This window comes from Nycticebus coucang, chromosome 7 (genome assembly GCF_027406575.1).
Source record: "Nycticebus coucang isolate mNycCou1 chromosome 7, mNycCou1.pri, whole genome shotgun sequence".
NCBI lineage: Eukaryota > Metazoa > Chordata > Mammalia > Primates > Lorisidae > Nycticebus > Nycticebus coucang.
The window spans coordinates 4,586,853-4,658,941 of NC_069786.1; positions in this window are offsets into that span (position 1 = coordinate 4,586,853).

Genomic DNA, 72,089 nt, shown 5'->3' on the forward strand with positions numbered 1-72,089 from the left:
CTTCCTGGAACCTCATTAAGAATTTATTGAGTAAACAGCTAAATTTGCTATGGGACTAAATGTCTAAATGAAGACTTATAGGTTGGATTAATAGTTCAAGGCTTTGGGTAATATATAAGAACTCTCTGAACCTATCTATTTGGGTTAGATTCCTTTCCTGGGGAGCTTATCTGATCAGATCCCTCGGGACCTGGCCTGGTAGGGAGCTGCACCTTCCCCTGGCATCCCAGACAGCCTCAGCTCACCACAGGCAACCTCAGCATAGACCACAGAGACTGGGGCACTTTTCTCTCTTTTATTTCTCTTTCCATTTGTTCTCAGAAAAAATTACAGTGAGGAGGCTGGCTGGAGAGAGAGAATGACTTCATTCCTGGTGCCAAATAGACTCAGGGCAAAAATAATTGCTACAGAAGCCATAGGTATATGGCTGTTTTGAGAAGTTTTCTATATTTACATAATAAATCTTTGGGTAAGATTCTTAGAGAGTCCATGGGTTGTGAGTCATCTTGGTGTGTTCATGTTATTTATACCTCTTAGTTGTTAACATTATTACATATATCATCATTTGTAAAACCGTTTAAATGCCTAGCTCGCACACTTCCTATACACGAAAATAAGTGTTAAAGGAGTAGTGATTTTATATATGTGCCCTGCTAGAAACGGATATGAATAATGGTAGTGATTACATCTTATATAACTTCAAGTTTTTAGAAGTTAGAACATAATGATGTTCAGTAACTTTCAAAAGTTCAGCAATACAAAATGTGCATTTGTAAATTCAATAGTCACATACTTCATTCCACATGATAAGCAAAAAATGAATAAATATTCTGAAGAGCTGCAAAGAAAAGGGCAAAACAAGCAACATCCTTGGCAGTAAAAAAGAAAGGTAAACAAAACCACTGTCAAAATACGCCACTGTTTACGATCGCTAATTCCAAATGTTAATGGCTCCATTTCAATTTCCAATTCCATTGAATGTTCACAGGATTAAGCATGTCCCATTCTGATGCACATATTTTATATTTTATCATAATGGCTGAATACTCTATATACTAAATGTTTTGCTTACTTTGCAAAAATTATCACACATTTGAAGGAATACTTTTAAAGGTAAATACCACCCAGGATTATTATTTGCACCCTAAGAATGTCTACATAAGAATCTCACCAAAAACAGTTATTTGCTTTGCATTTGTTGGCATTTTTTCTGAAAGCAACTGCAGATGGTGCTACCCTGTGATGGTAGGAGAGGATCGTGAGGGTTGGAAAATGAAGTCAACGTTTTTCAGTAAGGGACCCTTTGGGAGCCAGTTATATAATTAGGCAGGTACCGCACCCTCCCCCTGCCTTCCACCACATGACATCTTCAAATTCTGAATATCTGGAGAGAGAATTTCTGTGAAGCTCATTGATCTTCAAGTAAATAGTTTAAAAAGATTCAAAATTAGAAATGCTTAAACTCTTTTCCTGATCCCTCTCTTATTTCTTAGTTTTGCAAGGTATTTAAAAGTTATAAACATTGAAAAGGAACTTGGTGTTTGGGACAAATTATTGATATGAAAATATTTTTCATGCCTTGGAGGAGATTTAGAGCATTGGATAGTAACCGATTTAATTATTTTAATTTCAAAAATCGTTCTAACACATGAGCACTTCCTCCCCAACCTGAAGTAATACTGGGCTCGGGTGATGATTCGCAGCACTGCTGGTCTTAGCGCCCAGGGAGGCTCAGAAGTCCTTCATCCTGTTTCTTCCTGCCTTGCAGCGGTTGATACTCAGCAAGGTTAAATCACAATACTGTATAGTGACTTCTCATCATCTAGCAGTTCTTTGAAGTCACCAAATACAATTTTGAGTAACCTGAAGCTGCATATAACAATAAAAGGCTAAATGGAAACATGTTTTCCCCATTCGGGAATTTGAATATATAGTTCAGGGGACTATTCTATGGCAACTCTAAGTCAATAGGGGAATTCTGAGAGGAGTAAGCAATACCTACATGTGCTAAAATAAACTTCAATAGCATGTTTGTTGTGCGTGACTTTGATCGAATGCATTTTAATGCATTTTAATTCATAGAGAACAGGAACAAACAGGAACCACGAAATGCAGAAGTGTGTACCCAGAAAGAAGAGGCTCTTCAAGAGTTTTAAACATAGCCATCGACATGAAAAATCCTCACACGGGAATAGTAATAGTGAAGAACAATATTCAGAATTCCGGATAATGAGAAATTAGTGTTTTTCTTCTCAAAAATATGTGGCGACATTTGAGAAGGTAGAAACCTCCTGCTGTCCCTCTCTCAGAGAAACGTAAAATGACAGCAAGAACCCTGGCCAGGGCATTCTAAACACCTGCTGCTGCAGGGCCGGAGTCACAGCAGGAGGCGGCTACCTGCCGAAAGCCTCCCCTGGGGCCTAGGCAGGTGTGTCCTCTTGGCTGGGAATGTGCCCCAGCCCATCTCCGGAGGTTTCATAGCAGAAAATAATCCCCAACCACTCTGGTCTCTTGAATAGGGAGATGGACAGTGACAGTTTCCTTGTGAGGAGCTCCAGCCCCCCTGGTGTGCGTGCCCAGGAGGTAGCTGCTCCTTCTTTCCCACCACCAAGCTCCCAGGGACCCGTGTGAGTTTCAACAGCTCAGGGTGGAGACAGAGAGAAACAGGTGCCTGGTCCCCAGAGTTCCTCCAACACCCCCTTCCTCCCTACCGCTCGGTCCAGGCCCCATGGCTGTGATCCTTGGAGTAAGAAATATCTAAGATGCCCTGGCCTCTGTCAGGTTCTCCCGCAGCTTCCCGAGCTGTAATTCTACCCCTGTGAGGCTGTGAAGTGAGGGCACACGTGGGTGGGACTGAAGAACCTGATAGGCATAAAATTACTTTAAGAGCATTTAACTTAATTTTAACAGTTATTTCATTGTAACAAGGCACCTCCCTCCTGGACACAAACCCAGAGGGACATGAGCACGTCACAAGCTCACCACTGCACATGTTAATAAACTCAAAACTGTCAAAAGATGTGCAGTTGTCTTCCCTTCAACAGTAGGTCATGTGGTCAACTTCCACAAAATCAAATATTGTTACTGAAATTTTATGCATCATTAAAGGGATAATGTTAAAAGTAAATAGTGATTCATTCTATCAGAGTAATGATAAGGTGATTTTTTTTTTAGTGTGGAAGAAATTATCATAGTCTTCCAAAAAGAAGCTAATAAAATATTGATAACACACATGTGTATTTTAATATTATATATATAATTCTATAAATATATGTGAGTATTTGTTCATGCACAGCCTAAATTATCCAAGTATAAATAGAAAATATTTAAGAATTGACATTCAGGCGGCACCTGTGGCTCAAGGAGTAGGGTGCCAGTTCCATATGCCAGAGGTGGCGGGTTCAAACCCAGCCCCAGCCAAAAACCACAAAAAAAAAAAAGAATTGACATTCAACCAAAATAATTTTAATGATTAAATTCTATTAGGAAGATTAAACTACGTAAGTTGTATCTGTTAAAGCAAAATGAAAATGGAGACCAGCACTGTAAAATTCCTACAAACAAAATCAGTAAGGCCTTACAAATAGCCTTCACCTTGCTCAAATTTCAAATATAAGAGAAACTTATTTCTGGTAAATGCTTCTGTTAGAAAAAGAACTTGACCTCATCTAATCGTGAACTGTCAACTAAGATACGATTACATGACTAGGGACATTCCAACAAGAAACACCAAAAAAAAGCAATGTTGTCACTGCAAGCAATCAAGCAAGCTCTTTGGTTTGCTTCTGTGTTGACCTTGTAAGCACCACGTGCCCATCCCCACTGCTCAGGGGACCCTGAGCCTTGTTCCTCTTGGACCTCTAGATCATGAATTGTTTCTTATTCTGATGAAGTCTTTATAGTTTGTTGTGACTCAGATTTTTTTTTATAGTTTGTTGTGACTCAGATTTTTCTTTAACAACTCATAGACATAAGGAAAGACAATGGACAATGTCAAATTTAGAAACAAAAACAAAGATTTAATCTTTTTAATTTCCCAAGCAGGATTTCCTGTTGTGATTTCTCACAGTCTTCTCCCAGCTGTCAAATCCTCAGCATCAGTCTTCATCCAGATTAACAGGTCATTTTATTTAAAACCCCACGATAGGCTCAGCACCTGTAGCTCAGTGGGCTAAGGCACCAGCCACATAAACCAGAGCTGGCAGGTTCAAATCCAACCTGGGCCTGCCAAACAACAGTGACAACTACAACCAAAAAATAGCCGGGCGCTGTGGCAGGCGCCTGTAGTCCCAGCTACCTGGGAAGCTAAGGCAAGAGAATTGCTTAAGCCCAAGAGTTGGAGGTTACTGTGAGCTGTGACGTCACAGCACTCTACACAGGGTGACAGCTTGAAGCTCTGTCTCAAAAAAAAAAACCATGGTAGTCCCTTGGGGTGTCAAATACCCTTCTGTGTGCCGTCCAGTAACTGAGAAATGCCCCAGATATACCAGAGGCTAAGGATTTCCTCCAGAGTCAGCAGGAAGAGTTTAAAAATAAGCATGCCTTCACACTCAAATATGGTACACAATGCTGAGACCTGGTTTCCTAATGTTTATAAAATAATATGAAGAGATCTCCAAAGTTGTCAGTGATGTTACAAAATAGCCCCCTGATCTTAATAGAGAAATAAACACTGAGATAATCAAATGGGAATGAAAAGGCTGATCACGGTCCCAGGTGGCCTCTTGCTGCCGCGCTGCAGTGAGCACCAACTCACACATCAGCAGCGTGAGGCTTAGCAGGAAATTGTCAGACTTCTGGGGAAAGGCAAGTCCAGAGAGGAAGGGAGAACAGAAGAGGCTGTCCAGGATGCCCATCAGAAGGATGGGCTCCCTCCTGATAGTAGCGGGGAGGGGAGGACGGTGGACAGAGGCCCAGAGTGACCTTGGGAAGAGCTGTTGCATTAAGGTGGGGAAGGGCCAGAGCTTCCTCCCAGCTCTGCAAGATGATGTCATGATTTTAGTACCTGGCAAAGGACTTGCGAATGACACCTACCCCTGTACATTCTTTGTCACTGTCACACGAACAGGTGTTTGAGAATGACTTCCTGTTTCTCAAATAGTACATGACACGTCTGAAAGAGCTCCACCGTGTGTGGTAACCTTCACCCCCAAACCTACCCCACCTCCAGGAATCTCAGACCCAAATTTTAGAAAAGACTGGTGAACAAAATGAATTCTTTGAAAATCTACATTTTGTGATATTCATGGTCATCATATCGAGCGTCACAATTTGTTCAGGTATTTGTATTTAGTTCGGCAGGGAGAGCGCTGATTTACTGGAGAGCACAGGGTGGGTACCGGGAATACTGGGGGCACTCATGGCTGTCAGGGCAGGTGCTCCATCAAGGCCCTTGATACGGGCTTCTCCTGTTAGAGGGCAACGTGAAAACAGATGATCCCATACACACCAGGCAGCTTAACCTCAGGCAAGAGAAACACTGAGTTTAAGCTGTCCCTACACAGAAAGACTTAACACCAGGGTTACAAAGATCCTGCTTTTATTTTAGTTCATGTGTCTTTACAACATAGTGGTCAAAAACATACAATGATTTTTAATTAGGATTTATCGTCATCATTCTGGGAAGGCCAGAAGGAGACCAATCCTTTTTCTGCACAGGTTTTCTGCCTGGGCTGAAGCTCCTTCTGATGCAAGTGAGTGCACCATAGCAATTCAAAAAAAAAAAAAAAAGAAAAGAAAGAGAAGAGGAAAGGAGGGCAGGAGAGAGGGGAAGACAGAGAGGAGAAAAAGAAAAAGAAAAAAAAGTAGGCGAGTTTTCATGAGCACGTTCTAACCTTGTGAGGTGAGTGCTAGCTCCATTCCTGCGTCAGAAAATTCCTGTTTGGGGGATGAGGCTTAGAACTGTCCTGTTAATTGCCCAAGTCACTCAGCTCAATATATCGAGTCAAGATTTCAGGCAGCAGGACTCGGGGCTTTGAACGCTTCGTCAAAGCCCATCCAGGTGTGCCGGTGGCCCCAGCCTGTGGGTGCTGAGATGGACAGACAGGTGCGCTCACCTGAGCGGCTGCATCTTCACGGTACCTCCTGAGCATGTGAATACCACACAACAGGAGGGGCTGGTGTGTCTCTGGTGTCTGTGCACTTCGCCCAGGTGAGGCAGAAGAGCTGATGTGTTTCTACCACCACCGCCCCCGAGATATTTGGGTTATATTTCCAGGGAGCTCACTAGTCTTCTCAGAAAACATCCCCTTCCACACACACACACACACACACACACACACACACACACACTGTTGTGGAGAAGGTATTGCCTTATCCCAACTAACTCACAGCATCCTCACCTAGGAGGGCGTTGCCAGCCAGGCTGGACAGGAAGGTGCAGGGAGGAGCTTAGTCGCCATCCTCGACCCTCGCCCACCCACCCCCGACCCCCATGCCCTGGTCCCGGGCACCTCTGCCAGGGGGAACGTCACCACCCCTGGTCTTTGGTCAGGGCTGTCCCAGGGCCTCTTACCTGTGCAGCAGCTGTTCCCACGGTCTACTGCATTCCATCAGTCAAACCCAATAAAGGAGATCATAGTACAGAAACGAGGGACAAACGATTATATTTTAGGAAATCACTTGTTAGATTTTTTAGGGTGGCATTTAATTTTGTGTGGTCCTTCTCACTGAGCACACAAAGAAAACACAAATTTCAAATCACATTTCTTTTTCTTTTCTCTAATGTCATTAGACTTAATGTAGAGACTTTGTGACAATCGGTTTGGAGAGATCAAAAGATGAAGCCAGATAAGAACATAAAGACAGATGAGAGTTGGGGTGGGCTGCTGAGCAGAATCACAGTGGGATCACACTCCTTCTCTGTCGGTTCCTGGGATCCATTCGGAGGGGCTGGGTGGGCACGTTCTGCCCCCTCCCCTCCTGACAGCATCTTCCACAGACTCTCACGGGACTGATTTGCTTTCCTTCCTTCCCTATGTCCACCTTACACCAGCAAGGCCCACTTAGGAAAGAGATCGGGTTGTGGCGTGGCAGAAGTGACGGGCGGAAGAACTTCAGCCAGTCCGTGATGGTCTTTATGATGGGATCATCTCAGGGCTAAGACCTAAGTTATGAGAATGATCTAATTTGTAGATAATTGGGGACCAGATTCCATATATTGAGAATAATGTGTGCAAAGACTTTTGGCTAAATATGCTTGATGTCTTTAAGGAACAGAAACAACAGAATGGCGGGGTGATGACCCATGTGGAGGGGGGTTGGAGACGCTCCCTGAGCTCTGGGCTTCCATTCTGGACCCCCACCAATCACAGCCCCTGGGCCATGTTCTCCCAGCTTAATAGATGCTCAGTGCTCTGAGCTGTGCAGAAACGCTCCCTCCTCCAATGGCCCTCCGTGAGAACAAGGAGTTCTCCAACCACCAAGTGTTCCTTGATTCATCGCTACTATTTTCCCTGGGCAGAGCCACCATTACCAGTATTTCTCTGTCATTTTAGGTTTAGAAGTCTTCTACTATACAGTGTAAGCAGATATCATGGAGCCCGCTCACTACTCTGCTCACAGCCCAAGATAATATCAGACCAAGAACACTCAGAACAAACCCATAAATGTGCAGCCGGTTGACCTTATTTATGTAGGCTCAACGGCTCAATTCTCGGTTTTTCTGAGATTTCCATCAGTTACTGGTATTCTTCAGTTTCATCACTCCATCTCACATCTAACCCAATCCATGGGCATGTAAAGTGTAGCTTCATAAAAATGATTATCTCCGGTCCTTTATAGTACATAGCTAACCAGAAATAGGCTGAGGACCTGTACAAGTAGAGTTGACCAAATTTCTCCATCTACCCATCTGTCTATACTTAACCAAATTAGTGTCATTTCTTTGAAACAGAAAAAGAAGTGTCAGTTGGATTACCTTATTTTAATTAAATTTAATAATACGTTTAAAATCTCTTCTAAAGACAAGAAAATGACCATGATCTGAATTTTATTTTTTAATTTTTTTAGATATTTCAGATTCATAGGAAGGTGCAAATGACTGGGTTACATTGTTTGCATTTCTTAGGCAACGTTCAAGTTGCAGTTGAGCTCTCTACCCAGGGGATATGCTGGGCACCCTTACGTTGTGCACAAGAGGTGAGAGCTCGCCAATCACCCTCCCTCCTCTTCCCCCTTCCCCAATTCTCACCTTCCCCCTATTAAGGGGGAAGCATCTATTAAGCTGGGAGAACATGGCCCAGGGGCTGTGATTGGTGGGGGTCCAGAATGGAAGCCCAGAGCTCAGGGGGCGTCTTCAACCCTCCTCCACATAGGTCATCACCCCGCCATTCTGTTGTTTCTGTTCCTTAAAGACATCAAGCATATTTAGCCAAAAGTCTTTGCACACATTATTCTCAATATATGGAATCTGGTCCCCAATTTAATTGCACTTTTCTCTCGTGTGGGCATGTAGTCATTTATCTATTAGTCTCATATTAAATACTGAATACATTGGATACTTGCTTTTTCATTTTTGTGATACTTTACTAAGAAGAATGTGCTTCAACTCCATCCAGGTAAATACAGAAGATGTAAAGTGTCCATCTGTTTATGGCTGAATAGTGCTCCGTAGTGTGCATATACCCCAGGTCATTAATCCATTCACATATGGATGGGTACTTAGGTTGTTTCCACATCTTAGTGATTGTGAGTTTAGCTGTGATGAACATTCTAGTGCAAATGAAAGGTTCTGTTCTTAACAGAACACATGGAAAAAGTGAATAGTCCCTATAGGTGTACTAAGTTCTAACGATTTCTAAGAAAAAATCATTATGACAACTTCCACGGTCCTCATTTTGAAAAATCTTCTGAAAAGCAGTTGTCCACAAACACACTAGGTATACACTGAAAAACCTTTCTCTTCATGCAAAGGGACACCTGTCAGTCCTCAGAATAGTGATTCCAAGATTTACTGAGAAAAGCTCAGCTCGGCTAGAGCTCAGGTAACAGAGTAAGTTTAACTCAAAATGCGTTGGTGACCTGCTGGGGCTGGCCCCTGTCACAGCTTCTCTGCCTACTAGTGTCAAATGGCATCTTTCCCAGGGGCAGAGGAGAGGGCAGGTGGAGGAGCTGCTGAAGCCACAGACTCCACTCAGAAGTCCCGTGAGCAGGATGAAGAGACCTTTATAACAGAGCGAGCAAATCTTTTAACCCCTGTGTAATCTTTGCTGAGCTGGCAAGTTGTAGAGGTCAGGTGCCTGAACAGTAGCAGTCAGTTAAGTCAAATGCTCAGATTCACAATCCCATTGTAAGGAAAAAAAGAGTGTATTAATGATTTATTTTTAAAAGTCACCTGTAGTCACAGGCTGTACTAATGCAGAGCATCAGGGACATTTGAATAAGAAAGTCAGCAGTGCTGTTTCAGAGCTCACAGCTGACTTCATTCCGCACAGAGTGGGGGCCTGGCCACCCACCTCCAGCCCCACTCAAGGACTGAGAACAAAAGTCAAGTACTAACAGATCAATTCCTGAATCTGTAAAAAATTAAAATAAATCAATAGAAGGGGGTTGGAAGACATTTCTTGAAATGCCGGCTCCGTCTTTCTGCCCAGTCACTGAAATCTCACTGTTTCCCATCCATGAAACTGACCCTATAATCTCCAGATAAAGTTCTAGGCCAAAAGGCCGGGATGATGATGCCATTGGACACGCTGTCTTGGAATGTGGCCCTGGGGGACAAGGCTGGTGGGGACCCAGGCGTCCTGTGTGTTCGTGGGCCCAGGCTTCTCCCCTCAGGGGCACAGCACGGGCCATCTCTGTTCTGCTCACCAGTGACAGGAAAGGCAGGCAGGTGTTGAAAACCCATTGAATGAATGTCGGTCAGCCGCCAAGGGAGTGGAGGACACCACTGAGAAGGAAGGGCTGTGCTGGTTGCTGTGACTCCACCACTCAGGCCGGCAGATGCCAGGCAGGTACCCGTCCTTCCTTCCTTCTCCAAGTTTCAGGGGCCGCAGACCAGAGTCTGGCGAGCCAGCCCCCAGGATAGATTCTGAAGAACTGAGCTTTGACCTCAGACCCCTCACCCCAACATAAGCTGAAAAAACAGTAAAAACTTTGTAAATGTTTACTGAACAGAAATAAAACAAACTTTGAAGTCATGGGCTCTAAAAACTGGGGCACAGCATGTATCTTACAAGAAATATTTCCATTATCTAATGCTTTATGAACATTTCACAATGAAAACATTGACTCCATATCTTATTTAAAACTGTTCCCTCAGAAACCAGGCTGTAAAAAAATGGGCTTATCCACACCCCACACCCACACACACTTTTCAAATTTCCTGTGCACGTAATTTAAACAAAATTCCATTGGACAATCTGTTTCTTAATCATAATTATTTAAATATTTACCAATTCTTAACAATTTTAAAGTTATCCTGCTATAATTTACAATTATACTACCATTCTTGAGACAAAAACTGTATTTAAAAACATTCCTGAAAATAATAATTTCTGAACTTACTGCAATCAAGTTCAAATTGTTAGATTCAGTTATTAGAGACAGTTCTTTAATATTTGTGCACATTTTTAATCATAAAACACAGCCACAGATTACAACATTCTCTAAAACGTATCCCCATTCTCTGGTTTCATTAAAATATTAATCTATTTTGCCCACTGTGACTATTTTTAACATTCCGATTATAGGGTCTTTCTTTATTAACAATGACATGGGCCATGAAATTTGCATTTTTATGATACTGCCATTTCCCTGCAGATGCTCATATTAATGTAAATATACTTCGTATCCCATCAGTATGAGACAACAGTTTAAAGAGGAAAATCGTAAAACACAATGCCTCCTTGTGTTTTGGGGAGGAAAGCTTTCCCTAAAAATATGTATGCATCAAGAATAACAGAGCTTGTGCTATTGGTTGTGTCCTGATCTAGTGTCCTGGTGTATAAATCACCTCCTAGGGGCACCAAATATAGTATATAGAAATCACCATGAATATAAATGCATTTCAAAAGTCCTAAAGACAGAATGAAAGAGGACACCCCTGTGTCCATTTCTTGCCAGGACCACTAGGTCTGGCATGAGGCGCCCCTGGTGTTGCAATCTGCCTGCACCACGAGCTCCCTGCGACATCAGGATGGCTCCTGTCCCCTTGGCTGTACATTGCCACAAAAAGCTTTATTTTCAGACGTTCACCAAGTGACATTTTGAAAAGTCACTCCAGATGACACTGTGAAACTCTGTGCTACCTGTGACGTGACAGGCAGTGTCCCTGAGTTTGTTTCTTCATAACACAAAGCCACTTCTGGGGTTGATGAAATTGTCCTGTGGATGTGCAGAAAACAGCACCCCCTGGCTGCTGAGTAGCTGTTCTTTTTTGAAATTAAGTCTGATAGCTTGATCTTGAGTAAGAAAATCAAGACTTCTTTTTAAATAATAAATATACATAAATGATGGCTTAAATAGTTGGTTTTCCTTTGATAAAAATGAATAATGGAAAATCAGCAAGCCTCTGTATTTTATTGTATCACTTTAAATACAGATTTTGCTATGGATTGGTTTCATGGCTACTCAATTAAACAGGATAATAACGGCGAAGCATTTAGACCTGGCTAGGTGGCTCACACCTGTCATCCTAGCCCTCTGGGAGACCAAGGTGGGAGGATCCCTTGAGCACAGGAGTTGGAGAACAGCCTGAGCAAGAGCAAGACCCCATCTCTACTAAAAATTGAAAATTAGCCAGGTGTTGTTGTGGGCCCCAGCTTCTTAGAAGGCTGAGGCAGGAGGATCCCCTGAACCCAGGAGTTTGAGGTTGCTATGAGCTAGGTACTCTAGCTTGGGCAACAGAGAGAGATACTGTCTCAAAAAAAAAAAAAGTAAAAAGAAAAAAAACATTTAGAATAGTTTCTGACACAATGGCAGGAGCTAAAAGAATTGTATATGCTGTACATATATATTTGTCTTTGTAATATTTCGTGAATTTTATACTTACCTACATTTTATGGGAAACATTGGGTAGCACTTTTATGCAGTAAAAATTTACTTCTGAAATATAATAAAATATTATTATTTTAAGTCATTGTTTCCAAATTTAAAGTCTGAAGTATTATGATTTCTGAAATTAAAATGTTTCCTTGATAATTTCATAAAATCCTATAATAAAAGTAGTGAGTAGTTTGATTCCTTTATATTGGATTCGTGAGAACATGTCAATAAAGCCACGTGGTTGAGGCTGGAATTTGCAGATCTCTGTGTTGGGTGGAGGGAGGGAACCCTCACTGGCCCTGATGCGTTACCGTCCCTCCTCCACCTCTGACCTTACCATGTCGGCTCACTTGGATTGGTAGTTTCAAACACCTGTGGGTGTTTATCTACCTAGGAATCCTGAGTTGATAAATGGCTAATTGGTCCCCTAGATGATTAGAAAATATAATTCTGGTGGCAGAGCTGGTCCTCAAACAAAGTGGGTAAAAGGGTTAGTGAGTGATGAACAAGGAAGCTAATGTCGAACGTCCCACCTGAGAGAGATTTGGGAATAGTATATTCAACCCTCTGTTTTTACAAATGAGGATATTGAAGCCATATTTTTAACTAATTTGCCTAAATTACCTAGTGTAGGAATGGCAGTGTGCAAAATCTTGTGGTTTGCAGTTCAAAGTTCTTTTTCATAAACCACAAATCTCTAAACCATTCATCCAAAGTAATTAAATACAAAGGAAATGAATTCAGACTGGGAATACAAACAATGTTCTAGGTAGTCAATTTCTTTTTTGGCATTTTTCAACTACTTTCTTATTTTTAAACCACTTTCCAAAATCCAAAAGCAGTCCAGAGGTATAACTCTTTTTAATTCTTCTTCTTTTCTTTTTTTCTTTCCTTTTTTTTTTTTTTTTTTGACAGGTTTGTGTTCTGTAGACTAGAGGGCAGTGTGCTAATGGTTTAAAAGTAATCTTCAGGTCTGGTTTTAAAATAACATTCGGGGTGTAGCAATCCAACAGAATGGAAAACTCACTTGCATTCAAGGTATTTATATAATTATTTGAGATTGAGTTTGTTAATTATATCTACCACGGAATGACAGGCTTAAGAGGAAGAGATCTCTGTCTGAGCAGTTTTTACCATATCCCCAAGATAGCACATATCATGATTCTGCTGAACGTCAGCTGTAAGATGCAAACATATGTTATATTTTTACTTTTTGAATTCCACTATGGTGTGCCCTTTATGTTACCAAATTCAGCTAATGAGAGTTATTACACAATAGCACAGAAAATGATTTAGGCACAATTTCAATAATCCCTAGGCAGAGTTTCAATAATAATAAAATCTGCCGCCAGGTGAATGATAATGTGGGTAGTATCCATAGACTTACTTGGAAATAAAAAACATAACAGATGAATCTAGAAGGGGAGGCTATAATATATACCACATATAGATCATATTTATTGCAATATATAAAATCAACAGATGATTTTAAATATGGTCTTCACCCCATGGTCTGAATAATTCATGCATTTAAAGTTTTATGTTGGCTTCTTAGAATCTTTGAAGTCATATTTCAGACGCGTTAGCTCTTCCTTAAAGAAAACAACACAGGACCACAGCGAAAACTTTTCCCTATTGTTATACTTTTCCTAACTTAGAAATGTACTTTGTTTTTTTTTCTTCATGTAAGTACAAGAGCTCACGTTTATCCCCAGTAAGATCACTATTTGTTTGTTTTTTTATTAAATCATAGCTGTGTACATTTATGCAATCGAGGGGTACAATGTGCTGGTTTTATATACAATTTGAAATGTTTTCATCAAACAGGTTAACATAGCCTTCACGGCATTTTCTTAGTTATTGTGTTAAGACATTTGTATTCTACATTTAGTAAATTTCACGTGTACCCTTATAATATACATCATAGGTGTGGTCCCACCAATTACCCTCCCTCCGCCCACCCTGCCCCCTTCCTTCCCCTTCCACTTCCCTTTCCCCATATTCTTGGGCTATAATTGGGTTACAGCTGTCATAAGAAAAAGCTATAAATTGGTTTCATAGTAAGACTGAGTACATTGGATACTTTTTCTTCCATTCTTGAGATACTTGACTAAGAAGAATATGTTCCAGCTCCATCCATGTAAACATGAAAGAGGTAAAGTGTACATCTTTCTTTAAGGCTGCGTAATATTCCACAGTGTACACATACCACAATTTATTCATCCATTCATGGATCGATGGGCACTTGGGCTTCTTGTGTAACTTAGCAATTATGAATTGGGCTGCAATAAACATTCTGGTACATATATCTTTGTTATAATGAGACCACTGTTTTCTTAATCATTTCTTTCAGTCAACTGACATTTTGAGCACACTTCGATCCTTAAATGCATTACCTGGTATCATCACTCCATTCATGGTCCTTGAATCATACAAAACTACACAGTTTGAGAAGGTGGCTCACACTTGTGTTACGAGTCCATGCTGCCCACTGGGAAGGGCCTGGAAACCCTCATCGTCACAGAGTTGTGTGTGTGTGCACCTGCTGACCAGCTACAGACCACAGTGCATATTGTCACATAAATCAACCTGACAGGAACATTTTGCCAGTGTTCTGTCAACCTTGTAACAAAAAGGAGAACAAAGGGATTTGGGAAAACAGGAAGAAAAATCGGTGCATATTCTCTAAATGTCCTTTTCATCCAGCTGACAGCCTTTTGAGAAATTCCTCCTGCAGCCTGAGCTTAGGGTCATCTAAGAGCACCTTTCTTTCAGTGGTCAAAGCACACACTCTGTTGCCGGGCCCGTTCCGAGGTCACAGCATGCATCCAGGCCCACAGCGGCAGTGCTGCCCTCTGCTTCTCCAGAGCTGGGGGTCTGCCACAGGTTCCTGTTACTTGTTTGTTCAGGTGCCAAATGAAGCCTGCACCTGTGAGATTCAGCTGTGCACTCTTTGTCAATAACAAATGTTTGATCCACAAATGTTTGATTGATACTTGATGCCAAAGTCACATATATGCTAATACTCACATCTGCAGTTTCCATTTGGCTTTCAGAAACTTTGCTTTCTGTTAAATTGTGCTAGTCAGGTCAGAGTATCTCTCTCCCTCTCCGAGGTTGCTGGCAAACATAACCATGTGGTAATAAATGGAAATTTATTCTTATTTGAATATGGAAAGAGTCCCCAATCCCCAAATATATAGTCAATAGAACCATTAAAAAGCTACTTGAAATGGATCACAAATTATTTTTGGTTCTAGTTTTTTTTTTAATTTCACCATATTAAAATTTTAATTTCTTCTTTATGATTTGACATTAAGCATTTCCTGAAGCCTAATAAATGATTTTATCTTGTTATTGATGTACAGTTCACTAGAGAATATTTTATGAACATTTTTGAAAATCAGTTCTTATCTTTTCTATTTTATCACTATATGAATTTAATGAGAATTAATTTTAAAACCACAAAATGAAACTAAGGAGAAAACTACAACTTATTGATTTACATATTTCTTTTTGATTCTTTTAAACTCTGCAAGATTTTATTTCGTTCAATAAATACATGGCGAATTCCTCTCTGCACAGCTCTGCTCAGTGAGATGGATGCAAGGTGAGTCGGATGGATCCTTGGCTCCAGAGAAGAAGTCTGTAGGACTTGGGATTTCCAACTCTCATGGTTGGAAGCTGGTTGATTTAAATCATACCCCGATGAGGAAAGTTAAATAGCTGAAAAGTTTTTTCTAGAAATCCTAAAGACATCAGAACAACATAGAGAAGAATCACCAGCCCAAGTCCTGGGCTGGATGGAGGCTGAGGTGCAGGAGCCCAGGGCTTATGGTCACGGTCAGCTGGAGCCACTCCCAGCTCCAGAGAGGAAACTCCAGCTCTGAGCTGCATCTCACGTTGTTACAACATGAAAGGATGAGAGCTGTTCCCCCAAGTGCTACATTCCAGAGATGAAAGTAAATTAAAAAAAAAAAAAAAACATGTATTTTCAAGTAGCAAAGTTTGGCATAAAAATACCTCAAATTTTGACATCAGATTGATTAGATCCCAGACAGCCTAACATGTTAGATCCCATGCACCTAACAGCCTGGCAGAAACAAATGTAGAGCCTCTTTAAAGGAAGATAGTACCTTAGAGGTCGATTAATTTACCATGTAATTAAATAATTAGCCACATAAAAATAAATGCAATTAATGAATGCAGAATTGAAATACATGGGTAATAGAACCAGAACTGTGTGAGCTACTGTGACTGGCATAGCCAATAACAAAATATAATGAGGTCATTGTATTTAGTAAGTTTAAGGAGAAAATAGAAATTTGGAAAAGAAGTGAACACTATTTAAAAAATGAACTAGTTTTCCAAATCTTGAGAGTATGATGTTGGTATTTTAATTGGGATTGCATTGAATCTGTAGGTTGTTTTGAGAAATATAGACATTTTAACAATGTTGATTCTTCTCAGCCATGAGCATGATATGTTCTTCCATTTGTTAATATCTTCTGTTATTTCTTTTCTTAGGGTTTCGTAGTTTTCTTTGTATAGTCCTTCACCTCGTTTGTTACGCATATTCCTAGGTATTTCTTTCTTTTTTCCTTTTTCTTTCTTTGAGCTACTGTATAGGGAATTGTGTCCTTGATTAGCTTCTCATCTTGGCTGTTATTGGCATATACAAAGGCTACTTATTTGTGGACATTGATTTTATATCTTGAGACATGAGTGTATTTCTTGATCCCTTTCAGGAGTCCATGGTTGAGTCTTTGGGTCTCTAAGTATAAGATCATATCATTGGCAAAGAGCAAGAGTTTGACGTCCTCGGCCCCCATTTGAATGCACCTTATTTCCTTCTCTTGCCTGATTGTATTGGCTAAAACTACCATGGAATACTATTCATCCATTAAAAAAGATGGAGACTTTACATTTGTTGTATTAACCTGGATTGAAGTGGAACACATTCTTCTTAGTAAAGTATTACAAGAATGGAGAAGCAAGAATCCAATGTTCTCAATTCTAATATGAAGGTAGTAGATGAGCTGATACAAAGTGGGGGATAAGGGAATGAGGGAGCAGGGAGGGAAGGAGAGGGATGGGAGGTCAAGTGTATTGGACACCTCTTGGGGGCAGGACACAATTACAAGAGGGACTTTACCTAACAAATGCAATCAGTGTATCCTAATTCTTTGTACCCTCAATGAATCCCAAACAATACTAAAATAAATAAATAAAAATTAAAAATGAACTAGTGAAGCCATACAGTTAAAAGGCTAATTAAAATCACTAACTTGAGTGCAAATTTAACAGCAGATTAGACAAAGCCAAAGATACTCTTTGTGAACTGGGAAATAGCTCAGAAAAATAATCAGGAATAAGCAAGGAAATATAAAGACAAGCAGTAAGGTCAGTTATTACTTACCATTATATGGTTTCTTAGGAGCAATAAAGAAAAAGAATCAGAGCAGAAGTAATTTTTGAAGAGATACTGCTCGTGAATTTTCAAAAAATATAATCTTCTAGGACAAGCTAATGAAAGGGAAAGTGTGTGTGTGTTTGTGTGTGTGTGTGTGTGTATAAACCTTACATATAGGCCAGGCATAGGGGCTCATGTCTGTAATCCTAGCACTTATGGAGGCTGAGGCAGGAGGATCACCTGAGCTCTGGAGTCCACAGCTACAGGGAGCTGTGGTGATGCCACTGCACTCCAGCCTGGAGGACAGAGCAAGACCCTGTTTCAAAAAAAAGGTACATATACAAATATTTATAGATGAATAAATATTCTCTCACACACACATACACATTCCAAAGTCAAAAAGAAGAGAAGGAAGATTCATAACATACATGAGTGAGCAAGAATCACCTTGTCAGATGACAGTGTTACTGCAAAGCACATCAGTTTCATGCAATTTCCTCCCCACGGACATATAAATATATGAAATTTTACAAGTAAAAAAATTGTACAACTGGATAAAAATATGTCTATGAGCTGGTTTCAAGAGATACACATCAAATATAATACAGAAAGGGTGCCAGTAAAAGAATTTAAGAATATATATTTGCAAACACTAACCATAAGAAACCATGCAGGGAAGTATAAAGTGGACTATAGTGTAGACACAGCTGATGACAAAGGATTCTAGTCACAAGAAAAGTACAACTTTTAAGTTTACATGCACCAAATAACATAGCCATGAAAAATATACAGCAAAATTTACCAAACTTTAAGATTAAATAGTCATATTTCCTATGATAGTGGAAAGGAGATTTAACCCAATTGCTAGGTAACTGATAGAACAAGCATACAAAAAATTAAGAATGATCTAGAAGAGCCAAGCAATTCTAATAGCAAACTAACAAGGATTTGCAGAACATATTGTCTTACAAGTGCTGTTGTATAAAACATGTAACTGAGTGAACACATTCTAGATGATGATTTTTTTTTAATTCAGACTAATATCAACTTTAATGAAGTGAAATCACACACACTAAATTGTCTCTGACTTAGTGTCTGTCTTGTTTCCCTAAAAAGGCAGAGGCAGAGGCAACGATCAGGTGCTGACCCTTCGTAAGGGAGATGCAAATCCAGAAGGCAAGGAGGAATAGAAGGCAGTCAAGGTGTGGTGTTATTACTGCGCTGGATACTATGCCGCAAAGAGACATGCTGTGTCTAAACTAGCACATCTGTTGTACCACAGAACCACTCAGGGAAGGAGGGAGGCTTTTATGTGCCTGCCTCCATGCATTTTGCATTTCCGATCTTGAAGACTTCACTCTCCCACACATGAATTACGATATTCATGCTCTCCTCACCCACACAGGTTGCCAGACCTCACATTTTGTGCTGCAACATTTTACCCAACTGTGAAGATGGTGAGAGCATCCAGAAACTCAGCCCAGCCAGCCCAAAACACAGAGAACTCCACACCCCCTATTACTTGTCAATTCTGACAAAGAGATCACCAGAGTCCAGAGAGAATCAGCTTCAAAGACATATCTGAGGCAGCAGAATGAAAATCTGAAGAGAATCATAAAAGGTGCTTGTTGCAAAGAGAAATAAATGACAAAAAGAAAACTACAAAATGTAGAAAAATTTAGGGAAAAAGAATATACGTCCAAATAACTCATGGGTCAAAGAAGAGATTATAATGAAAATGAGAAAATATTTTCAACTGAATGAAAATAATAGATTTGAAAACATTTAGGATCTATAGAATGCATATGTTAGAAAAATTTTAAAGGCACAAAATTAATGTGCTAAACAACTATGTATTTATTGAAACACTTTTTTTTTTTTTTTTTTTTTTTTTTGAGACAGACTCTCAAGTTGTCACCTGGGGTAGAGTGCCCTGGCATCACAGCTCTCAACAACCTCCAACTCCCGGGCTCAAGTGATTCTCCTGTCTCAGCCTCCCAAGTAGCTGGGACTACAGGCACCCACCACAACGCCCAGCTGTTTTTTCGTTGCAGCCGTCATTGTTGTTTGGTTGGCCCAGGCTGGATTCAAATCCGCCAGCTCAGGTGCATGTGGCTGGCACCTTAGATGCTTGAGCCACAGGCGCCGAGCCTGAAACACTTTTTAAAAATGAGTGCACATTGTTCCTACCAAAACACATGGATTTAAACGTAACCAGGTAAATATACAAGGAGTTACATGTACAAAGGTGTGGATTCCTTGAAAACACTAGCATCTCTATTCTTTGTGCCTTCCAATTCAAGAAGCCATTACAGCAATTCCCTGAGGCCAGCTCCTGCCCTTCTGGATAAAAAAACTCAATCCTGCATTGAGAGTGAGTGAATGCCCCATGTCAAAGGCACTTTTTCCTGCCCAGCTTTATATTCCCAGTCCAACATATTTTCCTGTATCTTCTAAAACAACTTCCATCCAGGGAGGCAATCTGGAGCCACAAATACTTTCCTGATCTCCAATTAGGATGCAAATTTTGTAATCTGTCTTGTCTTTAACTCATATTGAGTGAAAAATATCATGGTTGAGATGAAATACTAATTGGTCATTGTCTAAAATATAGACTATAAGGATAGTGTACAGTGAGTTAATACGTACAAGAAAAAACACAGGGCATTGTGTAGGGTAGACGGTGAGTTATCACTTCAGAATATCAGCTGCATCCAGGATCACCCCAGCTAAGCCAGGAATGATGGTCACCCTACTTACAACAAAGAACACAAACTTCAAAAGTTGCGTCAGGTTGATAAAATCTTTAAGAACCTTTCACATTGTGCAAGCTGACTCGTAAATATAAAACACAGCTGATGAATATTGTCATAGACATCAGACACATACTCGTTAAAAATTTACAAATCAAATACATCGTGCCAATCATTGTGCGCATCTTTAGGAGTACAAAAAGATAAATAATACATAGACTTGTCCTTCCCCATTACATGGTTTGTTGGGAAAGAGAAATGTTTAAACCAGTAATGACAACCCAGTCAGATAAATGCCCTGGTAAAGGCACCAACGCTCAGGCAGCCACGGGAGAGAGTTAATATTTTAGAGTTTACTGTTTTTCAGAACAAAGCCTAAAAACTTAAAAGTAGAAGTGAGGAGAATCTTAAATATTTCTTAAGAACTAGGAAAAATAGTCCAAGCCCGAGGACGAGCCTTCCAGGCAGGGAGAGGGGACTGCTGGTGTGAAAGTCGTGAATATGGTCCCCTGTGCCCGCCCTTGACACTCATCCAAGTGAAGGAGGTATCTCTTATTGTCACAGTTGGCTGATAGTCTTGACTTTCCATGCTAAGTTAATGCAAGGCCCATCAGAAGTTATATAAAAAGGTAGTTTAATTGAACTTCATTATTTTCTTTTTTCAAAACAAATTCTGCCCTGGTGTTCACAATTCTTCTAGGATTTGGAGTGAGGAGGAAGGAGGGACAGCAGGCAGTACCATTGTGGGCGTCCACAGTGCAGTCCCACACAGGTCTCTGGGTCCCTCCAGATGCCATTTCACTATTGCCTTCATCAACAAATGAACTGAACCCACCCTGCGGTGTGTCTTACAAGGGTATACGTGAAACTTAGTAAATGTGGAATGTAAATGTCTTAGCACAATAACTAAGAAAATGCCAGGAAGGCTATGTTAACCAGTGTGATGAAAATATGTCAAACGGTCTATGAAGCTAGTGTATGATGCCCCATGATCATATCTATGTACACAGCTATGATTTAATAAAAAAAAAAAGGTAAAAAAATAATGAACTGAAAGTTTATTTGAGCAATAGCAATTCATGAACAAGGAAGCACCAAGGAGGGCGTGGTTCTGTGCCCCTGGAGGAGCAGAGAGAGGCTTTTGCAGGGGGAACGCAGAAAAGAGACAGTGCTGAGTGGTTACAGTATCAGTGTTGCCTTGCTGGGCTCTGCCTCTGGACAGCCCTGCGTTTTAGAGCATGTTTCTCAGTTTGGTGGCCATTTCTGACTAGTTAAGCTTGTGTTCTGCTTTTCATGGATGCAAGCATCTAGGAGAAATGCCACAAGTTTGGGTGACGTTTGCATCCTTGAGTCCTTCCCAATTAAAGCACAACCTGGCATTGTGCCTGATATACGGCAGGTGATTTACAAATATCTGTGGGTTGAATGGATGATTTAATGAAAGCACTAACGTAAGTTCTCAAAGCATTCTCCTGCAGTGGTATAGCTGAGTCCACAAATCTCCCAATCTCAGCCACTAATAATCATAGGAACACATCCCTTTCTCCAATTATTTCCCAGCTCTGAATCCACTATCAATCCATCACCATCTGTCTCAGTCAAGGCGGCTGCTCTAATGGAACAGCATAGACAGGAGGCTGAGTCCAAGCTCCCGGCCCTGGTAGGTGCAGTGTGTGGTGAGGACCGGCTTCCTGGTGCACAGGGGACACCCTCTCCTGGCATCCTCACATGTGGGAGGGGAAGGCCGCTCTCAGGGTTCCCATATATGGGCACCCTTCTGACCACAGGAAACTCCAGTACCTCCCCAAGTCCTCACCAGCTGCCATCACCTTGAGGGTGAGCATAATCCATCTGTGAATGGGGGAACACAGACATTCAGACCAGAGCACATTCTGCCATAAACCCTTGTCCCATTTTCCAACTGCAGAATATGAGTCTCTCCGTGAAAATGATGTCATCTAGTTGCTATTTTATTTAGAATTAAATTGCCTTGCTGGGTTCATCTTCCTCTTCAGAAAGAGGCAGGGCTTCATACTTAGCAGGGGAGCTCCAGGGATAGGCCGTGGGGAGCCTCAGAGAAGCAGAAATCGCCTCTGAGCCCATGGCTCCCAGGGTACCCAGTCCCCACCCGGAGCAGCAAGTGTTCTCTGCAGTGGTGGCTCCTCTCACATTTGCATATTGGGTTAGTTAGGTTCAAGAATTGCCCTAGTTATTCTTGTTATTAATTATCCCTGCAGGTTTTACAGAGCCCAGACTAAATCTCTTCTTCTACGTAATGACTTATAAACTATCTCAGTTCTAAAATCCTGAGCCTATGTTCTTCTGTTTAAGTTATAAGAGGGTCTTGAGTTGATTTAGGAAAAAAAAAAATCTGATATTGTTGAGTCTCAGAAGCTGGATGTAAATGTTACCATTATTGTTACTAAATAGGTTACCAAGCGCACTAAAATTTCCAAACCTCCCTTTTATAACCTGTAAGACAGGGCTGCCAAGATTTTCTTCCTTGGGCTGTTGAGAGGTTTTTAAAACCTCACATACTTCGTATCTGGCACATCACTAGAAAATAATTTTATCTCACAAAAAATTGGTATCATTTAATACTTATAATTATTCCTATTATATCATATTTCTAGGTTCAATTATTAGCATTTATTACTCAAAGGCTTGGGCTGTTTTCATGAAAAATAATAAGATCCGATGAGCAACTTTACGAGAAGCAGCGATATCAACTCTCCAACAGAAGTATGTATCAAAAAACATCATAAGTATAGGAATAAAAATAAAGAAAAGGAAAATAAAAGTAGATAATTAAGGTTATGGAAATGAATTTTCCCATTGTTCAATGGATGAAAAATGCCAGCTTCTGCTTAGTTTTGTAAATCAATCAGGTTCAAGGCCAACACCCTGGGTCGGCTGTCAGTCAATACCAGTGAAATCTCAGGGCTCTCTCCTTTTCCCACGGATTGCTGTGGGACTCTGCACAGCAGAAGTGAGACAAGGCTCTTGGCCTATAACCCTGATCTTCCTTTGCTGCCCGGAGAGCCCTGGATATGAACGCAAGAAGAGAACTCAGGCACTCCGGGCACTTGAGGGGGCTTTCCCAAGGACTGTCGTGCTGAAAACACCCTCATTTCATCCTCACAAAGATAACCCTGGGGCCAGTGGGTGGAGATCCAGAGAAGCACACCACTCTGCAGGGGGCCAGCTGGGATGTCACACGGTGGGAGTTCCAACCCAGGTCTTGACTCCAGAGCCTTGTGTGTGGAGTGGGGACCCCTCAGACCATACCTGAGTCCCGGAGGACTTTCTCACCACCTCTGGGGTCCAAGGTTGCAGTATCTGGCCCTTGCTCCTCACCCTGTTTGGAAGATCATTGGGAATAGCCAACACCTCCACGAGGACATGTCTGCACTCTCCAAGCAGAGGGCAGAGGAGAATCACACGTAGGTTTGTCTCTACTCAACAAAGAGTGACTAAACACATCTACCGTCCTTCCAAGGAGGGTCTAGGCCTGAAGGTTTGGGGTCTTTCCAGTGACAGGCAGGGGGCAGATCTCCCTCACGTCCTCCGGAAGGACCGGCTCCCGTGGGAGCAGAATGCACCCTGTGGTGGCTTATTTCAGGGCTGAATTATTGCCCACCTGCTTCAGAGCCGTCCCTGGCTCCAATTCCAAAGTCATTCCAGAACTCCCCTGCTGGCAGCTGTGTTAGCCTCTTGGTATCCTTTTTTATTTCTCCATAAAGACTAGAAAAACAACAGCTTGGATTTATTACTTTGAATGCATTAAGTCGTCATAAACCAGGAAGACATTTGGAGTAAAATGTACAATTAAAAAATGAATTCCCCAAGCCCCCCAGAAGTGCGCTTTTTGATCACTCTGTGTGGCCCCAGTCAGAGTCTCCTCCATGAGCATCTGGACTGTGGCTGATTCTGTGATTTTGTCTACAGAGCTGTGTGTGTCTGGGGCAGGCAGGTAGAAAAACACACACCAGCTTCTTGTTAAGATTCACTTTGTGATGTTAAAGAAACACATTCTAGGGCGGTGCCTGTGGTTCAAAGGAGTAGGGCACTGGCCCCACATGCCGGAGGTGGTGGGTTCAAACCCAGCCCTGGCCAAAAACTGCAAAAAAAAAAGAAACACGTTTAAGCTTTCTTGAAATTCTTCAGTGAACATGTATTAAAGGGTTGATTTCTTTTTACTTTTTTTTTTTTTATTAAATCATAGTTGTGTACATTAATGCAATCATGGGGTACAATGTGCTGGTTTTATATACAATTTGAAATGTATTCATCGCACTGGCTAACATAGCCTTCACAGCATTTTCTTAGTTATTGTGTTAAGACATTTATATTCTACATCTAGTAAATGTCACATGTACCCTTGTTGGAGGGGTGATTTTCTTTTAAAAAATCCTTGTCAAGTTATTTGAATTACTCAACAATTTCTTTTTTTTTTTTTTTGAGTCTCACTTTGTCACCCTTGGTATAGTGCTATGGTGTCATAGCTCACAGCAACCTGAAACTCTTGGGCTCAAGCAATTCTCTTGCCTCAGCCTCCCGAGTAGCTGGGACAATAGGCACCTGCCACAATGCCCAGCTATTTTTAGAGTACTCAGGCTAGTCTCAAATTCCCGAGCTTGGGCAATCCACCTGCCTCAGCCTCCCAGAGTGCTAGGATTATAGGCGTGAGCCACCCAGCTGGGCCTTATTCAGTAATATTTTAATACATTTACCATGTCAGGAGAGTAGAGAGAAATGAATGTATTTACAAGTGAATACCTCTTTGAAATATAATTGTGATCTAATAGTGAAAAACCTCAAAAGTTATAACTCCAGAGCCTTGACAATGTCTTATTAATAAAATTCAATATGGGCGGCGCCTGTGGCTCAGTCGGTAAGGCGCCGGCCCCATATACCGAGGGTGCCAGGTTCAAACCCAGCCCCAGCCAAACTGCAACCAAAAAATAGCCGGGCGCTGTGGCGGGTGCCTATAGTCCCAGCTACTCGGGAGACTGAGGCAAGAGAATCGCTTAAGCCCAGGAGTTGGTGGTTGCTGTGAGCTGCGTGAGGCCTCGGCACTCTACCGAGGGCAATAAAGTGAGACTCTGTCTCTACAAAAAATAAAAAAAAATTCAATATTTCCAAACCTGAGTATTTACATCCTTCCTTATCATGAGTATGAGATGAGAGGCAATGTGGTTTGACTGTGTCCTCACAATGTCATGTGCTGCAAATTTTGTCTCCAGTGTAGCAGTGCTGGGCCACTAAGAGGTGCTGGGCTCAGGAGGGCTCTGGCCTTTGGAGTTAACTAATCCACCCATGGGTCACTGGGTTAATGTGGTGCCAGGGGAGTGGATCAGTTGTCCAAAGAGTGGGTCTGGTGTAGAATCCAGTTCATTCCTTGGTGTTCCTCTCTTGCCCTGTGATACTTTCTAGCGCAAGAAGAGGCAGCGCGGGGTCCTCACCAGAAGGGGACCAGATGCAACTCCCCGATCTTAGACCTCCCAGCCTCTAGCACTGTGAGAAATAAACATCTTTTCTTTGTAAATGACCCAGTCTCTGGTATTCTGTTACAACAACAGAAAGAGTCCAAGACAGTGGCTCTCAACCTTCCTAATGCCCCCACACTAATACTGTTCCTCATGTTGGGGTGACCTCTAACCATAAAATAAATAATTTGATTTATTTTAAATAAAATAAATAATAAATAATTTTATAATAATTATTATAAAAAATAAATAATTTTAAAGGGTCACGGCATTGGGAAGGTTGAGAACCACTGGTCTAAGACCAGGGCCAGAATTTGAGTTATATTTGGAAATAATGATTAATAATCACCCTGGCACCTATTTCTGTGATTTTTGAAGAGGTCACAGATAATTAGAGGGGAGGGGAACTAAATGCAGAGCTCACAGCTGTCCTGACGTGGTGCAGGAGGAATGTGACCGCATCCTCAGCCATGTATCCACGACCATTGTCACCAAGAGAGTCCAGTCACTGCCACAGACGCGCTGCAGCTCACACACGGCCCGCGGGCCAGGCCCGCAGCTCACTCTGGCGGAGGCTTCTGCAGGCTCTGCATGTTCAGTGGTGCTCGGCTTGACCCCCGGGACAGCACACGTACAGGCTGCGCCGTGTCTCCCACCTCACAGGAGGGACTCTCTGTGTCTCCTGTTTTCTTTCCCTCATTCTTTTTTTTGCTCAATGTTAGCACCTCTCTCATCCCTTCTTTTGTGATAAAATCCCTTCTTTGTGCCTTTTGTGCTCTGTCTTTCTCATCTTCACTGCCGAGTCTTTGTGTCATTGGTGTTCTTTTCTCTCCATTTTTCCTGGAGTGGCATTTTCTCAAGGTGTCACTGCTCTCCCTTTATCTCTCCACGCTTCCCACTTTCTTGATAACGGCTAAGTCCAATCTTTATGGGAATCAGCAGGAAAGAAGGACTAGCCTGGTGCTCACGGGGGACGCCGGGTGTGGTCACCGCCCAGCCTGGGGAGCCAGCCCGGCACCTACGTCAGCAGGCAGGTGGAGAAGGCCATGTGCCGTCAAATGAAATGACCCACATGAACGGCCACGACAGCATGTTTATTTGACTCACAGGTACAAATTCACAGTTACCAGATACTCTGAGCATGGTACTTGGAATACTTTCTAATTTTTCACAAGCTCACCCATCATTTTAGAATACATTTTTCTCCCACAAGACATACTCAAAACACAACGGGTATCATGTACATCCTTTAGCTGGTGTTCTTTTAATCCTGACATGGATTCAAACACGCTGCTCCCCTTCTGCTTGAAGGAAAATTGACATACTTGCGGCATTGTAAAGATTTAACACAACAGCTCGTTTTGATGTAGGAACCCCTTTTTTGTTTGTGATTCTCAGACTTTACAAAGGAAATGACTTTCCTTGTCTCATTTTCATTATTTTATTATCCCTTGATTTCTTTCTTATTGTTACCATCATTCTGAGACACTTACATAAAACTTTTCCTCAAAGGAACTCAAATAATATCACAAACTTAAATTACCAAATAGACATTAATCTTCACAATGCCCATGTGAGGTAGCTGGAACTGCAGTAATTAAAATATTCAATAGGTTTAGGGCTGTGCCTCACTCGGAAAGCACTGCCTTGGGAAAACAAGAGACAAAAGAAGTCACAAGTTCATTATTCCAATTGCAAAAAAAAAAAAAAAATTATGAGATTACAGCCAATTCTCTGAGATAGTTATCATGTCGCAACAAGCATCAATTAATCCAGTTACTTATATAACCTGTAACTCTGAATGGAAGCTATCTCCAAAGAAAAGAAATATGTTCTCATTTTCAAAGGAATTATGAATGCAGCCTATGGTTTTGAAGGACTTCATACTTTGATCTATGCATTTCCACTCCTATTTGATGTTGAGAGGGCATTATGGGACTGGCAGGCAGGAACTACTGTCTGAATTGGTAGGTGAAACTGCCGAGGCTGGAGGGAGTGTGTACCACCCTGCTGGCCAGCCACGGCTGGAACGAGAGTGTTTTCCGAGTGAAGGCCACGCTCTCCTCACAGCCGCAGAGCAGCATCTCTGCCGGCCAGTGCAGCTCTAGGAAAATGTTGTTACATTACAGCTGCCTCACACCTTTTTTGTGTAATCCGGCATTTTTTTTAATGGTGGCATTTTTTAAATTGCCTTCTAGTCCCATAATCTGTCTCCTTAAATATGAGGAGACTTTTCAATGAGGAAATCATGAGGCCACCATACTTGATGCCTAAAAGGAGGGCTTCAAGGTGTCCAAGTTCTGTAGTCACCCCGTAAACCTGGAGCAGACACCAGACGAGCAGGTCCTGGGTCCTGCTTTGGACACATTGAAAAGTAAAAGTCCCTGGAATTGCACACTTTGAACAATTTGCAAAGACAATTTTTATAACAAGGTAAATATATAATTAGAAAGACAGATTTTTTCTAATTTTTTTCTAATTTCTTTCTAATATTTCTTTAATATAGTTGAAAAATAGAGTTCAAGACAATTCATGTAAAAGCAAATGTTACTATATACAAGCAGACCAGAAAGTCTTTCCTTATATCAAAAAGCTTTCCTGACAAGGGATCCTTCCTGACAATGGATCCTCATTGGAGTAATGACAGCTCATCCTGAGAATAAAACAATCCCTGAACTTCTCAGTGCCTCTGAGAACATTAGCATTGATTTAGATAGGCCTGACCTTAATTTTCTCACTTGATTTTATGTTTGGCCGGTCCATGGAGACACACAAAGAATATTTATTTTCAAGTTTTCAAGTTTCTTCCAGCCTTGGCTTTGGAACACTGTTCTATATAGCAATTTTGGATGTGGCTCATACTGATAAGACACAAAAGCTGCAAGAATTCAAGACGTGAAACCACAGACAGGTGGGTTAAAATCGCGACTCTGCCTAGTAAGGAATGTAAAATCCCAGATAATTTATCTAACATGAACTTCAACTTCACGTTTTCACTGCTCCCTGTAATCTTCTCTAACCATCTCTGCCTACTGCTGTTCCTATAGGGATAATCCTCATTTCCTTCCTTTCTATTAGGAGTTTATCTCACTGAATTTTTCTCCATGTCCTTACTTAGGCTTCTTTTCAAGTTCCCCTCTCCCAAGCTTGGCCAAAATGTTGCCACAAAATTAACCTCTCTCTCTCCCCTCTGAGGTTCAATCCCTTCCTCAGGACCTTGTGGAATGCCACCTGACATTGATGTTTTCCTATCTTCCCCGTCAAGGCCCTGTACTGGCCAGCAGTTTCCCTTTGTTACCTGAAGCTACCTGGGGCCACTTGCTCAACTCAGCTCTGTCTCCTTAAATATGAACTTTTTTTTTTTTTTTTGCAGTTTTGGCCAGGGCCGGTTTGAACCCATCACCCCCAGTATATAGGGCTAGTATATGGTGCTGGCGCCCTACTCCTTAAGCCACAGACGCCACCCATCACCTTTTTTTTTAGTTCATACCTCTATGTTCTGCTGAGTGGCTTAACACAGCCAAATTTTATAGTCTTTTGAACTTATTTCCTAGCTTTTTAAAAGCTCTGTCCTCTCACTTAAAAAAAAAAAATAAAACTAAAAAGGAGATACCATAAAGGAGTGATAAAGAAAAAAACTGCCTCTAAATGAAGTCATCTGGTTAAAGCCTAGACATAGTAGAGGAAGACCTTTCCTTCTAAAGTACAATCACATCTTTATCTTTTCCACTTAAACATACTGATTTGTTACTACTTAATTATTTAGATAACCATTTTCTGAATGGTTGAAGATTTTAGCAGTCTTCATTCTAAGTCTCTGTTTCAGACGGACCATTGGATACCTAGCAACTTCTCATTGGACCGATTCTTAAAAGAACAGTTTCAAAATATTTATTTTCTACTTTTTCTCTATTCTTTTGTTTTTTATTAAATCATAACTGTGTACATTAATGTGTTTATGGGGTACAATGTGCTGATTTTCTGTACAGTTTGGCACGCCTCAGCCAAATCAGATTCTCCTAAGCTCTGGAAACACATGAACACCTGCGCACAGGATATGGGTTTGTCTTTGATCAGTTTTTAAATAGATCCTTCATACCGATGATAGCCAACAGATTCCTAGACACTTCAGTGATACATATTTTCATCATAAATATGGTATGAAAAACATCCATCCTCATAGCTCTTTCTTTTTCTGTCCTTAAAGATTCGATGCCTTATGAGTTTTATGTGTTAATCTCTTTAAGTAGTCAGAGGTCTTTCCATCTTCTGCATTCATGAGAAATAGAAACAGAGACCCTGTGAGAATGATTAAAAAACTGAAAATCCGTATGGAAAGACAACCTGACTTTCTATCAAGTGACTAAAGGTAGAGCTGAGCCAGTGAGATTATCTCACCTGCACACCCACCCAGGGGCCAGGGGCCAGGTGCGTGAAAGAACGCAACTAGATGTAGCTGATTTTTTCCCTTCGGCCATAAATCCATCTACCATGGAGAGCAAAATGTGTTTCTTCAGTGCATATATCACTCTAAATACACACTGTGCGCGTGCAGAGCTGTTTTTCATCTGTGGTTTCCATTTGTAAGCAAATCCACAGCAAGAGACACAGGCAGCTCTGCTCAGGCCCCGTGTGCATGTCCAACTGGTTCCTCAAAATCAGTGTGTCTGGGTCCCTCATCCTACTTGAAGGACCGGAAAGAACAAGAAGAAAAGAAACGAAGGGGAAGAGGAAAGGCAAGGCAGAGGAGGACAGAGGACAGAGGGAAACACCCACTCTGGGCAGTCCCTTCTCCATCTGTGTCAGTGACACCTGTGGACAAAATTGCTCAGAATAAAAACCTAAGATATCAACCTTGGTATCTTGTTTTCCCACACACCCCATAGTTAATCGCCCTAGAAGCCTTCCGAGGACTCCTGCAAAGTGTATTCTAAACCCAGAGCTCATCAGCTCCTGTGTCCCCAGGATCCTGGTCCAAACCACGGGCAGATTCTAACCGGAATTCCTCAGGCTCCTCCCAGTCTGGCTCCTTCCAGCTCCCAATAGCACGTTCTGCAAAAGCAACTAAGGAGTTGTAGGAAGTCTCAATCATTGTGACAGCATGCCCTGCTTAAAACCTTCCGAAGGTTTATAATTTTTATTAAAACACATGTGTTGGAGGGGAGACAAGATGGCGGACTGAAGCCAGCTTTCAACAAAGGCTCCCGTCCAGAAGGAGAGTTAAGGGACAGGAATTTAGTAAGTATCCTGGTGGACTTGAGCCTCACCAAGAGAGAAGGCTGAAGAACGCACATCAACACCGCTGAGGCAAGTTGTGATCACAAGGACGCAAACAAAAGGTACAAAATCCACCACCAAGCGGACGGGAGTCCCCCTCCCCCATGAGACCGGCTCTGGAGCCCCACAATTGAACAAGCGGGCAGAAATTAAAGCCCCTCCCACTACACTCCACGGGAGAGACCTTCTAAAAACTGGACCTACCTCCCCTACTGGGGTGCCGTGGCGTTCTCCTGCCGGACATAGGGCTGAATAAAACTTTGGGAATCCTTTGCCGGCAACCCTGAATCCCCGGCGCTCCCCTCCCGCCCACTGAGGTCTGGAGGCCTGTCCCCCAGGACTTCGGATCCTTGGGTGATTTCTCAAGGGGAGTGGACAGTCCCCGAGTTGCGACTGGTCAGCATTGACTCTGAGGCGCGCCGAGTGAGGAGAGGGCACCGGGCTGAGGGGGAGTCACGCCTCGCGGCACTTCCCTGCGGTGCAGTGCAACAACCCTCCCCAGGCATAGGGGGCCCAAGACTGAATCAGACTCTGGCCTCCCCGTTGAGAGCTGAGAACCCCTACTCTCACTCGGGGTCTGAGTGCCTATCCCCCAGGAGTTCGGATCCTTGGGTGATTTCTCGAGGGGAGTGCACAGTGCCTGAGCTGCGTCAGGTCAGCGCTGACTCTGGGACACGTGAGCGAGGAGAGGGCACTCTGCTGAGGGGAAATCAAGCCTTGGCGGCACTTCCCTGCGGTGCAGTGCAGGAGCCCTCCCCGGACCGTAGTATTGCGTGAAACTGAATGAAACTCTAGCTTCCCCCCGCCCCACTCCCAATCCGGGTCTGGGGGCCCATCCCCCAAGAGTTCTGATTCTTGGGGGATCTCTTAAGGGGTGTGGACCCAGCACAAACTGCGGCCGCTCAATGCTGACTCTGGGGCGTGGGACAGAGGAGAAAAGGGTCGCCTGAGTGCCCACACCAGAGCAGCAGTTCCCTGGAGGTAGATCAACAGCCGTTTTTTCTTTAACGGCAGAACGCTCACTTCTGGATATTCTGAGGCCACACCCCCTGCCTCCCTGGGCAACCAGAGGAGGCCACCGGTGACACGGCTCACAAACCCAGAAGCCTCCAGGGCAGGGCCGACCCAGAGAGGTGTTCAGACGCAATTCTCCAGCAGCAAAGACGTTTGAACTCAAAACAGCCCGTCTCCTGTAGGCGACGACAGGAACAGAGACAGAACCTCACAAAGTTGTCTGTTCTGTTCTGTTCTGTTAGCAGCATCCATCAGGGACGGGGCTAAGCCTGAGTGAACACCTCCTTCCCATCACCTGCATCAAACACTCAAAGATGTCAGGCCCCATCTCCTCCTGCTAGATAGCGGCAGTCTGCAGGGGCCTGGCAGACTTCCTCGCGATTCAGGCAGGTGCAAACCCCTGGAGTGTCTGTTCACTGCAGGCAACTGGGTTAGCCATCTGCAGAGATACCAGTGACTGGGTCCGACGGAGGGGCAAAGTGGGGAAGGAGACGTCAACCTTCCCAGACTGCTCTGTTTGCAGGGTGGCTCCTCCTGACTCCACGCTGCACTGGGGTGAGCTGTCTCAGAGGAGTCACCAGGCCCCTGTGATCGAGTTCCCAGAGACCTCTTGAACCCTTCCACCTGAGACAAGTGCCGATTGAGACAGTTGATTCGGACCTTTTGAACTGGGCTAATAGACTGAGGACTTTTCAGGTGGTGCCCTGGGTGTGCGATTGTAGGAAGGTTTGATTCTCCTTTTCCAACTGGGGCCAGAGGTGGGCAGGCGGGGTGACTTAATTGCTGATTTTTCCACACAGCTGAGACTTCAAGCCAGAGTAGAAGTTGCAATAGGATCGAACAGAAACCAGCTGAAAACAAGACAGAACCACTTTGCTCCACCACACCAGACAGGGCCCCAGTTTCTCAGGCCACAACACTGTACGGGCCCTCGATAAAACCCCAGGGGAAAAACCAAAGGGAGTAAACCATGGGGCGGAATCAGCGGAAAAACTCTGGTAACATGAATAACCAGAATAGATCAACCCCCCCAAGAAAAGATACGGCAGATGTGATTGAAGATCCCATTCATAAACAACTGGCTGAGATGTCAGAAGTCGAATTCAGAATTTGGTTTGCAGACAAGATTAATAAAATGGAATTAGGAATTCGAGGAGAAATTCAAAAACTGTCTCAAGAATTTAACGAATTTAAAGACAAAACCACCAAAGACTTAGACACACTGAAACAAGAACTTACAGCCCTCAAAGATATGAAAAATACAGTAGAATCCCTCAGTAACAGAATGGAGCAAGCAGAAGAAAGGATTTCTGACATTGAAGATAAAGTCTTCGAACGCTCCCAATCTCTCAAAGAGGAAGAGAAATGGAGAGCAAAAACGGATCACTCACTCAGAGAGCTCTCAGATAATTCGAAAAAAAATAACATAAGAGTTATAGGAATTTCGGAGACTGATGAAGTGGCAGCCAAGGGCACAGAGGCCCTTCTACATGAAATTATGAAAGAAAATTTTCCAGACATGCCTAGAGAATCTGAAATTCAGATAGCAGACAGCTTCAGAACCCCAGCACGATTCAACCCCAATAAGCCATCTCCCAGAACATATCATAATTAGCTTCACTAAAGTTAACATGAAAGAGAAGATTCTCAAAGCAGCCCGGCGAAAGAAAACTATAACGTACAAAGGTAAGAATATTAGAATAACTGCAGATCTCTCTGCTGAAACTTTTCAAGCAAGAAGAGGCTGGTCATCAACTTTTAATCTCCTAAAGCAAAAAAACTTTCAACCCAGGATCTTGTATCCAGCTAAACTGAGTTTCATCTATGATGGAGAAATTAAATACTTCAATGACATTCATATGTTGAAAAAATTTGCCATAAGTAAACCAGCTCTTCAGGATGTTCTCAGACCTATCCTCCACAATGACCAACCCAATCCTATACCACAAAAGTAAACTCAATCAGAAACTTCGGATCAAACTCCAACTTCCACACTGGCGAAAGGATTAAAAATGTCCACTGGACCTTTGAAAAACTCGATACCCAAATTTCCACCAGACTTATCCTTACTCTCCATCAATGTGAATGGCTTAAACTGTCCTCTAAAGAGGCATAGGTTAGCTGACTGGATACAAAAACTTAAGCCAGATATTTGTTGCATACAAGAGTCACATCTCAACTTAAAAGACAAATACAGACTCAGGGTGAAAGGATGGTCATCCATATTTCAGGCAAATGGTAATCAGAAAAAAGCAGGTGTTGCAATTTTATTTGCAGATACAGTAGGCTTTAAACCATCAAAAGTAAGGAAGGACAAGAATGGTCACTTCATATTTGTTAAGGGTAATACTCAATATGACGAGATCTCAATTATTAATATCTATGCACCCAACCAGAATGCACCTCAATTTATAAGAGAAACTCTAACAGACATGAGTAACTTGATTTCCTCCAGCTCCATAATCGTTGGAGATTTCAACACTCCCTTGGCAGTGTTGGATCGATCCTCCAGAAAGAAGCTGAGCAAAGAAATCTTAGATTTAAACCTAACAATCCAATATTTAGATTTAGCAGACATCTACAGAACATTTCATCCCAACAAAACTGAATACACATACTTCTCATCAGCCCACGGAACTTACTCCAAAATTGATCACATTTTAGGTCACAAGTCTAACCTCAGTAAATTTAAAGGAATAGAAATTATTCCATGCATCTTCTCGGACCATCATGGAATAAAACTTGAATTGAGTAACAACAGGAATCTGCATACCCATACAAAAACATGGAAGTTAAATAACCTTATGCTGAATGATAGCTGGGTCAGAGATGAGATTAAGAAAGAAATCACCAATTTTTTGGAACAAAATGACAATGAAGACACAAGCTATCAGAACCTCTGGGACACTGCAAAGGCAGTTCTAAGAGGGAAATTTATAGCACTGCAAGCCTTCCTCAAGAGAACGGAAAGAGAGGAAGTTAACAACTTAATGGGACATCTCACGCAACTGGAAAAGGAAGAACATTCCAACCCCAAACCCAGTAGAAGAAAAGAAATAACCAAAATTAGAGCAGAATTAAATGAAATTGAAAACAAAAGAATAATACAACAGATCAATAAATCAAAAAGCTGGTTTTTTGAAAAGGTCAATAAAATAGATAAACCTCTGGCCAACCTAATCAGGAAAAAAAGAGTAAAATCTCTAATATCATCAATCAGAAACAACAAAGACAAAATAACCACAGACTCATCAGAAATCCAAAAAATCCTTAATGAATATTACAAGAAACTTTATTCTCAGAAATATGAAAATCTGAAGGAAATAGACCGATACTTGGAAGCACGCCACCTTCCAAGACTTAACCAGAATCAAGTGGAAATGTTGAACAGACCCATATCAAGTTCAGAAATAGCATCAACTATACAAAACCTCCCAAAAAAGAAAAGCCCGGGACCAGATGGTTTCACGTCAGAATTCTACCAAACCTTTAAAGAGGAATTAGTACCTATATTACTCAACCTGTTCCAAAATGTAGAAAAAGAAGGAAGACTACCCAACACGTTCTATGAAGCAAATATCACCCTGATCCCCAAACCAGGAAAAGACCCAACAAGAAAAGAAAATTATAGACCAATATCACTAATGAATATAGATGCAAAAATATTCAACAAGATCCTAACAAACAGAATCCAGCAACACATCAAACAAATTATACATCATGACCAAGTTGGTTTTATCCCAGGGTCTCAAGGCTGGTTCAATATACGTAAATCCATAAATGTAATTCAGCACATAAACAAATTAAAAAACAAAGACCATATGATTCTCTCAATTGATGCAGAAAAAGCTTTTGATAATATCCAGCATCCCTTCATGATCAGAACACTCAAGAAAATTGGTCTAGAAGGGACTTTTCTTAAACTGATAGAGGCTATCTACAGCAAACCCACAGCCAATATCATATTGAATGGAGTTAAATTGGAATCATTTCCACTCAGATCAGGAACCAGACAAGGCTGCCCATTGTCTCCATTGCTTTTCAACATTGTAATGGAAGTTTTAGCCACCGCAATTAGGGAAGAAAAGGCGATCAAGGGTATCCATATAGGGTCAGAAGAGATCAAACTCTCGCTCTTCGCAGATGATATGATTGTGTATCTGGAAAACACTAGGGACTCTACTACAAAACTCCTAGAAGTGATCAAGGAATACAGCAGCGTCTCAGGTTACAAAATCAACATTCATAAATCGGTAGCCTTTATATACACCAACAACAGTCAAATTGAAAAAGCAGTTAAGGACTCTATCCCATTCACAGTAGTGCCAAAGAAGATGAAATATTTGGGAATTTACCTAACAAAAGACGTGAAAGATCTCTATAAAGAGAACTATGAAACTCTAAGAAAAGAAATAGCTGAAAATGTTAACAAATGGAAAAACATACCATGCTCATGGCTAGGAAGAATCAACATTATCAAAATGTCCATACTACCCAAAGCAATATATAATTTCAACGCACTCCCTATTAAAGCTCCACTGTCATATTTTAAAGATCTTGAAAAAACATTACTTCGTTTTATATGGAATCAGAAAAAACCTCGAATAGCCAAGACATTACTCAGAAATAAAAACAAAACAGGAGGAATCACACTACCAGACCTCAGACTTTACTACAAATCGATAGTGATCAAAACAGCATGGTATTGGCACAAAAACAGAGAAGTAGATATCTGGAATAGAATAGAGAACCAAGAGATGAATCCAGCTACTTACCGCTATTTGATTTTTGACAAGCCAATTAAAAACATTCAGTGGGGAAAAGATTCCCTATTTAACAAATGGTGCTGGGTGAACTGGCTGGCAACCTGCAGAAGACTGAAATTGGACCCACACCTTTCACCATTAACTAAGATAGACTCTCATTGGATTAAAGATTTAAACTTAAGACATGAAACTATAAAAATACTAGAGGAGAATGCAGGGAAAACCCTTGAAGAAATTGGTCTGGGTGAGTATTTCATGAGGAGAACCCCCCGGGCAATTGAAGCAGCTTCAAAAATACACTACTGGGACTTGATCAAACTAAAAAGCTTCTGCACAGCTAAGAACACAGTAAGCAGAGCAAGCAGACAGCCCTCAGAATGGGAGAAGATATTTGCAGGGTATAACTCTGATAAAGGTTTAATAACCAGAATCCACAGAGAACTCAAACGCATCAGCAAGAAAAAAACAAGGGATCCCATCGCAGGCTGGGCAAGGGATTTGAAGAGAAACTTCTCTGAAGAAGACAGGCGCACGGCCTTCAGACATATGAAAAAATGCTCATCATCTTTAATCATCAGAGAAATGCAAATCAAAACTACTTTGAGATATCATCTAACTCCAATGAGACTAGCCTATATCACAAAATCTCAAGACCAGAGATGTTGGCGTGGATGCGGAGAAAAGGGAACACTTCTGCACTGCTGGTGGGAATGCAAATTAATACATTCCTTTTGGAAAGATATATGGAGAACACTCAGAGATCTAAAAATAGATCTGCCATTCAATCCTGTAATTCCTCTGCTGGGCATATACCCAGAAGACCAAAAATCACAACATAACAAAGATATTTGTACCAGAATGTTTATTGCAGCCCAATTCATAATTGCTAAGTCATGGAAAAAGCCGAAGTGCCCATCGATCCACGAATGGATTAATAAATTGTGGTATATGTATACCATGAAATACTATGCAGCCTTAAAGAAAGATGGAGACTTTACCTCTTTCATGTTTACATGGATGGAGCTGGAACATATTCTTCTTAGTAAAGTATCCCAAGAATGGAAGAAAAAATACCCAATGTACACAGCCCTACTATGAAACTAATTTGGGACTCTCACATGAAAGCTATAACCCAGCTACAACTTAACAACAGGGGGAAGTGGGAAAGGGGGGGGTGGGTAGAGGGAGGGGAATCGGTGGGATCACACCTGTGGTGCATATTACAGGGGTATTTGCGAAACTTGGTAAATGTAGAATATAAATGTTTTGGCACAGTAACTGAGATAACGCCGGAAAGGCTATGTTAACCACTGTGATAAAAAAGTGTCAAATGGTTTATGAAGTGAGTGTATGATGCCCCATAATCATATCATTGTATACAGTTATGATTTAATAAAAAAATTAAAAAAAAAAAATAAATAAAAAAAAATAAAAATGCCAAGCCTGGTGACCGAGATATGATTGCTATGTTATTCATAACCTACAACCAAAGTTCAGGTTCTTTCATTCAGGTAGGAATAGTTACCAGGTAGCTGAAATATTTACCAAATATTCTAATACATATCTATAGATATAAGGTGATTGCTTACTCCTGCTGCTGAATAACTTAAATGTTATGAATTTTGTTAATATTTTCCCTTACCCGATTGCTTTGAAGGAAACCAAATAAAATATAGAAAATTCATTGTTTATCCAAGTTTTTTTTTTGCAAAAAAAAAAAAAAAAAAAAACACATGTGTTTTTTTTGTTTGTTTGTTTGTTTACTGTCTGTCTGCCTTGCTAGTGTAGACTTTCAACAACAGCACTGTATTTGCAGCACCAGAGCAGGGCCGGGCCTGGAACTCAGGAAATAGTCACTGTAAGAATGATGAATGAATGAATGAGTTTCCTGCCCCCACCCCACCCCACTGCTCCTCTGCACCAGAGGCCTTTCTCCTGTGCAGAAACACGCACCCTCTCTTGGGCTTTGTCTTCCTGGTATCAACTGAGGTTACACAATTGGGAAGTTCGTGTGCCATTTTGCCCTTTTTTTGCCATCTTGCCATTTTGCTCAGCTCTGCGTGAGGATAGGTCAGTGTGTTTTCACTCAACCAATGCCAACAATTTTTGTAAAAAGCCAAACATAGTTTGTAAACTCTTCCTGGAAGACCACAGCCCCCTGGCTCTGTGAGGCTGGGGTCTTTCCCAGAGTTCTGCGCTGCTCACTCTGTTCTCATGAAAGCACCAGGCATGGGAGGGGGACACAGCATCCCAGAGGCCCAGGTGAGCGAAAGGGCCCAGTGGGGAAAAAGAGGACCTCCAGTGTGGCCTTGTTACCACGGCGACACTGTTTCCTCTGGTTTTAGTTCTAATTCTCTGTGCCCGTCAACTTGTCAGAGCACAGCCCTGAGGTGAAGTCACACCTGCCCCCTGCCCCTGTAGCTTGAGACCAGGAAGGGGGAGCACACAGCAAGTGCCATCTGCCTGAGCCACACGAGCACCTGCCGCTGTGGGAACACGGAGGCATCTCCTCTCCTGAAGAGCGGGCTCCCTGCCACTGCACCATCACGCTGTGTCCAGAACACAAAGACAGAGCACTCAGAGAGACTCGTCCCAGTCTGTGCACACAAGTCTGTCCTGTGCACCTGCGTTCCTCAGTAAGACCCCACGGAGGCGAGAGAAATCTGTTTAGTACCGTACCATATATCACACTTGTACTAAAAAACCAACCTAACAGGCAAATAAAATAACAATGGGTAAGCTAACAGGTGGCCTTGAGTGTCAAATATGAAATGGTATTAAATATAAAGTAGAAAGTACATAAAGTAATAAGTATACAAAATAAAAAGCATTACATACGAAAGTACTAAACAAATAATTCTAATATCAGAATTAGCTTGTATTCAGGAAAGGAAGCTAGAGCCCTTTGGGACTGGGAAATCTCAGTCTCACATCTGGGCAGATAATCATAGAGAGGGGGCGTCTGGAGCTGGACTGCAGCCTGACATGAATTCCGGGCGTAGGGAGGCCTGAACTCAGGTCACATCCAACAGGGTTTAGTTAATACCAGAAAGACTTCATTGTCGCGCTTCCCAGAAGAGGCTGGAATACGATGCTCAGTCAAAGCTCTAGTCTGCCTTACTACCTTATCCATTATTTTTTCTCCTCTACTTCAGTGGGTTTGTTAATTCCATTATCAGATTAATAAATTTAGATTTAAATATTTAAAATAATATGGTTAGGGGAAAAAGCACAATTTAAAAAAGATATAATGTGAAAATTAGATTTCTGTTCTTCATTTCAGACAGAAAGGAAACCGCTCCTTTGGGGGGGGGGAGATGGAACTACACTTCTAAACTTTTATCTTTTTTTTAAGGTAGGAGGGATGCCTAATCATTCCAGCAGAAAATAAATTATATACCTGTAGCATGTCTGACGTTGCTATACGCACAAACTCAGCAGATTGATAAACACCTGCATCAATGCGTCCCTTTGCAAAGGAAAATGTTTCCTAACAAAATGTCTCATTATTTAGAATTCAGAAGCCCTCGTGTAAGAGCTGATACTTCAAATCATCCACCCACGATCCCTCCCTTACACAAAAGGAGTCTGAGAAGATTGTACAGAAGACCCGGGGACAACTGGTCATTTCTCCAGTGAGGTCATGTGTAGGTGACACTGACTGTAATGAGAAAATCTCAGGACAGAAACCTCCCAGAAATCACACCAGCATGGCCCCTGTGGTCTCCAGGGCGCTCCTGGGGCCCTTCCCGCTATAGAGGTAGACCCCTGGCTGCCTGGTCTGCACCCCAGCCACAAGTTAGCTTTATGGGGACGTGGAGACTAGTTCACTGCTGAGCACCACGTGTACACATCCTCAACCTAAGCAGAGCTTTAAAGAGGAACAGAGAGAGGAGGGGAAGACAGACAGGCAGAGAGGGGCCTCTGTGGGTGCAGAGAATCAGACAGGGGCAGGGAGGGGGGAGGATGGAGGGCCGGCTCTGATACTCCCCCAAAGCAGTGCCTCCATGCTCTCCTCTCTCGTCCCAGCCCTGACAGCCTGGTCACCATGTGCCCAGAAACACCTTCTCCTTCGGACACATTCCTCCAAGTTGAGGAGCCGCGCTGCTGTTGAGTTCTGGGGGGTTTCTGTCCTGAGATTTTCCCTGACCATAGTCTCCGCAGCTCCCTTCCCTTTGCACCTTCTTGAGAGGGACACTTCATCAGGAGCTGAGTTTAAAACACACCCCATGAACTAACCCGACCCGCTAGCCCAGTGAGCCAAGATTTTCACATCATTTTCACACACATCACTCTCTGTGGAATATAAATTTCTTTTCTTAGCTGGGACTTGCTAGGCCTCAGATGGCCAGAACAGAGAGGTGGACATGAGTCAAACATCCCCCACTCACGCTGAACGCACAGCACCCTGCCAGTCCAAGGAAATTATGGCCACTCAACAAAGCGCCCCAAATGGTCACTGTGATGGGTATATTGAAATTACTGGTGAAAAATGGGAGAGAAAGAAGCAGGAACCAGCAAATACAGACATGCCAATTATTTTCTATTATTGGTTATACTGTATAGTAATTTATAAGCTGTCAAAGCAGCTTTGTCCAAAGAATTGTCTAAGTCTGTGCCATAAATCATCTTTTGGAGATATTTATACCTCCATCATAAATCTCTAAAAACTGCCATAATTGACAGCTATTAAAGATGCATTATTCATGGAAGTTGTCTGACCACAGGGAAATGTTTTATTTTACCAAATTATAGTTAAATTGACTTGACCAGTTTTGATTTAGAGCTACTAAAAGCCAAAGAAATTACTATTGTATCCAATTTTAAGAGGTGAAGTGAAACGGATTAATTTTAATAGATGAAGTGCATCATAACCAACATCACAGCCACTGAGCCTTGGTATTTGAAAGGAACAATGATGTAACGCTTAGCATGGTGCGTTTTACAAATAATGATTTTGCAAGAACAAATGGTGTAATTTTCCAAGTATTACGGGAAACCTGTTTCAATCCCTGGCCGTTGCTTTCCCTCAGGGTCAGGGTGAGAAGGGTCCGCCGACATTTTCTCTGCGCTACGCTCCCAGCAGCACTTCATTTGCTCTGAAGTTGGATGTGGAACCAAAAAGCAAACCGGAACGTTCTGGAGGGGTCACTCTTTGTCATATACGGTCACTTCCCGAGTCACTTTGACTCCTGGAAAAAAGGCTGTCAAGCATTTCTTATAATCCTTTGTAGTTGCTGTTCCTATAAATGTTTCTCTGTTTTGAATTAAGATGCAATCACCTGCTGAAAGAAAAAGAAATGGCCCTAGAGAATCTGTCCGTGGGCCTTGGCGAGAGAAATACTGATTCAGAAACTAAGGGTTTACTCTTCAATTTTTATTTATTGTCACAAAAGAATTTTTAAGTATTTCAAAAATAGACACAAGTGTTTCTAATGTAAGTCTCAAGCTTTTAAAATAAACCTGAGCTCCCACGTGGGTCTCCATACCCACATTTTGAGTATGAGGACTCAGCTTTACAGTCAAAATTAGATCTTCCCAAATGGAGGCTCTGCCTCCTCCAGACCTCAGGTCATGTTCAAGGACAGACTGACGTGGGCCTTGCCTCATCAGCATGACTGAGAGGCCTCGACTGCTCATGCACGGCCAGCTGAACACTGTAAAGGCCAGTCTATAAGATATTATTCAACTGCAAATCCTACTTGTAGTAGTTTCACAAAACTCCAGATAATTGCTCACCATTAACTGAATAGATTTGGAAAATTATAGATTCTCAGAATGACTATCAAAAAATCAACACTTTGGCTGGAGCCATCCTGGTTGCCAGTTTGATTCTATAAGCAGCAGGAGCCCATTTGCTAATTTTCGCCATACATTCATGAAAATATTAAAATTGACGGGTGTTTCTAAGAAAATGCCAGGAAGGCTATGTTAACCAGTGTGATGAAAATATGTCAAATGGTCTATAAAACCAGTGTATGGTGCCCCATGATCACATTAATGTACACAGCTATGATTTAATGATAAAATAAATAAATAAACAAAAAATAAAATTGACGGGTGTTTGTATAATTGATATTGCATGGGGCTGCAGATGAGGCAAAGCCCAAATAGGAGAGACCTTGCTGTTTATGGAAGTGTATTTTCTATTCTCAAATTTCAAAGGCTCTAGAGCTGTGATTTTCAACCAGTGAGCCATGAGAGGATGTTAGGTGTACTGTGAAAATGTTTAACAATCATTAATTAAATTATTTTCAAAAGGAATTAGAAGCACAGTCAATATGTTATTTCTTTTTACTCTTTTTCAATCAACATAACTGAAGTGTGCCACAAAAGTTTAACTATAGCTTCAAATATGCCTGGGATCAAAAAGGTTGAAAAACACTGCTCTAGAGGGAGGAGATCGGAACTGCCACAGCTGCTGTGTGAGGCCATCTGCTTCTTGGTGTCTTTTGCCTTGGCCATGCTGTCGTCTGTGATGCAAGGGGACCCCATCCTCATGTCCCAAGGTGGCAGCCGCTGCTCCATACATTACATCTGTATTCCAGGAAAGAGAAGAAAGTAGCACTAAGGTAAAGACACCTAGTGGGCACGTAGACATTTGGTGCTTTTAAAAATATTTTCCAACAAATGCACACACTGGTTTATACGTATATCTTATTGGTCAAACCTGGCTCACATGGTGCCTCTGCACAAGAAGGAGGCCAGGAAATGATGTTCTGACTGGGGACATTTTAAACTTGAACTACATGGAGTTCCCACAGATAAGGTATAAAGGGAGAACTACTGTACTGTTCATAAGGGTGAAGGTAAATAATGGTGTCTTCCCAAAGGGGGTAAACATTCTGAAATGCCCTGGGTTCAATCTAATCTATATGGCATAATTACAATTCAAAAAAAGGTCAGCCTGTGGTGGGAAGAACTGAATGATGCTTTTAGGCTTTGGGAGCAGGAAAAGATACCTTCTGGGTGGATACTGCCCAGAGGACTTTCCACAGTAAACACAAGACCTCTTCCTTGTAGTTATTTCCCATCCCCCACAATCAAATATTCCCTTAAGTGATCTGAAGTTAAAATTGCCTTTCATAATAGCCGGACTGGGAAAAGCTAGACTGCAGACTTCTGACTCTCTCAGAGACACGAGGCTTCACCGGCCACAAGCTGCTGTTGAATGCTTTCCTTCCATTGCTCCTGTGTTACCACACAGGAGAATACAAGAGAAAATTGCAAAAAGAGATCAGAATTCCATGGTGCCAAGGAAGTAATATCCTTAATTTAAAAATTATTACAACAATTTTCTAAACACCTTTCACCATATTAATGGTAATTAAATTCACATTGTGGCTAATGCAAGTTGTCTATTGTTATGAAGCTCTACTGACAGCTTGCCATAAATTCTGACTTTCTAGCTCTTTATGTGTTGCTATAAAACAGTGTTTTTCAACCTTTTTTATCTCACAGCACACGTGAACCTATAGTTAAGCTTCTGTGGCACACTTAATTTATGTTGATCCAAATAAAAAGTAAAAATAAGAATATACTTACTGTGCTTTGAACATCTTTCAAAAATAATTTAATTAATGATCTTTAAAATTTTTTAGGACACAGCTAAGATCCCCTCCCAGTACACCAGTGTGCCACAGCACAGCCATGGAAAATCACCACTATAAAAGAGTACTTGTAAGTGGGACATTCATAAAGGAAAGGGGATGATCAAGTTCACAGTTTTCACAGGCTGAAGGACCCATGGCACAGCCCATTGTAGCAGAGAGGCAGACATAGCTGACAGAGAAAGTCCAGGGGAGCTGTCATCAGGACGCCTTCTCTTAGGAACCACCCCCAGGAGGAGGAGCCCAGTCCAGCTTCCTAATGAGGACAGCGCCAAGACACTCCTGGGGACGGTGCCTCTGGAGGCCCCATGGATTCGGGGTCCAAGTTCAACATGAGTTTTGATGAGGGCAAACTACCAAACCCACACCACAGCACTGGCTAATAGTCATTCTGACAAGTAGGTTAACCCTCCCTTTAACCTCATAGAGCAATGAATAGTTCCATACTCCCGCCCTGGGACACTTTTCCGTTGCTAGCATTTTTTTAATTGTGGTATTAAAGTGTATGTTTCCATCATGCTTTGACAGTGGCTTATCTACTTCAGGGAGCCAGTGCCAGAGCAGAGGGGACTTCTCTTCCCCATGAGTAAACATTTCGGAGGATCCTTTAAAATATAAGGGAGGATAACATGAGGCTTGGAAAGTTCGTTTCAAAACCCTTCTTTACCTAAAAGAAAACATGTTGATGAAAACATTTCAAATTGTATATAAAACCAGCACATTGTACCCCACGATTGCATTAATGTACACAGCTATGATTTAATAAATATATATATGTATGTATATTATGTGTGTGTGTGTGTGTGTGTGTGTATCCGGGTGTTGTGGGTGTTGTGATGGGGACCTATAGTCCCAGCTACCCGGGAGGCTGAGGCAAGAAAAAAATAAAAATAAATAAAATAAATTTTTAAAAAAGAAAACATGTTGAGCAATAAAAAGCTTCTCAGTGCTTGTTACTCAGTGCACCCCTCCGGGAAACCCAGCACCTGTACACACAACAGTCGTGAAGATTAAGAGCACAGACGACTCACCAGTGTGAAAATTACGTTCAGACAGAGAAACAGACAGAACTGTTTACCAAATTCCTTTCCTTTAGGCAAAAGTAGTTTTCACACCACAGCTTTGTCCCATCAAATAAAGCTAAGAGATTCTTTTCGTGTTGAAAAGGAAAGCAATAGAATACTTAAATTTTCTAGTTTCACTAAAAACTAAAACTTCTAGGCCAGGCCCAGTGACTCATGTCCGTAATCCTACCACTCTGGAGGCTCCCTTGAGCTCAGAAGTTCAAACCAACCTGACCAAGGGGGCAAGACCCATCTCCACTAAAAATAGAAAAATTAACTGGGTGTTGTGGCAGGTGCCTATAATCTGAGTTACTCAGGAGGCTGAGGCAAGAGGATTACTTGGGCCCAGGAGTTTGAGGTTGCTGTGAGCTATGATGCAATACCGCTCAACCCCAGGGTGACCGGTAAAAAAAAAAAAAAAGGCAAAATTTCCCTATTCCCAAATCCTGAAAGCTGAAACTGAATGACATTAAACTTCAGAAAAATCACTGTAATAGAACAGGTACAGAGGACCTTCACGTCTGCGGCTGTACAGGCCACTCAGAGAGCTCACCAGAGCCTGAGGCCACAGCCAGAGACGTTTGCCTGCCAACTGCATCCCTGAACGCCTGACCTCAAACCTGAAATTTTTGAACTCAAATCTGAAAATCTCAGTGATCTGCACTCCTGAATTGACACTGAGATTGTATACTTTGCCCCAAATTTTGTTTTTTATTTGGTTTTCATAGAATGATGTCGTGATCCTCTTCAAGCGATACATTTGTCCTCAAAATGGACAATGTATTGTTCCCTCTGCAGATTAATGAGAAGGATCTCCTGGACTACACCTGCTGGAGCTGCCTCAATTCATAAATTGTTTCTTAACAAAATTAATTCCTCACAATTGTATAGTGCCTCAGGGATCCCTGTAACACCAGTCGTGTGCTCCCCATGGATAATACACAACCTTCAAGACGCTAAAAGTGTGACCCTGTGGAAGCCGAGACACGCGTGTGGATTCCACACTAAGTGATGTTTGTCTGCAGTTGCCAAGCAGGCTGGGGCCACGGTCAGCCGAGACGCAGCCGGTCGCCGTGCAGTGGGCACCTCCAGAGCGCAGATGGAGCTGGAAGACCCTGCCTCCCGGGGAGTTGGTGGCAGCACAGGGTGCAGAGAGGCCAGAGGGCGCTGACCTCCACACGCCACCGGGGGTGATGTAAGTGACTAAGGAGCAGGCGACGCCTGTGGCTCAGTGAGTAGGGCGCAGGCCCCCTATAGTGAAAGTGGCAGGTTCGAACCCAGCCCAGGCCAAACTGCAACAAAAAATAGCCGGGCGTTGTGGTGAACGCCTATAGTCCCAGCTACTTGGGAGACTGAGGCAAGACAATCGCCTAAACCCAAGACTTAGAGGTTGCTGGGAGCTGTGACGCCACGCACTCTACCGAGGGTGACAAAGTGAGACTCTGTCTCTACAAAAAAATAAAATAAAATAAAAAGAGACTAATGAGCAGCTATGGGTCTCACATAGCTTATATACACACGTACATATATAGTTTATATACACACGTACATATATAGCTACAAACTTTGCACATATTTTATCCAACCTGGGCCTTTCACTCTCACTCTGATTTTCTTTTGCCACAAAAAGTTTTAAGTTTGAATAGAGAAAATACATCCATTTGTCTTTTATAATTCTCTCCATTTGCATCTGTGCAGCCCCTTGGTGACCCAGGATAGGTCTTTATGACAATCCATGATCCCCTGAGTTGTGTCTCTAGTCCGGCCTGTCCATAACTTTCCTGGACTTTCAAACTAACCTTGCAAACTTCTTTTCCTCCCTCCTGTTTTAACTCCAGAATCCTATGTCCAACCGCCCGCCTTGCATTTTGTTTGGATATCTATCATATATCTAAAAATTAAAACATTCGGCAAACTGGTCCTCTCTCTCTCACAGCTAGTGCTCGGCACAGCACCCCACAGTACTCTTTACGTAATTCAATAATGATATGTTTTAATATGAAAAGAGCCACAGCTGCCTACAACAAAACCGTTTTGAAAAGTTAGAAATCTTACTTAAGATTAAAGAATATTAGACTCTTGCGGATACTGTTCTATTTGTTTTGTGAATAATGCCTGTTTAAAATTCAAACACCACGTTTGCAACAGGGTTTTCATTTGCCACAACAAACACTCTATAGCATTTCCCTGAGCCTCAGAGCACATCTGAAAATCAGCCACGGATTAGAGCAACAAGAACATTGAGCACTTCATAGAAAATTGTATATAAAGCTGAAATAAGACAATTGTTTTTCTGAAAATAGGGAGTTAACCACCTGGGTAAGTTTCTACACTCTTCCTGTAAAAACAAAAGCAATTCCCTGTCTCATTCTTCTTAAAAATGAAAAGAAAAGCCAGGCAAAGCTTTGTTCTAATTCCCAGATTTCTTTCCCTTATAACTGGGAAAAAGCACAACAGACTTAATATTTAGGTTTCATTAGAAAGCTCTTCCGTTGTTTGGTCCCAACTGGAAGCTGTTAAAGAAGGTCTTAAAGTAGATGAATTGTTACAGTTCTCTGTTATACAATATTGGGGAAACATTTCATTGGGAAAGATACTTTACCTAATTGCATTCAAAATGTGGATGTAATAATTTATTCGCATGTTCCGGGAATGAGGTTGTGATAGCATTTGATTAAGCTTAGCTCATTAGCCTCCCCAAAAAGGCCAAAATATGAATACCTTGATCAAGTTTCTCCGCCTTCAGAGATTCTAACCTTTTTTAATAGTAGAATCCCAACCACAGCCTTAGAAGATGTAATTAAGTCACCCCTCCCTTCTAGAGGACAGATTGCATGTTGATACTTTTTGCCTATGTGGTTACCTTTAAAGCAGTGGTTCTCAACCTTCCTAATGCCGCGACCCCTTAATACGGTTCCTCATGTTGTGGTGACCCCCAACCATAAAACTATTTTCATTGATACTTCATAACTGTAATGTTGCTACTGTTATGAATCATAATGTAAATACCTGATATACAGGATGTATTTAGGTGACCCCCATGAAAAGGTCGTTCACGACCCACAGGTTGAGAACCGCTGCTTTAAAGTATCGTTTTAAGCCAAAGTCAGCTCTTTCACTGGTTTCAACTGTTTCAACTCTTTCACTGCTCATAAAAGGGGTATTATCATAAAAATTATGAAAGAGACATTGCAGATAATTTCATTTTTCAGCAGCTTCAGAGATCAATCCGGAATATCGACCAGGTTTAGTGGGGGTTTTTATCGTTTTGTTTTGTTCTGATATATAAATGGGACTTGTGGCCCAGGCCGCATCAGAGCCGGTGAAGCTCCCCCAGCCCAGGACACCTGCCTGGGACAAACATGGCTTTTCAGGTTCCAGATAAGGTTCTCTTTAAGACAGAAAAGCACATCTGGTATAAACAGGAAACTTCCAAACAACCTTTGCTTTGTGTTCCCAAGGGAGGCAACCTTATACCTTCCTAGTTTAAGAAAAATTGTGAAGCTGGAGCCCACACAGAACATGTGCTCCAGATGTCAGATTACACAAACAGACTTTTCAAATTTATTAAGAACAGTATTTCTTAAATGGACCCAATTAAGCCAACGTGGTATCAGATATCCAGATATGCCTTTGTAGAGAAATTCAGCAATTTCACCCAAGTAGTTCATGTCTTCAAAACATCAGGTTCTTTCTATTTTTTTTTTTTTTTTTGAGACAGAGTCTCACTATGTCACCCTCAGTAGAGTGCTGTGGCATCACAGCTCACAGCAACCTCAAACTCTTAGTCTTAAGCAATTCTCTTGCCTCAGCCTCCCAAGTAGCTGGGACTACAGGTGCCCGCCACAATGCCCGGCTATTTTTTGTTGCAGTTGTTATTGTTGTTTGGCTGGCCCGGGCTGGGTTTGAACCTGCCAGCCTTGGTGTATGTGGCGGGCACCATAACCTCTGTGCTACTGGCACCAAGCCAGTGGCTCTTTCTAATTAAAGAGATAACACCCTTTTTGTACAAGATTCATTCTAACAAGCAAACTAATTTAAAAATTCACTCTGTTCCTGGGTGTATTCTCCTACATAAAGGAAATTACAGGGTACTTTTGTACCTCTCTGTCAGAGGCAGCTATATTTTCTTTAATTTATAATTTATTTTCATATAATTTAAAATTAAGCATTGCTTTAGTTTTCAGGAATATTTAAAATGAATTTGTATTGATTTCCTTGCTTCTCTGGTAAGACAAGCCTTAATCTGGTTTGAGCATAATAAAAGGAATAAGCTCCCATCTTAAACTTTCTTTATTAATTTTTATTTTTGGCTCATTCAAAGAAGACCACATAAAAGATGTTTCCTCTCCTAGGTCCTCATGCAGACAAATATGACAGCAAACACTGAGCAAAAATGCATAGAGTTGATTTTCGTTTGTTTGTTTTCTATGTTCTCAATAGTCCAGTCCCAAAGCCTCTACCACAGCGAGGCAGAGAAAATAAACAGGCGCAGGACTCTGCCTTGAGATCCTGAGAAATAAAAAAGCAACTCATTTCAGAGTAATCTTAGAATCCTTTCCTGACAGGTCCACTGAGCTGGGCCTTGAAGGTCAGGCTTTGACCCTGGGCAAGGTCTAGGAACATGAAAGAGCTACAAGGTGCGCCTGAGCAGAGGTGAGGAGAAGTGGGGGGAAGAGAGGTCGTGGAGAGCTTGGGGGAGCATGGTGGGCTCACCACACCAGGAGTGGGGGTAAGAGGTGTCGTGGAGAGCTTGGGGGGTCGTGGGGGTCTCACCACACCAGGAGTGGGGTAAGAGAGGTCATGGAGAGCTTGGGGGGAGTGTGGGGGTCTCACCACACCAGGAGTGGGGTAAGAGAGGTCATGGAGAGCTTGGGGGAGCATGGTGGGCTCACCACACCAGGAGTGGGGTAAGAGAGGTCATGGAGAGCTTGGGGGGTCGTGGGGGTCTCACCACACCAGAAGTTGGGGGTAAGAGAGGTCATGGAGAGCTTGGGGGGAGTGTGGGGGTCTCACCACACCAGGAGTGGGGTAAGAGAGGTCGTGGAGAGCTTGGGGGGAGTGTGGGGGTCTCACCACACCAGGAGTGGGGTAAGAGAGGTCATGGAGAGCTTAGGGGGAGTGTGGGGGTCTCACCACACCAGGAGTGGGGTAAGAGAGGTCATGGAGAGCTTGGGGGGAGTGTGGGGGTCTCACCACACCAGGAGTGGGGTAAGAGAGGTCGTGGAGAGCTTGGGGGGAGTGTGGGGGTCTCACCACACCAGGAGTGGGGTAAGAGAGGTCATGGAGAGCTTGGGGGGAGTGTGGGGGTCTCACCACACCAGGAGTGGGGTAAGAGAGGTCGAGGAGAGCTTGGGGGGAGGCTGGCAGGCTCACCACACCCAGAACTGCTGCAACCCCAGCGTGGACTGAGCTGTAAGAACCCCATATCTGCTCAGATGGAAAGTCTTTAAGGACAACCTCTGACAGGACAGACAGCAGAATAAGGCAGCAAAAATAAGAACTAAAACATTTTTACGTACTTCAAAAAAGTTTTAGGATCGCTCTTCTACAGATGAAAGGTTTCGGGGGGAAAGGCATTTTATATACTAAAGAATATGAAATTCTATGACACTAAACCAGCACATACTTTCTGTTACTATTATCTTTAATACATATTAGGGTGATTGATTTGGAAATTTGCACCCCAGAAAAACTAATTGTTTTGTATTCTAGAGTGAGTATTTTGTTAATCTCAGTTGGAGTAGCCATGAGCTTGGATATAGAAAATATACTTTACTTGCCAAATCAATCACTCTAACAATATTCACTAATTAAGTGCCCTGTGAGCCAGTGGCAGTGGGGATTCCGGGTCTAGCTTCATCATAGGGGGAGAATCAAAGGCACAGAAGTTGCAATTCGGGCCGTCTAAGGGACTGCCCGAGGAATGCAATGACTTCCATCAAAAGGACTTGGACAGTTGGGTGGACCCTGGCGTCTGTACTTGGCCAGACACAATTTGCGGAAGCTATCACGAGTGCCAGGCCTGCTCCCCAGGCCCCCTGCTCATTGCCCGGCGCTCCCAGCTCTGCCCCATCCCCTCTCCCGTGTTCTCACCATGGATGGGCCTGGAGCTCCCTGAGATGGACGGGGAAGGGAAAGGGGCAGCCACAAAGCCATGGCCTGGTCGATGCTCCCGCATCAGGGCAGATGGTAAAATCTGTCAGTTCTGAAGAGCGAGAAGAATGCCAGAAAGAACAAAACGGAGATACTTTGAAGAGAGATCCAAACCAGGGAACCATAAAATAATTTTGTGGACTCCGCTGGAAAGGCCCAGCTTCTTAAACATTGATTTTCAACTGGTCATTGGTCCCATGGTGAACGAGTTGGTCATGCGTTGTTTAAGGACAAAATGCTGAAGCATAAATGATGGGTTTGCCCTAAATAAAAGAACAGAGAGAAAGGAAGATAAAGGCAGGAAGAAAGAAAGGGAGGACGTTTTAATGCTGACGATAAGAGAAACACGTTGGGAAATTCGTTAATCTCGTTCAGATTTTACTACGGGTCCTTGTTTACTCACACGGACTGGAGCTGTGGAAGGTGTTTCAACTGGAGCCAAATAACGATGATCTGAAGCTTCGGGACATTAGATTTTACATCTGTGCCGGAATATTCCTGAGATAAGTTACATTTTGTTTACTGTTTGTTCCCTGATATTTTTCAGGACATCTTAATTCTTTGTCCCTGGGATTATAACAGGGTGTTTGGGGGTAATCAGAGATTCTTCCCCTACCCCAGCTATAAGCCAATCTCATCATCCTTTGTAGGATTTAGGGGCACAGGCTTTGCCAGCAAGAGGAGACAGGAAGGGCCAGGAAGAGGGTTTATTGCTCCATGTCCTGTGTCAGCTGAATAGTGTCACCTACCAGGGCATGTCCAAGGCTGCTGCTGGGGAAATCACAGAACCTTCAGCCAAGCCAGAGCACACAGGGGACCCAGGACCCAGGACACGGTCCTCTGGCCTGGGCCTGGTCCTGAAGAGGGAAGTGCAGCAACGCTGAGGTGTGGGCTCAGCTCTGGATTTAAGTGGACTGGAGGACAGCAAATAATCCCGCAGGAAGTACTGCCTGCACCCCTGAGTTTACAGACTGGAATTGTCTGGTGTAATCCATAGGACAGTCAGTGTCTGTCCAGATTGATAGCCCAGAAAAGTAATCAAGAACACAGAGAACCTCTTTACTATCTCAAATATAAATAATCCAACATCAATCTATGGCTTTTTAGGTGAAACTGTACACACTGACCACAACACTTAAATTTGATTCAAAGTGACGGGAAGAAAACAGGCTGAATTAAAGAGGTCTCTGGTACTGACTACATCTAAGGACAGAATATCAAAAATAAGAAAAAGTGTATGAAAATCCATCCATCCATCCATCCATTTTTCTACTCCAAAATTACCATGTTGGTGTGGGCTGAGATGGCACCACCCGACTTCAAGGGGCCCTTGGGATAGTACAGGATTTATGTATCTACCCGCCTTTCTTAATCCCTTCCTTCCTTCCTCCCTTCCTCCCTTCCTTCTTCCCTTCCTTCCTTCCTTTCTTCCTTCCTCCCTTCCTTCCTCCCTCCCTCCCTTCCTTCTTCCCTTCCTTCCTTCCTTTCTTCCTTCCTTCCTTCCTTCCTCCCTCCCTTCCTCCCTTTCTCCCTTCCTCCCTCCCTCCCTTCCTTCTTCCCTTCCTTCCTTCCTTTCTTCCTTCCTTCCTTCCTTCCTCCCTCCCTTCCTCCCTTCCTCCCTTCCTTCCTCCCTCCCTCCCTTCCTTCTTCCCTTCCTTCCTTCCTTTCTTCCTTCCTTCCTTCCTTCCTCCCTCCCTTCCTCCCTTCTTCCCTTCCTTCCTCCCTTCCTCCCTTCCTTCCTTCCTTCCTCCCTCCCTTCCTCCCTCCCTTCCTCCCTTCCTTCCTTCCTCCCTTCCTTCCTCCCTTCCTTCCTCCCTCCCTTCCTCCCTCCCTCCCTTCCTCCCTCCCTTCCTCCCTCCCTCCCTTCCTCCCTCCCTTCCTCCCTTCCTCCCTTCCTTCCTCCCTCCCTCCCTTCCTTCTTCCCTTCCTTCCTTCCTTCCTCCCTCCCTTCCTCCCTTCCTCCCTTCTTCCCTTCCTTCCTTCCTTTCTTCCTTCCTTCCTTCCTTCCTCCCTCCCTTCCTCCCTTCCTCCCTTCCTTCCTCCCTCCCTCCCTTCCTTCTTCCCTTCCTTCCTTCCTTTCTTCCTTCCTTCCTTCCTTCCTCCCTCCCTTCCTCCCTTCTTCCCTTCCTTCCTCCCTTCCTTCCTCCCTTCCTCCCTTCCTTCCTTCCTTCCTCCCTCCCTTCCTCCCTCCCTTCCTCCCTTCCTTCCTTCCTCCCTTCCTTCCTCCCTTCCTTCCTCCCTCCCTTCCTCCCTCCCTCCCTTCCTCCCTTCCTTCCTTCCTCCCTTCCTTCCTCCCTTCCTTCCTTCCTCCCTCCCTCCCTCCCTCCCTTCCTTCCTTCCTTCCTTCCTTCTTTCCTTCCTTTTTCTTCTTTGTTGCCCTCTTTCTTTCTTTTCTCTCCTTTTTTTCTTTCTCTCTTTATTTCCTTCTTTCTTTTCTTCCCCTCTTTTTCTTCTTTTCTTCCCCTGTTTTTCTTCCCTCTTTCCCTCTCTTTTATCTTTCTTTTCTCTCATCTCTCATCCCTCTGTCCCTCTATCTATCCCTCCACCTATCCATCTATCCACCCAGTGATCTATCCATGAATCACCCATCTATCCATATATCCCTCTATCTATTACCCATCTGCCCATTGATCCACCCATCTACCCATTTATCTATCTATCCACAAATCCATTCATCCACCTATCCATCTATCTATCCATGCATCCATCCACCCTCAAGCCATCCATCTATTCATCTAGCTAGCTAGCCACTCTCTAACAAAACAGTACCAGTTTATTGAATGACGGTGAGATTGAAAAGAACAAACTCTCATATCTGGAATTGGTAACAATCAATCAAACTATATTTATTACATAGTTTTTGTTGTTATTTTCTTTTATTTTTAACATCCTGGGAGGGAGAATGGGAGACAGAAAAAATAAATAAAAACAGAGGTGGACCCCGTTCTTTCATCACCGTCAGGACTGAAGCTGACTGTGACCTTGGGTGCAGTGGGGTATCCCCACGTCTGCCACTTGGGCTTAACGCCTAAAGACTCCAGCCTGGAAACAAAGGCCAGGATGGAGGGACACGTGTGGGAGCACCGAGAGGCAGGTGAGGACAGCCCCGGTGCCTCTCCTTCCCACTACCAAGAGTTTTCTCCCGATTAGAATACCTGTTTCAGTTTAGGTATTTCCAACCTAAATGTCCTAAACTGCTATTAATCTAAATTATACTGAGAGTAATTTATTGTCATCATTTATTAATTAACATAGAATAAGAAATATTAGATTTGTTATAGAGGTAACTAAATACAGTGACTGCAATTTCCACATACTTTCTATTTAAATCTTAAAGTATTGGGGGCTCAAATTTGCAGTAGAATCTTCTCCAGCACATGCCCTCTGCTGCCTTCACCTGTCGGTGCTGTGGTTCGCACAGTGAAGAGTCCCTCCCAGGCAGTAGAAAGACGATCCATTGCAGCCGCCAAGCACCCAGGCCCTGCTAATGGAGGCCGCTGAAGAGTTGCTCTTTGGCATCCAGAAATAGAAAAGGATCCAAAACGAAAGGCGGATAAAGCAAAGCAAGGAGAATGCTGCGTGAGGTCCTGCTTGCTCTGCCCTGTGATGGTGACGTGGTCGGTGTAGGTACAAGGACCTTGGTAAAGACTGCATGAAAAAATAAAACACGTCTAGAAAAAGTGACATGTGATTGCTCTTTTCCACTTTATCGCGATAACCTACCTGCTCATGTGCTTCAGAGAGCAAGAGCCACAAATCCCAAGTGATTCACCTAAGGATTTCCCCGGTGCACCCTGCATGAGCCGAGAGATGTTCAGAACACATGGTTATGTCCTTTCCAAAAATGCATTTCCCTTGTAAGATGCACCGCAGGTGTAATCCCATTAATCCCCCTCCCTCTGTCCCCCTCGCCCCTCCCTCCCCTCCCTTTCCCCCTTCTCCCTAGTCTTAGGTTGTAACTGGGTTAGAGCTTTCATGTGAAGGTCCTACATTAGTTTCATAATAAGGGTGAGTACATTAGGTACTTTTTCTTCCATTCTTGAGACACTTTACTAAGAAGAATATGTTCCAGCTCCATCCATGTAAACATGAAAGAGGTAAAGTCTCCATCTTTCTTTAAGGCTGCATAATATTCCATGGTGTACATATACCACAATTTTCAAGGGTATATGTGAATCTTAGTAAATGTGGAATGTAAAGGTCTTAGCAAAATAACTAAGAAAATGCCAGGAAAGCTATGTTAACTAGTGTGAGGAAAATGTGTCAAACGGTCTATGAACCAAGTGTATGGTACCCCATGATCATACTAATGTACACAGCTATGATTTAATAAAAAAATAAATAAATAAATAAATGCATTTCCCTGCTCCGGCATCACATAAGATGCACAGCCCAAAGAGATGATTATCAGGATATTGAACGCTGTCTCCACTCCCATCCTAAAATCACGTGGGCAAATTTATGAAGAAAAGGAGTTAAAGTTGGCCTGCACTGGAAAAAATGGGTCTGAATGTGGCCGGCTTGCAGGGCTCACCTGAAGTTATAGCTGGAGCCCTCTGCACTCTGCTCGGCTGGCTTTCTGCCTCCTTTGCTCCATGTTCCATGTGGGAAATGGCTGCTCAGCTGGGTTGAGTCAGTGTGGAAATGGGGAGTGTGAAGTTGGGAGGCTGTGCGCCTCTTAATCGATTTGTCCCTCAACTTGCTTCTGCACTTCCAACTGCAACAGCCCGTAAGTGGGAATGGGCGTGAGTACGAGCAAGAGCAGAGCTCCCGGGCTCGTTCACTGGTGAAGGATGCGGGTGTGTCTAGACCCCCATACACACAAGGAGAGCACATTCTCTACAGTCCAAGAACATTTACTAGTGGACGTGTTTCAACAGCTGTCTACACTGGGGGAAAGGAGACCCTGGGAAGTAAAAGAAAAGAAATCATGCATGAGTAGATCTATTAGTGATCCACAAGTGTCAGCTGGCTGGGGAAATGTGGGTGGAAAAAGCTCTCCAGATGGGCATAACAGTAGGTGCAAAGGCCCTGGGGCAGGGGTGTGGGCCTACTGCTGACAGTGGTGGGAGACCACTGGTTTAAGTGGAAGTTTTTGTTGTTGTTGCTGTTGTTGTTTTTGCAGTTTTGGCCGGGGCTGGGTTAGAACCCACCACCTCCGGTATATGGGGCCGGCACCCTACTCCTTGAGCCACAAGCACCACCCTAAGTGGAATTTTTTGATGACTCTGAAGAAGAAGAACTGATGACTCAGGGACCCTGTGGAAAAAAAATTAACATGGAGCAATCGATAAAACATTTGGAAAATATTCTGTAAGCCATAAAGCTCTTTAGAAATGCTAAATCCTTCAATATGTGCCACAAATCTGAGAGATTCTCAGGCTGTCACAGCCACCAGCAGGTCAGGGCCACAGTCAGGAGTTCACCACTCCACAGAGGACCCTGCCCACCTCTCATCCTCCAGGGCGTCCTCTCAGGGCAGCCAGAGCAATGTTTTTCAAAGCTAAGATTTTCCGCATCACTCCCCCACTCAAAACCCTTCAGCAGTGCCCCCATCACATTCAGAATCACAATTTTCAGCTGGCCTACAAACACCAAAAGCAGCACGATCCGATAGAAGAAAAGAAAATGTGAGCAACATATGTAATTTAAAATGTCCTAGTAGACACCTTAAAAAGGTAAACAGAAGCAGGCAAAAAATACTTTAATAATATATGTAATCAAGCCAATATGTCCAAAATATCATTATTTCATTGTGTAGTCAATCTAAAAAAATTAATGAAATATTTTACATTTTATTTTGTAATGAATCCTCCAAATCCAGTGGGAATGTTGCTACTACTTGGGGGGAAGAGGCATTATCCCCACCAGGGGTTATAAATTGTTTTAAATTACACGCCAGCAACATGTCATGTTTCCAGAAATAAAATGCTCTCCGTAACCACCACTCTGGATAAGAAAATAATAAAGAAGTGTGCACTTGCATTTACTAGTTACATGATTGCTTTCTTTGACTCGTTCCTTATTTGAATTATAAAGATAAAGAGAAAAGAGCAAAAATAAAAAATGCCTCAGTTTGTCCGACAGGGCAAGTGAATAACTCTCACTAAAATGTAAAAAGAGAAATATTATAAAACAACGAGAAATAACTGCTTTTGAAAAAGGTAGTTCTGCTTAAAAGGGTAACTTTAATTTTTAAAAGGTGTAAATGAAGAGGAGAAACAAGTAACTTTTTTTAATTTTTATTTTTTTATTAAATCATGGCTGTGTACATTAATGCCATCATGGGGCACCATACACTGGTTTTATGGACCGTTTGACACATTTTCATCACACTGGTTAACATAGCCTTCCTGGCATTTTCTTAGTTATTGTGTTAAGACATTTACATTCTACATTTACTAAGTTTCACATATACCCTTATAAGACTTAATTCTAAGAAAAATATACACATAGATGTTAGAGAAGTAGATAATAGACAGACCTACAGGGAGATGACAGATGTGCGTGATGGCTAAGGAACAAGGCATAGAGAAATGGGGCCATGTAGATAAGTCTATCATTTATCTATATCTGCATAAATAACTAGATAATAAGTCTTAGGTTTGTAGACAGACAGATATGATGTCAATATACCAATATTCACATATAGATGTGAATAAATAATACCAGACCCCCGCAAAGGGTCATCAGGACCAGATGCCCCATAGCACTGTGGAATGACAGTCTGTCTCTCCGCACAGCCCAGCTGCGGTGAGGGCCCTCTGTGCAGAGAGCCAGCTCAGGCGAGGGTGGGTCCTGCCCCCAGTCCCACCAGCAGCACCCTCATGGACCCCACCACAGAGGACCAGGATGTGCTTTGTGCCTTGGCAAAGAGCATCTCTCCATGACACCCGGTGGAAGCCCACCCCTTCCCCTGAGGCCTCAGGCTTGGGTTTCGGAGATGTGAGGACCCCCTGACCTGTGAGATGCAGGGCCCTCAGCAACTGGGAGAGCTCAGGGAGCAGGGCCCAGTCTCAGCCTACCCTGTGAGTCTGGCCCCCGAGGGAGAGCTCAGCGGTTCAGCGGCACTCAGGACAGGCCCAGAAGGAGCACTGAGCCTTGCTGGCCATTCACGCAGCACCGGTCAGGGATGCGGAAGGACCGGTGTGTGCTCTCGGGTCTCCTGAAGCTAGTGATGGCCAAATAGCTTTGTCCAGATAAAGCTGAGGAGCCAAGACCTCGTGCACTGCTGTTCTGTGCTCAGGGGAGTCCTCCGTAAGTACCCAAGCCAGAGAGGGTCCCTCCTACAGCCCTGCCGTTTCCCACTCTTGTGACAGATTGGGTTCTGGTGTGGGGAGGAGCAGGTTGACAGCATACCAGTAACATCTTACAGGAGAGCAGACTCACCGCGATTCATACCCACAGCAGCCTTATCAATACAGGTGTGACACAGATACAGAGGGGGCTGTGAAGCCCCCCGAACACTCGTGAAGACAGGACTGAAGGAGGAGGGTTGTGCATCAGGACACGGGACTCGGGAACCTGGTTGCTCCTGACTCAGGAATTTTCATCAGACTCCAGATTAAGGAGAAGCCAATAGCCAAAGATAAATTCAAATCTGCATTTTAAATACCCTGTTTTCCCGAAAATAAGACAGTGTCTTATTTTGAGGTGTGCTCCCAAAGATGCACTGGGTCTTATTTTCAGGGACGTCTTATCTTTCCTGTAAGTAGGTCTTATTTTCGGGGAAACAGGGTAGCTATAATTACATGTTAACTGTGTTATGATCAACTGAATCATGTTTCACAGACAGACGTACTCACTTTTGGATGATGCCTCCTGGGTTTTGCACCCCAGCTTTTTTTGAGGTGTAACTGGCTGTCAAAAGCACCTATGTACAAGACATGGTGTGGACACACATATACCATCAGCAGTGACTGCTGCAATAACACTCAGAGACGTAGTCACGGCCCCACCTCGTGTAATGAATGCATCTTGGAGGCATACCAAAAAATTACATAGAGATGCTCGAGGGAAAAAGAAGTGTGGAAGAATCCACAGAAAATCACATTTATTAAGGATGAAAAATAAGAGTTAGTTAATTTGCTGATTTTATGAGAAAACATTAGTGAAAAAAATAGTAAAAAAAAAGTCCTTAATTTGTAAATTTACCAGCTATACTTTCTTAGAAAAACATATGTCCAAAAGTCTACCTCATCACAAAAGGTACTTGAACAGTCTCCCAAACACCTCAGTGAGCAGGTTAGCATTCATTAAAGACCAATAATTGGGTAGAATAATTTATTCTTTTAAATCAACATGCAGATCTCCCTGTGTCTGTGTATGTGATGTAAATGAGTGTGTGGTGTGGAGTGAGTGTGTGTCTTGCGTGCACAGCATATCTGTGTGTGAGTGTGTGCACGTGCATGTGTGTGGGGGTGTGTCTGTGTGCATGTGTGCATGTATGTGCATCTGTGTGTCTCTCTGTGTATACATGTGTACATGTGTCCAGGTGTACATGTGTATATCTGTATATGCCTGTGTGCGTCTGTGTGTATAGTGCGGGCTGTGCAAACACTCCTTGCTAAGACACCACTTTGGGCTCAGGGGTGCTGAAGGGAGCTATGGAGCTTACACTCTCTCCCATCCTGAGAAACCTGCCCACAAGTCCACTGCTTCCTCATCCCTAGGGTCCCTGTGCTCTGACAGGTCAGCACGGAGTCTGGTCAGAGGCTCCTCCCCACCCATGTGCCCCCTGGGGCTTGCACTTCACGTCCGCTGCTTACCCTCCCCATGTCCTTTTTCCCGAAGGTGTTCATCTTGACTCCTCAATGGCACCATCAGCATCCTAAGCCCTCAGCTGTGATGACATGCGGGGAGACCACGTTTGTCATCATTAGTCACTTCTCTCCCAGGCACAGGTCTGACTTATCTCTGATTCTTCATGTGCGTCTCAATTTCCACATCCGGCCGATAAGAAATGAGGGGACAGCACAAGTGAAGAAGCTGAAAGTCACAGCACCTGCCTTGTTTTAAAATCCACAACATTATAGCTCAGCAACCCCAGATTCAGAAAGCAATTCTATCTGAAGGTTCCAGGATGATTCGTGGACCTCATTAGGCTTTATAAGAATTCACTAGCAAGTTACATGAATTGCCTTTATTCCTTACCTCTGGATTATTTACACATAGGACCCCCATCTATGGAAGCAAAGGGAAGCACTGAACTGCACTTTCTAACTACAGGAGAAAGAAATGGTCAGATACCTGCTGGTATAGAAAGTACTTTTCCTAATTTAATATGAAAAATCGGTCATTTTTTTCCATTTAAGTATGATGTTTTTATCACAAATGTATCATGATATCACAGTTTGATTCTCAGAGGATGGAGCCCTTTCTTCCTCTGAAGCTATTTGACTATTACAGTTAGCTCCTTTTGTGGAATGATAAATTAGACATTTGAATATAAAGTTCAGACCCATTTGGCACACACTGAGACCAAAGGCTCTTGAAGACTCCAGAGCTCATCCTTTTTCACCAGCAAACGAATCCACAACTGGAAATTAGCAGAAAGAAAAGCTTCAATGTACGTAGCACTTGCAACACTTCCCTCCACATCCTCACGCCTTTTGCTACTTGGCAGCCTGTGTCACTGGACAGAGCTCTGTCTGTTGTGTGTTAAGTACACACCCACAAATTCATTGCTGTTTATTAGATTTCTTACATTTATTTCTCTCTATAAACCAGTTGACATCCTTATGTTAATAGGAAATCACATCAACACAAGCTGAATTCCTGAACATATTAAAATTTCCCCTTGTGCTATAGTAAACTCAACACTAATTTCCTGGACCGAAGAGTGACTGTGGGTGTGATCACTTCCACTCTGGGGTTTGCATAAATGGATTCTGAGCATAACTTCCTATCTGAATGCATTTTTTATTTCATGCAGCCAAGTGTACCAGCATCAGAGGCAAAGACCTAATAACTAAAGAAATTAATGCCAGCTTTAACCAGAGAAGAAGAGAGCACAAGAGCAGGTTTTGCAAGTTGCAGAAATGGAAGGAGAAAAGAGAATAAAATATGCACAAAAACACAGAAAAAATATGCATAAAAATACAAAAGAACAAATACATGTGTGTACCTGTGAGTTTACAAAACTACAAAAGAAATGTTTATATTTTCTTATTAGAAAAACATGGATACATTTTCACTTAGACGTAACCTCTATCATAAAATAAAATGTAAATCAATGCCTAATACAATAAGAAAATTAGAATTCAGTTTAGTTTCTATAAAGTCCCAAGAAAAAATTAGTTTTCCTTTCAGAAGCCAAACTATGCTGCCCAGAATAGTACAGACTGCTGGCTTCTTGCTCCTGGTCCAACTGTGACATCAGAGTCCACACAGAAGGGTTCTTGTCCTTGAAACACTTGAATTATTCAAGCCTTATAATAAAATTTGGCTTAAATTAATAAAATTAATTTTCCTTTAATGTCCATGAACCTGATACCTAATTGTCGGCATTTATGTAATAGGTATGTGAGGATGACAAAGCTTTAGGGCTCCCACAGCACACCGGCCTCTGTCTGTGAATGGTGTGAACACACACCGGCCTCTGTCTGTGAATGGTGTGAACACACACCGGCCTCTGTCTGTGAACGGTGTGAACACCTAGTGGCCTCTGTGAATGGTGTAAACACACATTGGCCTCTGTCTGTGAACCATCTGAACATACACAGACCTCTGTCTATGAATGGTGTGAACACACACAGGCCTCTGTCTGTGAACAGTGTGAACACACACTGGCCTCTGTCTGTAAATGGTGTAATCACACACTGGCCTCTGTCTGTGAACCATGTGAACATACACAGACCTCTGTCTATGAATGGTGTGAACACACACAGGCCTCTGTCTGTGAACAGTGTGAACACACACTGGCCTCTGTCTGTAAATGGTGTAAACACACACTGGCCTCTGTCTGTGAACCATGTAAACACACACTGGCCTCTGTCTGTGAACCGTGTGAACACACAAAGGCCTCTGTCTGTGAATGGTGTGAATACACACAGGCCTCTGTGAACCATGTGAACACATGGAGGGTTGGGGCCATCATGCCAGGCCATATTTAAATTTTCTGTACTACTCTGTGGCCTGGCTCCATCATCATTTTAAACAGAAAGGTAATTCTATTGTATTCCTACCTATTATAAACGGAGCCTGTCCTGAACAAACCAGGCTGTCAAGTTGGAAAAAAAGGAAACAGAGCTCCAGCCATGGCCTCAGACTCTGTTTCTAGCAAAAGGCATCTGGCATTGACGAGAGCTGCTGGCTCTTTAAAAGCGTGGAGTAGCCCCACTCAAGAGCAATGGAGCCAGTGGTCTGGAGTGGGACTCTGCCTCTGAGTGATTCTATGCACCCTAGAAACCTGAGGCCAGAGCACCACTCCCTGCTGGCCTGGGCCATTGGCTGCCTCTGCCCATCTCCAGGGCTTTGCCAGAGAAGCACCCATCCACCTTGCTGAAAGGGATACGGAGTCTGCACTAATCCTCCTGCCTGCAGGCACTGAATGGGCACATGGCTTGCTGCGGGCTGAGCACAGAGTTTTGGTCCTGTTAGACCCTCAGAGCAAGAGGCTGTCCTTCCCACAGAAATGAGCGTGCCCACTTGCCCCTGCAGGAGGAGCAGCTGTCTGCACATGCCTCAGCAGGGACTTCAAATACATAGGGAAGATTCAATATAAATGCTAATGTTTCCAAGTGTCATCCTTCTCTAACCATGGACATTTATTGGGAAATTGACCGTGTCTTACAAAGATGGCTTTTAGTCTGATCAGTTCACCAGCTCTCTAAGGGTCAGCTCCCTGTTCCGCCAGTAGGAGAAGGGGAGCCCTCAGAAGGCCTGTATGGGCCAGCCTCATTCCCGAGAAAATTAGGATGACACTTCTGGGCAAAAGATTTGGGCTCAGCTTTCTGGAGGGTAAATATTCCCAGACAAGTTCTGAAAACAACACCACTGACTTTATAAGGATTTGCAAAAGAAATGGGGGAATGCTCAAATACTTTTTAAAATAAACCCCTCAAAACCAGTTATTTTCTCAATAAAACAAACTATATATTTTTTTCTAACAGATCTCCCATTCTGAGGCAATACCCACTTCCTAATTTTAGCACTCCCCTAACAGGCTCCCCCTGTGCAGTGACGTTAGCTCGCACACTGCCCTGTCATCACTCTGTGGATAAAAAGTCAGCTGATTGGAAGTTCTAAGACAAATTAATGTTAATATAACATTTCACTAATGTTAATGCAAACAGAAAATGCATCTCAGAATTCTGCTGAGAGAGAGGGTAAGGGAGGGAGAGTGTGCGTGCACAGGTGTGCCATCAGTCAGACCCACAGTAAGGGACAGGCATGCTTTGTCTCACCACCGACTTCCCTGGACACCCCCAGAGAGTCGTTTTGTGACTGCCAAGCAGGTGGCTCCCTGACACATAGGAACTTGGAGACCAGGTTCTCAGTTGGTGTGGGGACACCTGCACATCTATAAAAATATTCATCCTCGTCCACTAGTACATGTGAGATCTATAACAGCATCATTTTCACAGGAAAATAAAACATGGAAGGTCTCTTACTTAGCCAAGTACTAACTTTCATTGCCAGGAAGCTCTGTTGACAATAAGGAGACGGATTGACTTTTCATACCCACCTGCATTTCCCAAAATGTCTTTGGAGGAATGATGGAATCATTAAAGGAAAACCGTGAAAATACATTCCTGGCTAAATAAGCGTAAGACCCCATTAGCAAAGTTAACCAGTTTAGTTATTTTTATTATAAGTACTTCAAACTCTGCAACAGACTTATACATATGGTGAACTCCCAAAACTGGGATCTACTTTGGCCCTTTCTTAGGTAGATCTAGGGTCAAAACCCAATTCTTACAAACCCCTTTGTAGAAATGGACGTTAAAATGAACGCATGCAGTGATAATACTTGATGTGTTTCGGTGCTTTCAGATATTTATGGGATCTGAAATTTTTTTAATTTAATTTTTGCATCCACCACCTAAGTGCTCTTGGGCTCTTCCTGTAGATGGGGACGTGAGGTTTAGACAGGTGATGAGATGTGTCCATCCACAAGGCAGGGGAAGCATCCAGGTCCCAGATGGCACCCTGCCAGGCCAGGAGTTTGTGTCACCCTGCCAGGTCAGGAGCTTGGGCTCACCCACCAGGGGAAATCACCTGTCCAGAGGCCCACGATGCTGGCACCACCCTGGGTACCACCTGTACTGACTTCCTCCTGGCCACTGGCTCTGCCTATTGTGCACTTGGTTCCAAACCCAGGGAATGGGGAGCAGCGCTGTTAATCAGCCCCTGCACCCAAAGACACCTGCTGCAGAGCCACACAAACATGCCCCAGCACTAAGCTGTTAAATAAAAGGAAGGCCATTCTCAGTGTGAAAATAAGACGTGCAGCAAAAAACGATTTTTCTTCAGTCTCTAGCTTTGTCCTTTGAGACAAGAGGTAAGTTAGACAAAGGGAACTCAGTGCTGACCAAGCCAGCCCAAGTGCAAGGGGATTTCTCCAGCTACTTACGGAGAAGACTGCATCGCAGCCCACTCTGCGGAAGGTGCAACTGTCATCAGTGCCAGCCGGAAGGAAATTAAAGCCCTTCTATCCACCCTCTGGTCACGTGCACACGGAGGGGAGTGGACACCTGCGTGCAGTATCCAAGGAGAGGCAGGAGCTGTGAGGTCTGAGACTCTAGGGTCAGACAGGGTGCAACGCCCTTTCCTCAGTGTGTGCAAGTGGCAACTAAACTTATGGAAGGAGACTCCATATCAAATTTATTTAGAGAATTTCAAATTAAAATAGTGATATACCAGTGCACATCTCCTAAAATGGCTAAAATCCAAATCTCTGACCATCCTACATGCTGACAAAGATGTGGAGCAACGGGAACCCTCAGTCCTGGTTGGTGAGGATGCGAAGTGGCACAGCCACCCTGGGAGACAGTGAGAGAAATTTCTCACAAAGCTGAATACACTCACCCCACCTGATCCGGCCATCACGGTCCATGGTATTTACTTAAATAAGTCAAAATCCTGTCCCCCCTCAAAAACCTTCACATGGATGTTTTAGCAACTTTATTCACAGTGGACAAAAATTGGAAGCAACTAAGATTTCTTTAACAGGTGAATGAATGAAGAGAGGGTGGGGTATTCACACAATGAAGATCTTTCAGCGATAAAACTAAATGACTCTTAAGCCAGAAGAGCTTAAGACACAGGGGAAACGTCAGTGTGTATCACTGACTGATGGAGGCCAGTCTGAAAAGGCTACATTCCACCTAGGATTCTGGAAAAGGCCACGCTGCAGGGGGAGGCAGGAGGGAGTATGACAAGTGAAGCACAGAGCGTGTTCAGGGCAGTGGAAGCTTTCTGTGTGATTCCGGAACGGTGAATACGTGTCACTGTGTTCTAACTCATAGAACCGTGTAACACCAAGAGTGAGCCCTGATGCAAGCTGTGGATTTTTGGTAATAATATAGATCACACTGGCTCATTGACTGTAGCAAACGTACCAGGCTAATGCAGAATTTCACGTGGGGAAGCCGAAGGTGGGTCAGGAGGTGTGTGGAAACACTCAAACCTCCACGTAAAGTTTCCATAAACCTAAAACTGCTCAAGACAAAAAGTCTATTAATTTTTAAAAAGGTATGAAACTCACTTTTATCCTTTAAAAGTTTTTTTTTCCCTCAGAAAGGATACTCTTGGTATATTTTATAAGCATAAGAACATAACGTAAATATTTTAACTTCTGTGACCAAATTTCTTTTTAAGCAGAAATAAAGATGCAGTTGTATGAGGCACTTTTTTCCTTTGTGAAATTATTATCGTTTAGTAGGTCTTAAACATAGAAAGTTCAACCCATCCATTAGTCTAAATTAGCTAAACTCAATAGAATTTACCTTAGAAAGAATGAACAGCATTGAAGGGTTAAGGCAAACCCTTGGCAGTTACTACTTACTGGGCTCTGGCGCATCATAATACAGGCGTCTGTAATAACGTGGAGGGGAAAGGCTTGTTGTCCGACGTGAAAGCTGCATATCTCAAAAATACACATGACAGAAGACTGATTTATAACTGAGAAGTCAAAAAGCACAGCATTGTCATCAGACATAAACCAAGTATCATATATTAAATGACAAAGTCTCCATTACCATTAAATCCACACAGGAAGGTAATTTCAAACACAGTATTTCATTGTCTCCCTTTGCAGCATCACACACTTTATGGGCTATCCACATACGTGCCAGGAGGGTGATTGTTTAGACTGTGCACCTTGGAGGGGGATGTTGCAGTTCCCCTCTGAGTGTGTGTGTGTCTGTGTGTGTGTCTGTGTGTGTCTGTGTCTGTGTGTGTCTCTGTGTCTGTGTCTGTGTCTGTGTGTGTCTGTGTGTGTCTGTGTCTGTGTATCTTTGTGTATGTGTCTGTGTGTCTTTATGCGTGTGTCTATGTATGTCTGTGTGTGTCTGTGTGTGTCTATGTGTGTGTTTCTATTCAGATCTGAGTCTTATAGGATTCTATAATGTAAATGCAAAGTGGATGGCTGATTTAAATTCTGCTTATGAAGGAATTCTTGATTTGGAGATCAGACTTTGCACTTGCTTACTAGATTTTCGGAAATACATATGCACCACATACTGGGGATAAAAAGGCTCTTTTTGAGTTGGAAATGATCAAGACTCACATTTCTGGTAAGATGGCAAGCTCAGACCTTGTACCATCCCTCCTGATGGGATCAACTACAAATCCAGATAGAATCCAACTAATATTTTCTTAAAAGCTTGGGTGAACTGGCAATAGAGTGAGAAATTCTTATGCTTACAGTGGGTGAGAACAATAGAAAGGGTTAAACACACAGCTGCTGTTGTCTTTCAGCCCAAGGGTAGATGTGAGTGCAAGTTTGCATCATCTGGGACGGAAGGAACTCTAACCAGAGGCCACCAGTGTGAGGGCCCAGCCAGATGTCGCTTCCCTGCCTGCAAAGCTGAGCCTCGAAAAGTCCCACCCACAGGCTAGGCTGAGGCAGAAGTCACCCACCCGTCACTGGCACCAGCATCTCCCCACAAGTTGCAAGGCAGGGCATCTCAGTCCAGTGCTGAGAAGGGGGACATAGCCCCGAGAATTTGAAAGCTCAAAACTGTATATTTGACAGTTTCAACCTCACTTCAAGTTGAAAAATTTGAGTTGGGCTCCAGATACATGACAAGAAGCAAACCTCTCCAACTTCCCAGGCTGGTACCAATTCCCACTACCAAGACTCTAAGATAATAAGCAGCTCTGTATGGTTAAAATAATGGTAAGAGGAAGACAGCTGAGCCTATCATTGAAATAGTTTTGTCATTAGACTCAGGGGTCCCAGACGCAGCGACCAATCTCAGGACAAAGTCCCTACTCTGAAGCTCATTTTCTCTGTCACCCTTTTTCACAAAGCCTTCCTGCACCAAAACACCATCCTCCCTGGTGTTATCAATTGAGATCACAACAGAGATTTCTGCAGCAGATAGTATATTTATATCAGCTTATGAAAGTACATCCACCATTAAATCTCCCGGCACACATGTTATATAAAGTGCATCAGACTAAATCTACTGGTAGAATGAGAATTATGCTATTTTGTGTATTGCAGGTAGATTTGTTTGAAACAGAAAACAGAATCACAATGGAGAAGGCAGTTGCACAATTGGCTAAAAGAACTTTCACTGGGCATAAAATGAGAAAAAGAGGAAGGTGTTCAGGTGAGCCCAACTCAGCTACCGGGTGATGAAACAGAGAGAGTGAAGGAATAGCTGGGGCAGCCTATCCACTGTGTGTGATAGAGTTAAAAATGCTTCTCTCTGTTCATTTACTGAGGTTATTGTTCATCTGTCACCTCACCACAGAGACGATTTTAAAAAGCTCGCTGTACGACGCACACAGCTTTTGGAAATGATAATATACAATTCGATCTTTGCTTTTCTTTGTGGCACATTGGCACCATTTTCCATTGATTCGCCGCTTTCTTTAGCCTGCATCACTGTCCAGTTGTCTACAACCCTGTTTACCTTTCCTGCTGTTTGGATTTCTATATTTCATTCTTATCATAGGTTTTTCTACACCAGAATTTTTAAACTAGCTGCCTTCATGCCACATCTGGTTAGCCTGAATATTTCATCTTATCTACAGATGGTTTATAACACAATTTCAGTTCACAGCCAATGTTTAAAAATTAGGTGATACCACATGAAAACGTTATCACGGGAATTTCAACTAAAGAGTTAGACAAACCTGGGCCTACATTCCAGATTGTCAACAACTGGCTGCTCGGCATTGCCGGGGACCCGGCTTGGACTTGCCTCTGTCCTCTCAGACTGCATGGATTACTTACTTCATTGAAACTAGCCACTGCAGGTCATGGGACTTACGACTTTCTGTTTAAATCTGTCACTTAGTACATGTCATGCTCTGCGCAGATAATTTGTTTCGTCTGACGTTGTTGTATTCATTTTTAGTCCATGACCATTCAGGATACAAATGCTGTATAATCAACACTGTATACAAATGCTGCTTCTATGAACAAAATAGAATAAGGCTCTTCCCTTTACAAGCCCACCTTACAGATGAAGAAACCAGTGTATCCCCACATGTGTGGATCAGTATTTAATCTGAGTGGTAAATGGCTTCTTTTCATTTTTTATCGGCAAAGAATGAGTCATTATGCATAATCCTCCCTAAAAGTTCAGAGTGCAGTGTTTTCCTTGTCCCCTGAAAGAGTGAATACACCTTTGTTTATGAAAAGCTCTCCTCTCAGGGGTGAGGATCTCAGCACCTGCAAAGAAAGGAAAGACGGTGGGGGTGGGGCTGGTGACTGCAGAGACAACACGCTCTGAAGGATGTGCAGGGGGCCGGGGGCCACCACACCTCGAGGGATGGACTTTCAGCTGGGTCCTACTCATACATAGCTCTGTGGAGGCAGAAAGGGACATGAGCAGGTTTCTGTGGCTGCATGCATGTGTGGGGATGCTCGGGGACGCTGTCTGACCCCAGCGATCACAAAGTAGAACCAAGGGTTCCTGTTATGAAACTCCTGGAACCCAGGGAAGGAATGAGGGGCTTGAAATAGGAGCAACCACCACACGTGTGGAGAGAGAACTCACCCGGGTTGGAAACTGAGACTTAGGAAACTGAAGGAATATGTGTCATGAGTCACGCATCTCAATTACTTGAAAAAGACTCACACCCATTTCTTCAAACTGAAAAACTCTCATGGATGGCGTTATGAACACTGTAGAGAAATTTCCATTGAATCTTTCTTGAGTACAAGTTTAGGATGGAAAAGCAGGTTGTATCAACAGGCTATTTCCGCTAAAGTTTTGAGCATAAGCAAAGATTCATCAGGGTGAAAATGAACATTTGGGGAAGAGCAGAAAGAATAGTGAGCTGGCGACCAGGTGTCTGTCCTGGGTCAGGGATGATGTTGGCCAATGTGGGGGCAGAGCATGAACAGCCAGGGCCATGAAGCAGCAGCCGAGGGCTTTACTCATCAGCCACCGCTGAGCCGTCATTTCTCAAGGATACACAACTCTCTGAACAAGCCCTTCTCCATCCCAGGTCTTCTCAGTGCTCTGCAGAGCTGGTCCTAGCCAGTTTTTATCAACAACCTCAAGGCACGAAAATGGAAACCCCAGGTCCAGCCCTGACTCTGCTCACCCCCCAGGGCTTGTGAAATGCCACAACTTCTACTGGAGTCACCCCAAGCCTCTCCATCCTTCCCAGACAGTCTCTCCCTTGCAGCAGCCAGTTGCTCACCAGCAAGGCCAGGCTCACGCGGTAGCACCAAGCTCACAGTAGGAGGTGAGCTCTCTCGTCAGCCCTGCCCTTGCCCATCCCTGAACCAGCCAGCAGCACTGGGGGTCCATGTGAGCCTTGTCTTGAGGCAAGGGACCTGGCACCCCATCCAAATCACGGGAACCCAGAGGGTATTGGAGCAGCAGAACCAAACACGTACACTGAAGAGGCATTTGTCACCATGAGAATGGATTGTACATCTAAAACAAAAAAGCCCAAAACCACAACTTGGGAAGGGCTCAAGACAGAGAGAAAGAGAGACAGAGTCTGGACAAGGCCTGAATATTGGGTACAAAACTGACTTAAAGGAACGCCTGGGCCCTAAGCAGGACGCTGAGTGGACTGTCGGCTGCAGCCGTGGGCCAGTGAATTAGAAGCCAGACGGCTCTGGATACCCCAGACGACCTGCCATGGGGGCTCAGGGCCACGTCGGGCAAGGCTAGTTATAACCCGCCCCAGACTTCTTGGACGTGTTCTTAACAGACCTGAGGCCTGGCCAGCTCTTTATCCATCTGTCAGTCGTTTCATTCCAACAGATGCTAACAGGTTAAGAATGGAGTGTGCAGTTCTTAAAGATCCATTTCTTATTAAATCTAAAACTTGGGATTACCAAGATCACTGAGACTTTAAACTTAACATCTGAGAAAATGGACAAAAATGCTCACACTTTTACAAGAGACTAAATATTTCAGTTATTCATTTTTGGACTTGACATCGTATCTGATCGTCATGGAGTAATGAGAAAGTTTGTAAATGGCTTTCAATTTAGGATCTCTGAGTGTAAGTTAAGTGTAATTATTAAAAACAAGAATGGGTTTTTTTATTGTTAAGTCATAGCTGTGTACCTTAGTGCAATCAAGGGGTACAATGTGCTGGTTTCATATACAATCTGAAATATTCTCATCAAACTGTTCAACATAGCCTTCTTGGCATTTTCTTAGTTCTTGTATGTGGACATTTGTATTCTGCCTTTAGGGTAATGGGTGGGGCCACACCTATGGTGCATCTTAGAATGGGTACAGGCGAAACTTACTAAAAACAACTGTGGTATTTTATGTGTAGCTGAACTCGTTGACTGAGATTCCCCCCTCTGCACACACAGAGGGGCAGTAACACCCCAGGAAACCTGCTTTTGCCACTAGGTGGCACATGACGCTGACCACCCCCAGCACAGCCCACCCACCTTCACCAGGGTAAATATTATATATTCGTAGAGTTTCTCATTACAGGATACAACCCAGCTGTGAAATTTGGCCCACTGATTATTTTACATTCAAATTATTTCACCAATTTTTTATCTTTCCTGGAGGGTCAAGTTGGGGAGTTGAGAATGTTGCTTGTGTTTGTCTTACACTGGGCAAGCCCACCAGTAACTCCTTCTTCTACTGTGATCCCTGGTTCAGGTATTACCATTTTTCCATCTTAATCAGAGAGAATAGGATGACCTAATGCTTTTGCAGAATGTTATTCCAAGCCATCTTACAGTGCAGGCCTTACGGAGCACATACGCTTAAATATTGTTGGAAATGGCTGCAGGCTGGGGAGGCGGATGAGGCCTCCTGACCAGCAGGAGATGGATGTGAGATGTCCCAGTGGACTTTTCCCACGCCAAACTGGGAACCAGCAGATGACAGGGACAGAAACCTGTCCCACTGGGGAGGGACGGTGGCAGCGAGACACATGTTCAGG